Genomic DNA, 72,089 nt, shown 5'->3' with positions numbered 1-72,089 from the left:
ATATATGAAACAATAAGGGCGGCACGGTGGCGTAGTGGTTAGCGCTGTCGCCTCACAGCAAGAAGGTCCTGGGTTCGAGCCCCGGGGCTGGCGAGGGCCTTTCTGTGTGGAGTTTGCATGTTCTCCCCGTGTCCGCGTGGGTTTCCTCCGGGTGCTCCGGTTTCCCCCACAGTCCAAAGACATGCAGGTTAGGTTAACTGGTGACTCTAAATTGACCGTAGGTGTGAATGTGAGTGTGAATGGTTGTCTGTGTCTGTGTGTCAGCCCTGTGATGACCTGGCGACTTGTCCAGGGTGTACCCCGCCTTTCGCCCGTAGTCAGCTGGGATAGGCTCCAGCTTGCCTGCGACCCTGTAGAAGGATGAAGCGGCTAGAGATAATGAGATGAGATGAGATGAGATGAAACAATAACTATGAAGGCTTAATTCTGTGTAGCACTATATATAGTAGGTCATGTTTTCTCAGTGAGGAATCCTGAAGAAATGATCGGCATGTCTGGTGGTTTCGTGACACCATGTAGGCATTCCTTTCCAGTCCTCTGTACTGTGATTATGTCCTCAAGTAATAAACAGCAAAACACATTTTACATTATCTTATAGTCAATATTATCATAGCTGAAAACGCCTACATTTAAAGCTAGACTGCCTTTCAGATTTTTCAAGTTTAGGTCATAAAAAGAATTTTCCCTGACACCTACTTGTTTTTGTTTAGTGGACTGAAAGCTACTGAATTCGAATCACAGACCTCCAATCTTATTAATTTTTTAAAAATAGAACAATTAATGAATTTAGAGCCATGTGGCCCTAAATTCTCTGCTATTTTTTCTTGCTTCATCATGACCCAATTCAAGATACTAGGTCATGCATCACGTCGTGGGCTTTCCCTGTTCGTGCAAGGCATTGTGGGATACAAATTTGAAACAGGAGAGAAAAATGCCGGATGTGAGTGTGCGAATGAAACGTGAAAGACAGACTACAGTAACGGAAAACGAGAAGAAAAGGCGTTATGTTATATATGAAGGAAAGGAAACGCAGGACCAAACTAATAAATATCGGCGCTCAGCGAGCACTTCGGTGTGATCAGCTATTCGTTTAGCGACAGAATGATGGAACTGTCAGTGCACGCTCAAAGGTAAACCTGGAGATGGCAGTAATGCAACACTGTGGATGCCAGCTGCCGTAAAACCCAAAAGAAGAAGAAGAAGAAACAGGTAAACCTGCGCATGCGCACACGGACTTCCTCTGTCTGCTTGACTGCACGAAGCGAGTGATTTCATGCATATTATTTGCTCGGGAATCCCTTCAAATTAAATAACTTTCCAGCCACAGAATGGCCTGGGTTTTTTTTTTTTTGAGATATTACAGAAATAAACATACATCACAATGACCAAATTTCAGAGGGAACTACGGTAAATGTCACCGATTTTATGAAATCGAAAGGCCGTCTAGCTTTAACTTTGATTGTGTTCTTCAGCATGTTTTGATTTGTCCTCAGCAGTGTTTAGCAATACGTTTTCTTGACACAAGAGGAAATAGACTGTGGCGGAAGTTTTTGATTTTTTTTTTGTAATAGTTTTTCAGTGAGTCTAACAGGTATTTGGATTTCCTTTCTAGGTTACTGTTACACTGGGGGAAAAAAGCCTTTATCATAGTGGTAACATTTCTAACATTTGCACTAATTTGTTGTCTCATCTCATCTCATTATCTCTAGCCGCTTTATCCTTCTACAGGGTCGCAGGCAAGCTGGAGCCTATCCCAGCTGACTATGGGCGAAAGGCGGGGTACACCCTGGACAAGTCGCCAGGTCATCACAGGGCCGACACATAGACACAGACAACCATTCACACTCACACCTACGGTCAATTTAGAGTCACCAGTTAACCTAACCTACATGTCTTTGGACTGTGGGGGAAACCGGAGCACCCGGAGGAAACCCACGCGGACACGGGGAGAACATGCAAACTCCACACAGAAAGGCCCTCGCCGGGGCTCAAACCCAGGACCTTCTTGCTGTGAGGCGACAGCGCTAACCACTACACCACCGTGCCGCCCTACTAATTTGTTGTGTTGGTGAAATCCTCCTAAAATGAACATGGACTGTATGGAAGATACTTATACACCCTAATTCAACACTGTAGATGTTAATTCAGAAAAAATTAAAATTAAAAAAATACAACCCCTTCCCGTTAGCGCTGTCGCCTCACAGCAAGAAGGTCCGGGTTCGAGCCCCGGGGCCGGCGAGGGCCTTTCTGTGCGGAGTTTGCATGTTCTCCCCGTGTCCGCGTGGGTTTCCTCCGGGTGCTCCGGTTTCCCCCACAGTCCAAAGACATGCAGGTTAGGTTAACTGGTGACTCTAAATTGACCGTAGGTGTGAATGTGAGTGTGAATGGTTGTCTGGGTCTATGTGTCAGCCCTGTGATGACCTGGCGACTTGTCCAGGGTGTACCCCGCCTTTCGCCCGTAGTCAGCTGGGATAGGCTCCAGCTTGCCTGCGACCCTGTAGAAGGATAAAGCGGCTACAGATAATGAGATGAGATGAGACTGATTCTGATAAATATTTACCTGTCGACTGGCAGGTTGCTAATTTGATAATTTATCAAACGAATCTATTAATGTATTAAGTATAAGGAAGTAAATAAAAGAAGGTCAGACGTCATGACTTTCATCAAACCAATGTTATGAATAGAACAGTGTCCTTAAATGCATATATTTGATTATAATTTTGTTTTTCAAACACTGGCGGTGGCACAGCAAACACGTTCTGGGTTCGAACCTGTCGGGTGACCAGGGCCTTTCTTTGTGAACCTGTTCTCTGATGTTCTGGTTTCCTCCCGCAGTCCAAGACATGCAGTTTAGGTCAAATGGCTACATCAAATTGCCCAGAATGGCTGGCTTTCTCGATGTTAACCCTGTGATAGACTGGTGGCGTGTCCAGGCTGCACCCTGCCTCCCGACAAATGTCAGCTGGGATTGGCTCCAGCTCATCTGCCACCTGCAGTAGGGAAATTGAACGAATGAGTTCAAATTTTAAACTACATTTATATTTGCTTAAAAATGATAATAAGAATCTGATGATAAGAGCATTCTCTTTACTTTTTTTTAAATATATGAAACAATAAGGGCGGCACGGTGGCGTAGTGGTTAGCGCTGTCGCCTCACAGCAAGAAGGTCCTGGGTTCGAGCCCCGGGGCTGGCTGTGTGAGTGTGAATGGTTGTCTGTGTCTATGTGTCAGCCCTGTGATGACCTGGCGACTTGTCCAGGGTGTACCCCGCCTTTCGCCCGTAGTCAGCTGGGATAGGCTCCAGCTTGCCTGCGACCCTGTAGAAGGATGAAGCGGCTAGAGATAATGAGATGAGATGAAACAATAACTATGAAGGCTTAATTCTGTGTAGCACTATATATAGTAGGTCATGTTTTCTCAGTGAGGAATCCTGAAGAAATGATCGGCATGTCTGGTGGTTTCGTGACACCATGTAGGCATTCCTTTCCAGTCCTCTGTACTGTGATTATGTCCTCAAGTAATAAACAGCAAAACACATTTTACATTATCTTATAGTCAATATTATCATAGCTGAAAACGCCTACATTTAAAGCTAGACTGCCTTTCAGATTTTTCAAGTTTAGGTCATAAAAAGAATTTTCCCTGACACCTACTTGTTTTTGTTTAGTGGACTGAAAGCTACTGAATTCGAATCACAGACCTCCAATCTTATTAATTTTTTAAAAATAGAACAATTAATGAATTTAGAGCCATGTGGCCCTAAATTCTCTGCTATTTTTTCTTGCTTCATCATGACCCAATTCAAGATACTAGGTCATGCATCACGTGGTGGGCTTTCCCTGTTCGTGCAAGGCATTGTGGGATACAAATTTGAAACAGGAGAGAAAAATGCCGGATGTGAGTGTGCGAATGAAACGTGAAAGACAGACTACAGTAACGGAAAACGAGAAGAAAAGGCGTTATGTTATATATGAAGGAAAGGAAACGCAGGACCAAACTAATAAATATCGGCGCTCAGCAAGCACTTCGGTGTGATCAGCTATTCGTTTAGCGACAGAATGATGGAACTGTATGCATGCAGTTGACCAGAACATCCACATGTTGGCCTTCCTCAGAATGTCTTTGCATGCTGTAGCATTAAGATTTCCCTTCGCCAGAGCTTAGGGAGTCTCGTCATAGTTGGAGTAGAAGAGCTCAAAGTGGCCTGAACTTGGTGCTCTGAAGTCTGAACCCAACCCCAGTGAACACTTTTGGGATGATCTGGACTATCAGTGCCTGACCTCATTAACAGTTTTGTGGGTGAATGAGGACAAACCCTCAAATGAAGTGGAAAACCTTTTTAGAAGAGTAGAGGCTCTTAGAGAAGCAGTTTTATGGTTTTGGAATGGAGTATTCAACCAGGACATATGCGTAGCGGTCAGATGTGGTGTCTGCATGTTGCTAGATTATTTTATAATTAACTAATGTTGCACGGGGCGGCACAGTGGTGTAGTGGTTAGCATTGTCGCCTCACAGCAAGAAGGTCCTGGATTCGAGCCCAGTGGCCAACGAGGGCCTTTCTGTGCGGAGTTTGCATGTTCTCCCCGTGTCCGCGTGGGTTTCCTCCGGGTGCTCCGGTTTCCCCCACAGTCCAAAGACATGCAGGTTAGGTTAACTGGTGACTCTAAATTGACCGTAGGTGTGAATGGTTGTCTGTGTCTATGTGTCAGCCCTGCGATGACCTGGCGACTTGTCCAGGGTGTACCCCGCCTTTCGCCCGTAGTCAGCTGGGATAGGCTCCAGCTTCCCTGCGACCCTGTAGAACAGGATAAAGCGACTAGAGATGAATTATATATATATATATGACAAGACATTCACACTCTGCTGGGTTTTTTTGTTTGTTTGTTTGTTTTTGTTTTTTTAAATTGCAAAGTCCTTTTAATACAAGCAGCGTTTAGTGTAGTTATGGTTCTTGGGTAGCTTGGGGAGAAGCTGTTTTTCGGTCTATTTGTTCATGTCTTCATTGGTCTGGACCATGGGCACCAGTTCAAACAGAGAATGTCCAGGTGAATGTGGGATGGATCTTTTAATATACCATGGACTCTTTTGAGGCAGCGGGAACTCGAAAGCTCTTCCAGGGAGAGGAGAGGGCATCTGATGATCTTCTGGGTGGTGGTGAAGACCCTCTGGAGCGCTTTCCTCTGTGCTGCTGTGCAGCTGGCAGAGCCCACATGGAACAAAGAAGCAGTGCTTCCTGAGGAAGAAAAGTCTCTGCTTTTGCGACAAGAGCAAAACTTTCAGATCCTGCCAAACCAGATGAAACCTCGAGCTCCTGCTATGTGAATGTTTCTTTTGAAAACATACAGCCTATCGAAACCACACGATCAGAGCTCAGCTCTTCCCCCCTCGGAGCCATAAACGTCAGGTGTGAATGGATGGACCCACCCTCCAGCTGTTTATAAGTCAGAGTGCGATGGTTTGGAGCTCAAGGTGTGCGACAGAGAGCGAGTGAAGCATCCGACTCTGCGATGAGGACCCCAGGGATTTTGATCGTAGGCCTGGTGCTTGCGCCCTGCGGATGGATCCTGGACCTGACCAGCACGGTTGCGCCCAACTGGCGGCAGCTCTATAACGTGGCTGGAGAGTCCGTGAGCACGGTGATCAACCAGGGCATCTGGGACATCTGCAAGACCTTCACGACAAGCAGTGATGAGACCTGCAACCTGAGAGGCACCGACCAACCGTATTTTAACAACCAGGTCGTTACGGTTGCGCAAGGAATGATGGTCGCGTCGTTGATCTTGACCTTAGTCGGGCTGGCCGTGGTGACGCCGGCTGCGCGCTGCTGGACCGACAAGCGTCCCCGATGGCGCCTTGCAGGATTCGGGGGTCTGCTCATTTTCTGCTCAGGGGTGCTCACGATCATCCCGATCGCGTGGTATACGCATATCTTGACCAGCCTTAACACGACTACCGTCTTCATCAACCCGCAACAGCCGGACATCCGGGTGGGTTACTGCATCGTTCTGGGTTACATCGGCGGGATCATGGAAGTGATCGGCGGGTTGACCCTGTTCGTCGGGATCTGTCGGTGCTGCGGCGGACGGAACCGCGGAGAGAAACCGCAAACAGCGCGCCCGGTCCAGACCTCTGTTCGCGCGCCCAATCCGGCTCCGTATCCAAGAACCAACATCCCGAGCAGCGTTACGCGCAACAACTCGAGCATGCCGGCGTATTCCCGGGACTCCCTGGACGATGACTTTGATTACCCCAGAGCCAAATCTTCAAAGAAAGGCATGGATAACCCTTCCTTTGGCGCAAGACCTTACGACGCCGACCTGTGACTTGATCTTTCATCTGCTCCATTTGATCATATCCTCTATATACTTTGATCTGGGTTAACTTAAGTTTCAGTCATACCAAGTTTCTGATGATTATGTAACATCTGGAATGTGTTCCCCTTTTCTAAATGCCACAATGAACACTTCATCTCATCTCATCTCATCTCATCTCATCTCATCTCATTATCTCTAGCCGCTTTATCCTGTTCTACAGGGTCGCAGGCAAGCTGGAGCCTATCCCAGCTGACTACGGGTGAAAGGCGGGGTACACCCTGGACAAGTCGCCAGGTCATCACAGGGCTGACACATAGACACAGACAACCATTCACACTCACATTCACACCTACGGTCAATTTAGAGTCACCAGTTAACCTAACCTGCATGTCTTTGGACTGTGGGGGAAACTGGAGCACCCGGAGGAAACCCACGCGGACACGGGGAGAACATGCAAACTCCGCACAGGCTCGAACCCGGACCTTCTTGCTGTGAGGCGACAGCGCTAACCACTACACCACCGTGCCACCCACAATGAACACTTGATAACAGGAATTAATATTAAACTCAAAAACTAGCTTTAATCTCAAGTGTCTCCTCACAGCAAGAAGGTTCTGGGTTTGGTGCCAGCGAGGGCCTTTTTGTGTGATGTTTGCATGGGTTTCCTCCGCTTTCCCCCACAGTCCAAAGACATGCAGGTTAGGTGAATTGGTGGCTCTAAATTGACCTGTGTCAGCCCTGCGATACCCCACCTCTTGCCCATAGTCAGCTGGGATAGGCTCCAAGTTCATAATGATTATTTAACATCTGGAATGGAACCTTAGCTGTGTAATATTTCCCCTTTTCTAAATGTCACAATGAACACAATGCTCAAGCATAATGCCACTTGATAACAGGAATTAATATTAATCTCAAAAACTAGTTTTAATCTCGGGTGGCGTAGTGGTTAGTACTGTCGCCTCACAGCAAGAAGGTCCTGGGTTCGAGCCCAGCGGCCGGCGAAGGCCTTTCTGTATGGAGTTTGCATGTTGCCTGTGTGGGATTCCTCCGGTTTCCCCTACAGTCCAAAGACATGCAGGTTAGGTTAATTGATGGCTCTAAATTGACCGTAGGTGTGAATGGGTGTCTGTGTCTCTGTGTCAGCCCTGCGATAACCTGGAGACTTGTCCAGGGTGTACCCTCTCGCCCATAGTCAGCTGGGATAGGCTCCAGCTTGCCTGCGACCCTGTAGGACAGGATAAGCGGCTACAGATGATGGATGGATGGTTTTAATCTCATACCCAAAATGTTTTTACGCATCAAATACAATAAACAACCTTGAAGTTGCCCTCGGCTAGAGAAGGATTAAACTGTGCATAAAATACCTTATTGCTTATAAAGGCACCTCCAATAACAGATCACTAAAATATGGCATGTTTATCAGTACAGCCTCTAATCACTATTGCTGATGGGAAATGGGATTTTACTTTGTTTATGTGCCTGATTGAGCGAGAACTTGAGTCAGAGGTAAACAGATGAGGCTGAACACAGTATTGCCATGCTTGAAGTTTTAACTTTGTAAATACTGTAAATATTATGTTGAAGTTGGAACCTGAACACCTTGGACTATCAATAATACTAATATCAGTTATTAATATAAATGTTCGTTTGAAACGGGTTTGTTTCCAGTTTGCATTATGATTTCAGGGATCAGTAACACATAAGGAGAAAAAAAAAGAAAAAGGAAAATGAGTTCTAGGTCTTGAATGAAACAAGACTGGTCTGTCTGGTCTTGGTGTGACTCCACCTTTCATCCTGACACAAACGTGTTTATCGGGGACAAGAAGAAAATTGCTAGTTTGTTCCATGTTCTTCAGCACTGATTTGTTCAGATGTAAAATCCGAGTTTAAACACATACTTTACTGTTCAGTCTTCTTTCACAATTAATGACCAACAGATGTCTCAATAACGACTTTTATTATTGACAGGATACATCATTATTGCAGAGAAAAAAAAATGTTGATATTATAAACACAGTGAACATGTTTTAAAGACGTGTTTAAGCTCTAAGCAAGTTTCTTGTCTCATGTTATGCTGCAAGGAATTAACAGGATGTGCTGTTCGAGGAAAATCAATCAATGATGGTGTTGTTATACATTTTTTTTTAAATTCCAACATGTTTTACTCCTCTTATACCACAGCAATTTTCCAATGCTTAGATTTTTATTTATTAAATCACATTTAAGCAGTGAATAAAACTTAAGATAAAACTTGACTTTGGAATTCATGTACTCATCTTTGGTTGCTATAATGAATTCTATTCAATATTATGATCGACTGAATGAACCTTGGCACGAGGCACAGAAAACTTTTCTTTTTCATTGAAGTGGCACGGAAATTATAAACAATTTTTCAAAAGCTTTCATAAAACACTTACGTAAAATAAAATCCCATGAAGAACTTCCATGGCCAGAGTTTGACCATATGCAATCAGTGGAGAAGATAAATCAAATCATCACACGTGAACACAGTAAAGCATCTAATTCGAGGGTTTGTTTGTTTTTTTGTCACAAGGCACTAAAATGTGTTGACAGGTCTCAAATATACAAAAGCTGTCTAAATCACCCAGTACAGAACACTTCTTTCTTTTCATCAATCAAAATGCTGTATGATTTGAATTGACCAGTCAGATCTGAAGTTATGTAAAGATAAGCACAGCACACTGCTGAAACTATGTAGGATACTGTACAGTCATTGCCTCGGTGCTGCCAGACTGAGAGCGAGATAAGATCAGTATCATGGAGGTTTCATGTTTCCAACACATTTCAAATGCTTGTGCACTGACGAAAAAAAAAAAAAAAACAGGCCAGTCACACACACAAAACAGCCATTTAGCACCCGGAGCCTTTGAGTGTTAAAGGAGCCCCCAAGCACAAGACACCTGTTGGTTCCTTTCCTTTAAAAGTAGAAATGTAGAACTTGCACGAAGAATAAAGTTCCCGAATCTTTTAAGGCATGCTTCCGGGTAGACAGTGAAGACGAGGATTCGTTTTTGTTGAAGCGGAAATACTTTATATGTACAAAAACTCCCTTTTTCCTGAAGTGACAAAAACACAGAGAGACCAGAGAGTAAGCACGTGTACTAAAAACAATACACAAAAACTATATCATACACCTACTGTATTCAGTGCCATTAGTTTTACTCTGATAATTCAATCTTCTATAGGTTCTATTTAAAGACTTTGCGTTTAAAATAAGCAGTATGGGTGATGTTCACGAAAATGCCAGATTGAACGTCTCATCTCATTATCTCTAGCCGCTTTATCCTGTTCTACAGGGTCGCAGGCAAGCTGGAGCCTATCCCAGCTGACTACGGGCGAAAAGCGGGGTACACCCTGGACAAGTCGCCAGGTCATCACAGGGCTGACACATAGACACAGACAATTCACATTCACACCTACTGTACGGTCAATTTAGAGTCACCAGTTAACCTAACCTGCATGTCTTTGGACTGTGGGGGAAACCGGAGCACCCGGAGGAAACCCACACGGACACGGGGAGAACATGCAAACTCCGCACAGAAAGGCCCTCGCCGGCCACGGGGCTCGAACCCGTACCTTCTTGCTGTGAGGCGACAGTGCTAACCACTACACCACTGTGCCGCCCCAGATTGAACGTCCTACCCTTTTTTTTTTTTTTTGCAAAGAACCTACACTTGGTCCTGAATTTAAAAGATTATATTCCTATTGTGTAGGAGCATACTGTCCTTACTGGATGTACATACAAACCCTTTCTAGATACTTGTCTAGTCCTTGAACTGGTGAATGCTTTGGGAAAATTTGCTCAAATAATTACAGGCTACAAGAAATATCACTTTGTTTTGCATCCTGTCTTTAAAGGCAGCCTGATTCTGGATGCTGATTAAACAGAATATGACGGACTCCGCAAATATTAGTGGATATTAAGGGTGGGTGAATGGACAAACATATCATGATGACTGAAGACATTTCTACAATAAACAATATTATATTTAAAAAGGGGGCGGCACGGTGGTGTAGTGGTTAGCGCTGTCACCTCACAGCAAGAAGGTCCGGGTTCGAGCCCTGTGGCGGGCGAGGGCCTTTCTGTGCGGAGTTTGCATGTTCTCCCCGTGTCCGCGTGGGTTTCCTCCGGGTGCTCCGGTTTCCCCCACAGTCCAAAGACATGCAGGTTAGGTTAACTGGTGACTCTAAATTGGCTGTAGGTGTGAATGTGAGTGTGAATGGTTGTCTGTGTCTATGTGTCAGCCCTGTGATGACCTGGCGACTTGTCCAGGGTGTACCCCGCCTTTCGCCCGTAGTCAGCTGGGATAGGCTCCAGCTTGCCTGCGACCCTGTAGAACAGGATAAAGCGGCTACAGATAATGAGATGAGATATTTAAAAAGGTAAACCTTTTAAAATGACTGATGGTATTTTTACTTCATGTCTACAAAAATAAAAGCACAACAATGACGTCTGTAGGGAAAGGAACCTGAACACTCCCTCATCCTGTTCGCTCCGAGCTGTCCAGATGCATGTTTTATCAAAGAGGAGATATGCAAATAGTTTGTCATGCCAAGAAGAGAGAGAGAGAGAGAGAGAAACTTTTTACTGATGTTTTATCTTGTCCTGCAGTAAAGTGGTTACAAACCTATTTTCATGTGAGGAAGATTTCCACTACTTTTCAAGACCTTCGTTTTCATCATGGTTTCTCCCCTAGGAGCACAATTCAAAATGAAAATTAAAACCAATAGAATTCCCGTCATTGATCTTACACACCTTGGAAGTAATGCAAGTAAATCAATGCATTTGATAAAAAAAAAAAAAGCATGTTCAAAAGGATTAATCTGAGATACGCGGTCACAAGAGAAAGGCATCATACCAAATCAAAATCATACCAAATCAATTTCTTTCTCTTTTGCTGGAGAAGTGCAAGAGCAAATGCCAGGAGAACGAAGCCAATGATGAAGCCCAAGACTCCCAGAGTGAGTGGGACGGCTAACCCGTCATTGACGGTGTCTTCGCATGCGTCTCCTCTGTAGCCCAGGATACACTCACAAACCTGCTCTCCATTCTGAATCACACACTTGCCGAGGTTATTACAGCGCTGAGCCCGGCAGGTCAGAACTTCATCATTCAGGTTTTTAGCGATGTTAGTCATTGTATAGTTCTGCATAGAGAGGGGAAAAAAACAAGTAAATTTTATTAAACAAACAAACAAACAAACAGTCACATCAGTTTTTACATTTCACTTGAATATCAGAAGCTTTTTTTTTTTTAAGCCAGATTGACATGTTGATCATTACATTGCTAGTATGCTAGTTCTTTTTCAGTGACACACACACACAAGCAGGTGCAGTGGTGTTGTTAGGCCCTAATTATAGCCCTGGGCATTTTGAGCCCAGCCCTGGGTATTTTAGCCCTCAAAAAAAAAAAAATTAAGTAAGGGATTAATAGAAAACAACCGAAACAGATCAGAACTTGACTTGCAGTGTCCAAAGACGGAGGGGGGAACACAGGGGAACATAAATGACCGCTACACAGTGCACATTCAAAATGTTGGTAACCACCGACAGAAGAACATTCAGAACTGGTCAGAAGACGACTTAAAAAAAAATCCACTATTATTGGAATTTTCAACATGAAAACAGACTGTAAGTCATTGACCATGGGTGTATAATATAGACTGTACAGCCCCGATTCCAAAAAAGTTGGGACAAAGTACAAATTGTAAATAAAAACGGAATGCAATAATTTACAAATCTCAAAAACTGATATTGTATTCACAATAGAACATAGACAACATATCAAATGTCGAAAGTGAGACATTTTGAAATTTCATGCCAAACATTGGCTCATTTGACATTTCATGACAGCAACACATCTCAAAAAAGTTGGGACGGGGCAATAAGAGGCTGGAAAAGTTAAAGGTACAAAAAAGGAACAGCTGGAGGACCAAATTGCAACTCATTAGGTCAATTGGCAATAGGTCATTAACATGACTGGGTATAAAAAGAGCATCTTGGAGTGGCAGCGGCTCTCAGAAGTAAAGATGGGAAGAGGATCACCAATCCCCCTAATTCTGCGCCGACAAATAGTGGAGCAATATCAGAAAGGAGTTCGACAGTGTAAAATTGCAAAGAGTTTGAACATATCATCATCTACAGTGCATAATATCATCAAAAGATTCAGAGAATCTGGAAGAATCTCTGGGCGTAAGGGTCAAGGCCGGAAAACCATACTGGGTGCCCGTGATCTTCGGGCCCTTAGACGGCACTGCATCACATACAGGCATGCTTCTGTATTGGAAATCACAAAATGGGCTCAGGAATATTTCCAGAGAACATTATCTGTGAACACAATTCACCGTGCCATCCGCCGTGGCAGCTTACACATCTGGAAAGACACCATCAATGCTGAAAGGTATATCCAGGTTCTAGAGCAGCATATGCTCCCATCCAGACGACGTCTCTTTCAGGGAAGACCTTGCATTTTCCAAAATGACAATGCCAAACCACATACTGCATCAATTACAGCATCATGGCTGCGTAGAAGAAGGGTCTGGGTACTGAACTGGCCAGCCTGCAGTCCAGATCTTTCACCCATAGAAAACATTTGGCACATCATAAAACGGAAGATACGACAAAAAAGACCTAAGACAGTTGAGCAACTAGAATCCTACATTAGACAAGAATGGGTTAACATTCCTATCCCTAAACTTGAGCAACTTGTCTCCTCAGTCCCCAGACGTTTACAGACTGTTGTAAAGAGAAAAGGGGATGTCTCACTGTGGTAAACATGGCCTTGTCCCAACTTTTTTGAGATGTGTTGTTGTCATGAAATTTAAAATCACCTAATTTTTCTCTTTAAATGATAAATTTTCTCAGTTTAAACATTTGATATGTCATCTATGTTCTATTCTGAATAAAATATGGAATTTTGAAACTTCCACATCATTGCATTCTGTTTTTATTTACAATTTGTACTTTGTCCCAACTTTTTTGGAATCGGGGTTGTATTAACACTAACCTATCGAATTATCTTGATGCACAAAACCCGCTTCATGTAGTCTGGTTATCTCGAATTTACAGCATCGGATCTGTATGATTAGTGTGCCAGGCAAGCTTAAAAGTTCGAGTGGTTTCATGAATATTGACAGTGGGGGTCTATTCGCCCCAAGTTTATTTAACAGGTCAACAACAATTTGAGTTCATGTAGACACCAGTAGTTACCCTGACATAATTTCATCATATGTTTTAATGCTACAGTACATGTAGCCTACGCAGAACCAGCCAGCCGACCATACCATAGCCAGCCTTTGGCATATTAGTCACATATAGGGGTAAAATAGTGCGTTTTTTGTTTTGCCACGCAGTATTCTCTTGACGAAGCCTTTATTTGTCACATGCACACTCAAGCACAGTGAAATACATCCTCTGCGTTTAACCTATCTGAAGCAGTGAACACACAAATACCCAGAGCAGTGGGCAGCCATACTACAGCGCCTGGAGAGCAGTTAGTGCTCAAGGGCACTTCAGCCCAAGCCTGCCCCATGTTAACCTAACCTGCATGTCTTTGGACTGTAGGGGAAACCGGAGGAAACCCACGCAGACACGGGGAGAACATGCAAACTCCACACAGGAAGGCCCCCGTCGGCTGCTGGGCTCAAACCCAGAACCTTCTTGCTGTGACGCAACAGTGCTAACGACTACACCACCGTGCCGCCCCGTCATATTAATGTCAGCATAAATTTGTGCTGTCCATATACTACAAATAAGCCTGGATGCACTGGAGAAAATGGTATTTATGTGTATGTGTGTGTGTGAGAGAGAGAGAGAGAGAGAGAGAGAGGGAGAAAGAAGATTGGAAGACATATTTATATTATCCAGGATTTTGAATGTTCTAATATAATAACGTAGCTTTGAATTTGTCTTTGTGGTCCTAAAGGAGAGATGTGTGAACCTGAGAAATGCATACGTCAACCTATACGGAATGTCCGTATTTTATACGGATTTGATTCAATAAACGTAGTATACGGGCGTACAAATAAAGTTTTACGGATTCTTTAAAAAAACTTCAATATTTATTTAGAGCTATAATCAATTCCCACGATGATAAAAGAGCGCATAACATTTACAAACGTACTGTACACCACAGAAAGCACCGACAGCCAGTAAAGAGTCTTATGGAATCGCGCGTTATCTTGTGGTAGCGAGAATTCGTTCCACTTTTGATCATGCGCACACCGCATTGCGAGAATCCCGCCAACCGGGAAGTAACATTTTGTTTGAAAAGCGTATTTCCACCTGAGCGACTTTCAATAGCGACTGAAAAGATTCTGAATGGGCACTCCGGCAAGATCAACACAGACACTTGCTGTGACATGCAGCCTCGTGAGGTATTGGTGCAGACTGCTAAAAAAGCTGTCATGGAGTACAATTCAGAACATTAGAGTGACATTTTGTGTTTTTGTCAAACATTGGAGCTTTGTATTCATTCTGAAGGTTTATTGTTATTAATATTAAAAGTAACTGGGATACATCATTGTTAATTATCATTCAAATTTTAGGTAAATTATTTTAATTTGCATCTTATAAGGATTTTATAAGGAAAATACGGATTTTGGAGGTTGGTTATACAGGTTTGATTGACCAAAGGTTGACATGTATGGAAATGATATTGTTCTTAAACTGATGATTAATCTTACGAGTGATATTTAATAGTCAATTGACACATGCGTCAGTTTCCTGAGGCATTATGGGTGTTGGTAATAACTTAATAGAAAGGATCTGTAATAAAGGTGTCATAACCTTTGAATGTGTGTGGGTGATGATATAAACAATTTCTTGGAAAGTTGGATATAACCTCCCCAACCTATCGATGTCCATGTCCCTGAAAAAAAAAAAAAAAATATATATATATATATATACAAGCCCCAGAAAAACTTGATTGAGCCCCTGGTCATTTCATTATCTAGAAACACCCCTGAGTAAGTGATCAAGAAGAAGGAGAGGGAAAAAAAAAAGGCACCCCTGACAGACAATGTCTCGGTCAATATTTCTGGATGGCTCATACGAAGTTTCTAATCACTTTAGATAGAATTCCAAACCACATGCATACTCACACACAAACAAAACTGGGGTGTATCTGTACAGTGGTATGCAAAAGTTTGGGCACCCCTGGTCAAAATTGCTGTTACTGTGAACAGTCAAGCAAGTTGAAGATGAAATGATCTCCAAAAGGCATAAAGTTAAAGATGACTCATTCCCTTTATATTTTAAGCAAAAAAAAAAAATTATTTTCATCTTTTACATTTTCAAAATGACAAAAAAAGGAAAGGGGCCCGAAGCAAAAGTTTGGGCACCCTGTATGGTCAGTACTTAGTAACACCCCCTTTGGCAAGTATCACAGCTTGTAAACACTTTTTGTAGCCAGTTAATAATCTTTCAGTTCTTACCTGGGGGATTTTCACACATTCGTCCTTGCAATTCTAAGGTCCAATTCGAAGGTCCCTTCACTGGCTTCCAGTAAGCTACCGTACAGAATTGACTTTAAAGCATTGCTGCTGGTGTACAAATCTCTAAATGGTACAGGGCCCAATTACCTCTCTGATATGTTGCAGCGGCCTAACCCAATCAGATCTACCAGCTCGCAGCAGCAAAATTTACTGGTAAAACCTGTTGTTAAAACAAAGTGTGGTGAAGCAGCTTTTAGCTACTATGCAGTACAGCTATGGAACCAACTCCCAGAGGACATCAAAAATGCTCCTGCTGTTGGCAGCTTCAAATCTAGACTAAAGACCAAGCTGTTCTCAGATGCTTTCTGCTAACTGATAAATGTCATCATCTTTAAAGATTTTTTGGGGGGTTCTTTTTCCACCTTTATTAGATAGGACAGTGTAGAGACAGGAAATGAGCGGGAGAGAGATCGGGAAATGACCTCGGGTCAGAATCGAACCCGGGTCCCCGGATTTATGGTATGGCGCCTTATCCACGACGCCCCCAAATGTCATCATCTTTACATGTTTTAAACGTTACTTAACTTTTATTCCATTTTATTCTGCTGTTTTTTACTGAGCTTTTACTTCATTTTATTACTTTATTTCTACTATTGTTTAATTCTTATATTATTTTTATTTTTCTCTCTTCTTCCCCCTTTATTTTATGTACTTTTATTTTCTATTGTTTACTGTTTTGCCTTTATCTCTGTAAAGCACATTGAACTGCCACTGTGTATGAAATGCACTATATAAATAAACTTGCCTTGCCTTGCCTTGCCTTGCAAAAGGCTTCCAGTTCTACAAGTTTCTTGGGCTGTCTTGCACGCACTGCTTTTTTGAGATCTATCCACAGATTTTCAATGATGTTTAGGTCAGGGGACTGTGAGGGCCAGGGCAAAACCTTCAGCTTGGGCCTCTTGAGGTATTCCATTATAGATTTTGAGGTGTGTTTTGGATCATCGTCTTATTGTAGGACCCGTCCTCTTTTTAACTTCAACTTTTTTACAGATGGTGTGATGTTTGCTTCTGGAATTTGCTGGTATTTATTTGAATCCATGCTTCCCTCGACCAGTGAAATGTGCCCTGTGCCACTGGCTGCAACACAACCCCAAAGCATGATCGATCCACACCCATGCTTCAGAGTTGGAGAGGTGTTCTTTTCCTGGAATTTGGCACCCTTTTTTCTCCAAACATACCTTTGCACATCGTGGCCAAAAAGTTCTATTTTGATTTCATCAGTCCACAGGACTTGTTTCCAAAATGCATCAGGCTTATTTAGATGTTCATTTGCAAACTTCAGACGCTGAATTTTGTGGCTAGGACGCAGGAAAGGTTTTCTTCTGATGACTCTTCCATGAAGGTCATATTTGTTCAGGTGTCGCTGCATAGTAGAACAGTGCACCACCACTCCAGGGTCTGCTAAATCTTTCTGAAGGTCTTTTGCAGTCAAACAGGGGTTTTTATTTGCCTTTCTAGCAATCTAACGAGCAGTTCTTTCAGAAAGTTTTCTTCATCTTCCAGACCTCACCTTGATCTCCACTGTTTCTGTAAACTGCCATTTCTTAATAACATTACAATCTGAGGAAACAGCTACCTGAAAACACTTTGCTATGTTCTTGTAGCCTTCTCCTGCTTTGTGAGCATCAATTATTTTATTATTCAGAATGCGAGGGAGTTGCTTAGAGGAGCCCATGGCTGTTGATTTTAGGGACAAGTTTGAGGAGTCAGAGAATTTATACAGCTTTGAAATCTGCATCATCTGACCTTTCCTAATGAAGAATTTGAACAAGCTACAGCTCAATAAGTATAGGTAATCGTATGGGGCCGAGTAAAATTAAGGATCAATTTCACTCGTGATTTCAAAGTTTTGAAAACTTTGAAATCACGAGTGAAATTGATCCTTAATTTTATGAGGGCGCAAGACTATCTTGCATGTTTGAATCAGTTTCTAAAGCGTTCCTTGTATTCGCAAATCTCTCGCTTTTCCCTCGAGGACTTTTCGTGATTCTTGAAAAGTGACATCTTTCTGGATTGATCCCGGATATTTCTCTTGTCTCAGATGCCGATCCAATGCTGCCTGCATTACTTTGAGTCTGGTTCGTAGTTTTCCCCATTTTCTTTCCTCACTTCTGCATAAAACTGCGATAGCACCTTGTCTAATATGCCACTCGAGAGTCGTTTATTTGTCTTTCTGCAGCCCATTTCTTAAACACGGGAAGCCAAAAATTCGTACTTTTTTTTGGTATTTTCATTTTCGCTTGCAGCTTTCAGTTGGTTTGTCATTTCTTCATCAAATATAGCGAAACATGGCATTGCTGAGTCAGCAGAGTCAGCCATTTTGTTGATGAAATTTGCTCATTTTTGTAACCATAACCAAGTAACGAACTAGCCAATAGCATTTCAGTATTGTACTTCTTCCCATTCCTTTTTCGAACAATGTGCGGTGTATTGTAATGTCTTAGGTGGTGTTTATATTAGACCGTAACAGCGGATCATCAGATTAACGTTTTTAAAACGATTCGCGTGCACACAGCAACGCCAATACACGATTCGCGTGCACACAGCAACGCCAATACACGGATACGCTCTGCTCCGCAGGCATCCTGCGCTCCAAATCACTCCACCCTGAACAGCGAGTGCCCTCTGGAGGGTGCGCACTCCGGCCCTGCACAGCTCACAGAGCGCGCGAGTGAAGCGCACGAGCAGTGATTCGGGACAAATAGCAGGAAGTGAAAGTCCGCGCCGTTTTTCAGCAGTCGCGTCACATGACCAACGTGGCATGACCAACGCCAGCGAATCAGGAAGGTGGATGTCACAGTGACGTTGTCCAATGACGACATCAGCTAGAGCTCAGCACAGCGTATCCTCGTTCCTCAATGTTTACACAGCACCGGATCAGATACGTAATGGATTGAATACGTGGGCCCTGGCGGATTCAAGTTGTTCCGCCTGTGGAGTCATTTCCCGGCGTTTTAATGTGAACGGACAGTGCATCCGCGACGAAAACGAGACGGATACGGTCTAATGTAAACACCACCTTAGCTCTTTATGTATTTTATTTATTAATTTTTTTGTCACTTTCTTGCTTTCTTTCTTTTGTATGTACAAATAGTTACATACATTTTTTTTTATACATGTTCGAAATAAAAATAAATTCAAAAAAAATTCAATTCAGAAATACGGCTCATGTTAAGGAAAAAAGCCCTCCTTGATTGACCAATCAGAATTGAGTAATTTGGCCCTATGTATTATAAGCTAATTAAGGTCTGGAACCTTGGTAAAAGTTACCTGAGAACTCAAATGTATTGGGGTGCCCAAACTTTCGCATATGGTGTTCCTTTTCTTTTTTCATTCTCCAATTGTACAAAACAAAAATAATACACAAATCTTGCATAAAATGCTGAAAAGAAATGTCTCGTCTTTATGTCTTTTGGTGATCAGTTCATCTTCTGCTCACTTAACTATTCACAGTAACAGACATTTTCAGTAAGGGTGCCCAAACTTTTGCATGCCACTGTATCTCTCAGTGTTTGAACACGCAGGTATGATTCATGAGAAAAACTTAACAAAACTACAAGTTTAAATAACTTTTTAAGGTATGTGCTCTCAGCAGGTCAGTCAGGTTCAGCCAGCTAACAGACCAACTATTTGTGTTGCCAAGTTAAAAATACCACAGACATAATTAGGCCACATACTCACCGCTTGTCAAGGTATACACTGTCTTATTATCCACAAACTGTGGATGTAATATCCAGCTACGAGCTTAGTTTTAAAGTATCCCTCGAAGTGAAGAATAGTGTGAAATAAACAGGTTTAAAGCACAAGTGAAGTGTTGAATATCCGGGAATAACTGCCCTCAGGATGACTGAAATGTGACCCCGCCCTGTTTCAGTGTCGAGTTCAGACTTGCAATCACAGGTAACAAACACATGGAGGGTGGAGAAGCTCTGCGAGAGCTCTAGTGTAAGCTACATGACGCGGCTGCAATGCAATAGAATCATAAAATGTCGAATTATTAAGATATCGTATGCGATATTAGATATAAACATATGAATTACAGTGGTGCTTGAAAGTTTGTGAACACTTTAGAATTTTCTATATTTCTGCATGACCTAAAACATCATCAGATGTTCACCCAAGTCCTAAAACTAGATAAAGAGAACCCAGTTAAAAAAATGAGACAAAAATATGATACTTGGTCATTTATTTATTGAGGAAAATGATCCAATATTACATATCTGTGAGTGGCAAAAGTATGTGAACCTCTAGGATTAGCAGTTAATTGGAAGGTGAAATTAGAGTCAGGTGTTTTCAATCAATGGGATGACGATCAGGTGTGAGTGGGCACCCTGTTTTATTTAAAGAACAGGGATCTATCAAAGTCTGATCTTCACAACACACGTTTGTGGAAGTGCATCATGGCACGAACAAAGGAGATTTCTGAGGACCTCAGAAAAAGTGTTGTTGATGCTCATCAGGCTGGAAAAGGTTACAAAACCATCTCTAAAGAGTTTGGACTCCACCAATCCACAGTCAGACAGATTGTGTACAAATGGAGGAAATTCAAGACCATTGTGACCCTCCCCAGAAGTGGTTGACCAACAAAGATCACTCCAAGAGCAAGGCGTATAATAGTCGGCAAGGTCACAAAGGACCCCAGGGTAACTTCTAAGCAACTGAAGGCCTCTCACATTGGCTAATGTTAATGTTCATGAGTCCACCATCAGGAGAACACTGAACAACAATGGCGTGCATGGCAGGGTTGCAAGGAGAAAGACACTGCTCTCCAAAAAGAACACTGCTGCTTGTCTGCAGTTTGCTAAAGATCACGTGAACAAGCCAGAAGGCTATTGGAAAAAATGTTTTGTGGACGGATGAGACCAAACTAGAACTTTTTGGTTTAAATGAGAAGCGTTATGTTTGGAGAAAGGAAAACACTGCATTCCAGCATAAGAACCTTATCCCATCTGTGAAACATGGTGGTGATACTATCATGGTTTGGGCCTGTTTTGCTGCATCTGGGCCAGGACGGCTTGCCATCATTGATGGAACAATGAATTCTGAATTATACCAGCGAATTGTAAAGGAAAATGTCAGGACATCTGTCCATGAACTGAATCTCAAGAGAAGGTGGGTCATGCAGCAAGACAACGACCCTAAGCACACAAGTCGTTCTACCAAAGAATGGTTAAAGAAGAATAAAGTTAATGTTTTGGAATGGCCAAGTCAAAGTCCTGACCTTAATCCAATTGAAATGTTGTGGAAGGACCTGAAGCAAGCAGTTCATGTGAGGAAACCCACCAACATCCCAGAGTTGAAGTTGTTCTGTACGGAGGAATGGGCTAAAATTCCTCCAAGCTGGTGTGCAGGACTGATCAACAGTTACCGGAAACGTTTAGTTGCAGTTATTGCTGCACAAGGGGGTCACACCAGATACTGAAAGCAAAGGTTCACATACTTTTGCCACTCACAGATATCTAATATTGGATCCTTTTCCTCAATAAATAAATGACCAAGTATAATATTTTTGTCTCATTTGTTTAACTGGGTTCTCTTTATCCACTTTTAGGACTTGTGTGAAAATCTGATGATGATTTAGGTCATATTTATGCAGAAATATAGAAAATTCTAAAGGGTTCACAAACTTTCAATCACCGCTGTATGTATCGAATGCGCGTGTTAATTGTAATGACGTAGCTGATTGCAGCACGTGACTTGCTGCCGGTGCATCAAGTAATTAAACTTAGCAGGTTAGCAAACACCTGTTTGGCCATTTGTACAACCATTTGTTTAGGAATCAAATAATTACAAGTGATTTATCTTCTCCACTGATTGTATATGGTCAAAATCTGGCCATGGAAATTGTTCATGGGACTTTATTTTACATAAGTGTTTTATTAAAGCTTTTTAAAAATTGTTATAATTTCCATGTCACGTAAATTAAAAAAAATAAATTCTGTGCCTCATGCCAAAGTTTATTCAGTCTATCATAATATTAAATATAATTCATTATCAGAGATGGACAGTAACGAAGTACATTTACTTGAGTACTGTACTTAAGTACACTTTTTTGAGTATCTGTACTTTACTTGAGTATTATTTCTTTTGGAAACTTATGACTTTAACTTCACTACATTTGAAAGACAAATATCGTACTTTTCACTCCACTACATTTCTATCAAGATCCTCGTTGCTCGTTACTATGAAGCAGCTTTGAAAGTGGATTTTCTTTTTCTTTTCTAAAATGTGATTGTTTTTCCCCAGGTGACACTGAGACAGCCTGTCAGTAATCACTAGGGTCATGTCACATCCATAGACTGTATAAAATCAAGTTCAATGATTTCTCAGCAGCGTTATTTAACACGATCAGTTGATGGCAGAATGGAAGGAGACGGTTCTTCTGGAGAATGCACGCACTCATGGCCATACCTAGAACCCATGTTCCAGTTTTCTGAAAGGATTAAAGATTTGTTTCGTTTGAAATGTTTGCCAAAAACAAACCACATCACAGCCTACAAAAACTCGCCATCCAACCTGCGGAAGCATATTGAGGTCTGTAAACGTTTTATTCCAAGAGAAAGCTTGCAATGAAGTTGTCTGTGCTTTTAGAGCTAGTGATAACGCTACAATAGCTATGCAGTCTGGTTAGTCACATGACTTTTTATGGATTTGCCCACCAAAAAGAGTTTGCTAGCATGTCAGATGGAGTTTCACTGACTAGCTAGTTGAACATTAAACCACCATGATGGCACAGCACGCGTTCATTTTGTGAATTCACAATTCTGTCTTTGGTAATGGCATTAGGTTTTGTAAGCGTTGTGGCAATAATACAACGACGCGTTGACAGAAAATGTACGTTTAATACTTACAGTGGTGCTTGAAAGTTTGTGAACCCTTTAGAATTTTCTATATTTCTGCATAAATATGACCTAAAACATCATCAGATTTTCACACAAGTCCTAAAAGTAGATAAAGAGAACCCAGTTAAACAAATGAGACAAAATATTATACTTGGTCATTTATTTATTGAGGAAAATCATCCAGTATTACATATCTGTAAGTGGCAAAAATATGTGAACCTTTGCTTTCAGTATCTGGTGTGACCCCCTTGTGCAGCAATAACTGCAACTAAACATTTCCGGTAACTGTTGATCAGTCCTGCACACCGGCTTGGAGGAATTTTAGCCCATTCCTCCGTACAGAACAGCTTCAACTCTGGGATGTTGGTGGGTTTCCTCACATGAACTGCTCACTTCAGGTCCTTCCACAACATTTTGATTGGATTAAGGTCAGGACTTTGACTTGGCCATTCCAAAAGGTCATATTTATGCAGAAATATAGAAAATTCTAAAGGGTTCACAAACTTTCAAGCACCACTGTAAGTATTTTTCAAAGCAAGTAATTCAGTACTTTAACTTAAGTAAAAATTTGACTGTAGAACTTTCACTTGTATCAGAGTAACATTTGACCAGCGGGATCTGTACTTTGACTTCAGTAATGAAGTTGGGTACTTTGTCCACCTCTGTTCATTATAGCAACCAAAGATGAGTAAATGAATTCCAAAGTCAAGTTGAAATCTTAAGCTTTATTCACTGTTTGGATGCGATTTAATAAATACAAATCTAAGCATTAGCAAATTGCTGTGGTATAAGAAGAGTAAAACACTTTACATGCTATTATTTTAAAAATAATACCACCATCATTCATTCACTGATTGTCCTCTAACAGCACATCCTCTTAATTCCTTGCAGCATAACATGAGACAACATCTGTCAAACAAACTGTGAATAATATATCCAGCTTATTTAAAAACAAATCCATTCCTGGGAAACTTTTAACCCTCCTTTTATACAGTGCCTTGCAAAAGTATTCATACCCCTTGAACTTTTTCACATTTTTCCACCTTACAACCACAAACGTAAAAGTTTTTTATTGAGATTTTATGTGATAGACCAACACAGAGTAGCACATAATTGAGAAGTGAAACGAAAATGATAAATGGTCTTCAAAATTTTAAACAAATAAAAATCTGAAAAATGTGATGTGCATTAGTATTCAGCCCCCCTGTGTCAATACTTTGTAGAGCCACCTTTTGCTGCAATTACAGCTGCAAGTCTTTTGTGGTATGTCTCTACCAGCTTTGCACATCTAGGCACTGAAATTTTTGCCCATTCTTCTTTACAAAATAGCTCAAGCTCAGCCAGATTGGATGGAGAGCGTCTGTGAACAGCAATTTTCAAGTCTTGCCACAGATGCTCAATGGGATTTAGGTCTGGACTTTGACTGGGCCATTCTAACACATGAATATTCTTTGATCTAAACCATTCCATTGTAGCTCTGGCTGTATGTTTAGGGTCATTGTCTTGCTGGAAGGTGAATCTCCTTCCCAGTCTCAAGTCTTTTGCAGCCTCCAACAGGTTTTCTTCCAGGATTGCCCTGTATTTAGCTCCATCCATCTTCCCATCAACTCTGACCAGCTTCCCTGTCCCTGCTGAAGAAAAGCATCCCCACAGCATGATGTTGCCACCACCATGTTTCACAGTGGGGATGGTGTGTGCAGGGTGATGAGCAGTGTTAGTTTTCCACCACACATAGCGCTTTGCATTTAGGCCAAAAAGTTCAACTTTGGTCTCATCTGACCAAAGCACCTTCTTCCACATGTTTGCTGTGTCCCCTACATGGCTTCTTATGCCTGTCTTTCAACAATGGTTTTCTTCTTGCCACTCTTCCAAAAAGGCCAGATTTGTGGAGTGTACGACTTATAGTTGTCCTGTGCACAGATTCTCCCACCTGAGCTGTGGATTTCTGCAGCTCCTCCGGAGTGATCATGGGCCTCTTGGCTGCTTCTCTGACCAGTGCTCTCCTTGCTCGCTCTGTCAGTTTAGGTGGATGGCCATGTCTCGGTAGGTTTGCAGTTGTGCCATACTTTTTCCATTTTTGAATGATGGATTGAACAGTGCTTCTTGAGATGTTCAGAGCTTGGGATATTTTTTTATAACCTAACCCTGCTTTAAACTTCTCCAGAACTTTATCCCTGGCCTGTCTGGTGAGTTCTTTGGTCTTCATGATGCTGTTTGTTCTTCAGTGTTCTCTAACAAACCACTGAGGCCTTCACAGAACAAGTGTATTTATGCTGAGAGTAAATTACACACAGTAGGACTCTATTAACTAATTAGATGACTTCTGAAGGCAATTGATTGCACTGGATTGTATTTAGAGGTATCAGAGTACAGGGGGCTGAATACTAATGCACACCACATTTTTCAGATTTTTATTTGTTTAAAATTTTCAAGACCATTTATGATTTTCGTTTCACTTCACTACTCTGTGTTGGTCTATCACATAAAATCTCAATAAAAAACTTAAGTTCGTGGTTGTAAGGTGGAAAAACGTGAAAAAGTTCAAGGGGTATGAATACTTTTGCAAGGCACTGTATTTGTAACTCCGTTACCTCACTGGTGTGTGCAGGTCAGTGTTCACCCAGTATATCTAAATCACCTCAAAACAATCTGAAAACATGTTTTACTCGATTGTTTCATTTGATTCTATGTACTAACTATACAAATTAGAGCTTAAATTTTTCTTTTAGATTGATATTATATTCATCATCATGATCATCAGTCTCCCTTTGTGGAATTAAAGTCCTCCTTAAGGTGCTTCTGTCTTGGCAGGGAAGATCCTCCCAAGCAGTTGCATAAAGCTTGACTTGTCCATCACCTCTGAGGAAGCAGGTTTAATTTCTGTAACATTTTCAAATTCGACACATTGATTATTTAGACTACTTAAATGAAGATCAGTAGATGCGACCAGACAATTTTTCATTGACCAGAATCAAGCTGTGAGATTGATAGCATTCGTTTTTGAGATTTTAAAACGTGAAGTAAAAACAGTGAGGAACTTCACTTTTGGATGACAAGCTTTCATCAACTACCCAAAGAGTAAAGCGAATACCAACTTGTCTGCCGTTGCTTTAAGGTTTTTATGGTGAAACGGGTGATTTATGTGGATTCAGTGACCCAACAGTATATAAAGTTGTTCATAAGGCAGTTTGTGAAATGGAGAATTGGATGCTTGATACTCCAACACAAGGTACAGATTTTTGAATATGGAAACCTTCCTCTGAGTGATGGAGTGATTTTCCATTAATGTACAAGGTAAACTTCAGAACTATTTCAAGGATTTTTCTTCAACCCATTTCTGTATGCATGGTTTGAAAGAGAATAGCTAGATGTCCCCCCCCCCCCCCCCCCCAGTGAACCCAAGTATGCTCAGAACAGTATGTTCACGCCATACTTATGAAAATACCTGAGCAATGGCACTAGAACCAGACTTCCCACACTTGGGATTTGATAGAACATGTTTGGTGTTGCTTTCAATGCCCATTTTAAACAAACCTTGTTGCAAAGCTGCATTACCACCATTGCAACAGATCTGCTTCACAACAGCATTGCTATCCAAATCCACCAATAGAAGGAGGACCACTCAGTCGTTCCAATTAGTGAAACTCATCTCATCTCATTATCTCTTGCCGCTTTATCCTTGTACAGGGTCGCAGGCAAGCTGGAGCCTATCCCAGCTGACTACGGGCGAAAGGCGGGGTACACCCTGGACAAGTCGCCAGGTCATCACAGGGCTGACACATAGACACAGACAACCATTCACACTCACACCTACGGTCAATTTAGAGTCACCAGTTAACCTAACCTGCATGTCCTTGGACTGTGGGGGAAACCGGAGCACCAGGAGGAAACCCACACGGACACGGGGAGAACATGCAAACTCCACACAGAAAGGCCCTCGCCGGCCCCGGGGCTCGAACCCAGGACCTTCTTGCTGTGAGGCGACAGCGCTAACCACTACACCACCGTGTCGCCCTGTTTTTCAAACCGATCGTGACCATTTGTTTCCCCCCTCCATCTTGGTCCTGTTTTATTTGTAAAATCTTAATTCAAGGCACAACTTAAGTTATGTAAAACTCACTCAATAGCCAATCACTCAGGAATCTTTCTGTTGCTGAAAACTGTCTGGAGGACTTTCTTCCGCACCTGTCGAAAGCAAACTACTTTTTCCATGCTCTGGAGATGTTTTTTCTCCATCATTTTAGTTGAGGGTGGCAACAGATGCATGATTGGCTCGGGTTGCTGAAGTTGACAGGGAAAGTGTATACCACCCCTCCATGAGAGCACAAGACAATTTTGTTCTCTTGAGCACAGGTTGCTGTGGTATCAGGGTTTGAACTAGCAATTTACAAATGACTGGACAAATGCTAGTTTTTGTTGCGTCACTTGGGAGGGACCAGGACCTTTCTATGTGGAGTTTCCTCCCACAGTAAAGACATGCAGATTAGGTCAACTGGCTACTCTGAATTGCCCATACATGTAAATGGCTGTTCGTATTCGTGTTATCCCCATGATAGATTGTCAGCCAGTTGATCTTATTCTCTGCCCCTCAACCAAAGTCAGCTGGGATGGGCTCACAGAACCCTCAGTAGGATAAGTGGTATCGATGATGGATATTTTAAACAGGATGTGCAGCTCCAGTTCAAGACAATTTGAATGCTTTTCAGGATCCAGTCCAAGTTAACATCAGCAAAACAGTCTCACTAAAGGCCAATTTATGCTGACGACCCAGTCCTCGCAGACGGCGCCGCAGATAGCGTCTGCGTAGCCCCCCCACCTTCGCAGACGCTCTGTGCGCACCTCCCAAAAATTGTGACCACCGCAGAAGCCTCGCAGACAGCGACGCAGATAAGAGGGCTCTGATTGGTCCACTCTACATCCGCTGTACACGCACTTCCGCTTCCCTACTTTCCCGGTTTGGTTTGTTTTCACGACCGCCATTTTTAAAAACACGAGCGAAGATGGAGCAGCAGGAAGAGCAGTTGATTGAGGAAGTACGTACATCTATACGACTCCAGTTCTAGTCATAAGTAACCGGAAGATAAACACTCCACTAACCACACCCACCACCCCTTGCATTGTGGCGGTGAATAACATCGCGCACGCCTATTACTCTCTGCTCAACGATAAATTACAACTGTCTGCAAAAAGCTATTTGCGAAAGCCTTGTCTCAAGAGCATGCAGAGGCCTTAAGGCTACATCCATACGACAACGAGATTTTTTTTTTTTTTTAAATATCGCGTCCACATGGCAACGGATCAGTAAAATATCAGGTACATATGGCAACGCAACGCTTGCTGAAAACGATGCAATACACATGCCACACCTCTACGTGCGCTCTAAGACGGTCCCATCAGAGACACCAGAACAATAGAAGTAGTAGGACGCATGCGCATAAACCCCTTCTTCTGTAGCATCAGCCACATAAAGTTTTGATTATTAATCAGTAGCGTAAAACGAAAGATGCGGAAAGAGGAATGAATGGGGGTAGATGGAAGCCGGTACGCCAACATTCTGATATCCTCCAGAATTCTTTAATGGTCTGGAATAAATTGAATGCTACACGTTGATGGATTACTTTGTTCTTCTACGCCCTTTTTGAGGAATGTATTGTCGGACTTAAACCAACATCTGAAGAGGTGAGAGAGATCGCTCCTTTTTTTCCCCATTTTTGCTGGAGGGATTGTTTTTGGAAAGCAGTGAAAATATTTTGTAAGCGCGTTTCATGAACCAAGTTATAGGATTTGTTGAGAACTCGCAACGAGTTCATTACACTTCTACCCGGCATGAAGCACTGACAGTCATGTGGTTGTGACGTCATCATAAACAAATCCGTTCTACTCATCCAGACGACTTCGCAACGGCGCCGTTGCCAGATTTTTCCACTCTGGAACCCGTTCTCAAAAGATTTCGTTTTGGGGCACCCAAAACGCCGGTGCCGTGTGGACGCCAGGCCGAAACGATAAACAATTTTATCAGCTTCACCTGAATCCGTTGCCGTGTGGACAGGGCCTAAGCCCCTCTAGCACATTTCAATTTAATAGTTTAAATAGCTCTGGACTCCTTAATTACAGCCTACTCCTGTTTAAAGAACACTGTTTACACCATTTCCCCCTGTTCTAAAACAGTTTCAAGCTTGGATGGGCCATCAATGGATTCTTAATCTTTCAATTTTTGGCAACAACAAGACCAATCACTTCAGAAGAAGAAACCTTTGTCACATGCACACTTCAAGCACAGTGAAATTCATCCTCTACATTTAACCCATCTGAAGCAGTGAACACACACTAGAGTGCCCAGAGAGCAGTCAGGGGCCAGGTACCCCGCTCAAGGGCACCTCAGCCCAAGGCCACCCCACATTAACCTAACTGCACATCTTTGGACTGTGGGGGAAACCGGAGCACCCAGAGGAAACCCGCGCAGACATGGGGAGAACATGCAAACTCCACACAAAAAGGCCCTTGCCGGCCACTGGGGGGGGGGGGGAGTGGTCAGTAAACCTGTAGCCTCAGCCCATGTTTACATTAGACCGTATCATCAGATTAACGTTTTTAAAACGATTAGTGTGCACACAGCAACACCAATACACGGATACACTCGGCACCGCAGGCATCCTGCGCTTCAAATCACTCTGCCCTGAACAGCGAGTGCCCTCTGGAGGGTGCACACTCCGGCCTTGCGCAGCTCACAGAGCACGCGAGTGAAGTGAACAAGCTGTGTTTTCGGGACTGAGCCGCTGTGTGTGTGATCCCAGCGCATATCACTTACCACTTGCAAGTGGAAGGATGGCAAGCCTAAAGACAATCATAACTACACAATGGGCAGTATTTTCATACTTTTATACTCTTTAATGAAAGGTGATACAAGGTGGAAGTCCGCGCCGTTTTTCAGCAGTCGCGTCACATGACCAACGCCAGCGAATCAGGAAGGTGGATGTCACAGTGATGTTGTCCAATGAGACGCCAGCTAGAGCTCAGCACAGCGTATCCGCGTATTCTGAATGTTTACACAGCACCGGAGCCGACACGATCTGGATTGAATACGTGGACGCTGGCGGATTCCCGTTTCCCAGCGGTTTAATGTAAACGGACAGTGCATCCGCAAAGAAAACGAGACAGATACGGTCTAATGTAAATGTAGCCTCAGACTTCCTGATCTTTTCTGCTGTTGAAGCTATATTGAGACATCTGTTCATCGGGATTATAAAAAGGGGTGATTAATGTTGCCTCCCAGTCAGCTCAAACCAAGCCATTCTCTTGACCATCATTCAAGATATTCCAGACCACAAAACTACTCCCTGGATTTTTGCCTCTGTGTAAACCATTTCTAGTGTGAAAATCCTAGATCAGTAGTTTACTCAAACCTGCCTGTCTGGCACAAATACACATACTGTGCTCAAAGTCAAACATTATGCTGCATTTATTTAAAACACCCCACAAACTTGATCTGTATCTGCATGATGTCCACCATAGCTACATTTAACTGGATAATTGAAAGGGTAGGTATAATGGTGTTCCTAATAAAATAGTGAGTATATCCAAGGAGGTCAGATCCCTTAATCTGGGACCCTACCTCAATTTTGAACTCTTATACAGGCATCCTCACTTCTTTACAGCTATACTTGCACTTCAAGCAAGGTCCATCACTGGAGCCATTCCACTGAAGCGGTGCCATTTCTGTCCCTAGAAAATGTATAAATGCACTTTAAAATACATTATGCAGAATGTCCTGCACATTGATCTGATTTCAAATTTGATATACAATTGTAAGGATTAATAAAAACTACCTAAAACACTGAATAGCATGCGTTACCTGTCCCCACACTATATTTAACTATGAAATGATTAAAATCCTTCAGAAACTCTTGCACTGTTGTACGACTCCATATCCTATCCATGGTTTAAATATATTTTTCATAGGAAATCCACAATTAGTTAAAATACACATTTTAGTCATGTCCCTGGGTTTTTCACTCAGTCCTGTTACCCAAACATTACCCCATCTGACAAATTTGGAACATTCCATAAATCACATGCTCAACAGGAAGTTACATCAATTGTGTCTTCTGAAGGCCATGGGAAGACCAAAAGTTAGTTCTCATTTACTTCTGTACATTTGATTATTTTTTAACTTTGAAGGTCAATGTCAACATACTGTCCTGTTAAATTATTTTTTGATCTTTATTTTAAATACAGATTTTTGGTAAAAAAAAAAAAAACCACTAGAATGTGCCAAGTGTGGTCACACCATGTGGCTTAATTCCATGTATTAGCTAATCCTAGGCTAAAAACTCAGTCCTGTTACTTTCAGATGTCACTTGAGTTTTGGTAACAGGACTTTTTTTTGGGGGGGGGGGGGGGGGGAAGAGCCATCTTTGACTTCCAAACCTTGTAAGATAGCCTGAGGTTGACCAATACACATTCTGAATAGTTAAATGTATTATAATCCTTGTTGAAATGATAAATTAGTTTAATTTGGGGAGTGGTACAACAAGCAAATGGCACCCATTTGGTGGAATGTCCCATTGGAAGACAGACTGGAGTCAACATACTATTAGCTACATATTCCATGTTCAGTTTATAGATGAGATTTATTTTGTAGATTGCTTCTCTGCCAGACTAACAAAAAAGTCTTACTTTGCATGACCAAACAAAATGCATTGTGTGCAACTGCAATATGCTGAACAAGATGCTGTCTAACTGCCATTGTGTACACATGCTGGATTATGCAAGAGTGAAAGGTGAGTCAGCAGCCCAGTACTTCAGGCTATTGAAAATGAAAAGCAACACAAATTTAGTTTAACAGTTTATTTTTCAAAATTTCTTCATTCAACACATGTCACTTGTTCCTGTTTTGGGGAGACAAAAAAGAATAAATTAGTACACAGACTCCATACATAACAGTTGAGTTCATACCATGCTATAGTCACCCTGAAATGTCATTTTAGAACACTTCATTTAAAAAAAAAAAAGTTTAAGCTCAAGAAACAATTACCTTGCAAACACTTATGGCTGCATTCTAAAAATGTCAGCATCTATGAACTTGCTGCAATTTGGTCCTACCCTCCCCTAGTAGCTAGATACTGGCTCAAAAGTTACTCACTCGACCAAGTTTATTAAAGGATGCATTTGAGTTATGATTTACATAACCATACTGATTTAACAGCTCCTAATGTTAAAACTGACATTACTAGAATCAGATTGATTAGTGAGCAAGCATGGTACATGATCTAGAACTTTAAAAAAAAAAAAAAACAAAACCCCACACCCTTAAGATATGATGGGTTTAAAGTTTGGTAAGGCTACTGGGGTGGTTGGGAGAGAGCGCTCCCAGAATATAAGCCAATCCAGTCAGCATCAAACAGAAATCCATTTAATCAGGGTTTGATCAATTTAAACTTACTGCCTCCTCAATTGGGTCATAGAGGACATTTGCAAAGTTTTCAGGGAGCACCTCCTGTTCTTCCATGTCCATGTCCTTCATGAGGGTTTCCTTATCTGGCTGGCTTCTTCCCGATTTCCATTTTCTACAAAGGGCAAGAAGGAACAGTATTCAGATGAGCCATTCAACCACAAGTTTTTGTGTGTGTGTGTGTGTGTGGGGGGGGGGGGGGGGGGGTGCAAAAACCAACATCCCCACAAAAAAAACCCACACCAGTAACCAGACAAGCATTCTAGCTAATCATTGCTTTAAAAGTACAGAGGAGAGTGAGTGAATGTATAAGCTTAACACTGAACACATACCTCCATTTTAGAACCACTGCAGCTACAATGATTAGGCCAATGATAAAGAGGACCGTAAGGACAATAGGAACACTGCTGGTTGCCTTGTCTTGGCAGAACTGCCCACTGTAACCCTGTACACACTCGCACACTGGTTTCCCTTCTTGCATCATACAGCGCCCTTGGCCATTACAAAGCTCAGAATTGCAGGACTGGCCACCCACTTTGCGGACATTGCAGCCCTCTTCATCTGAGCCATCCTGGCAATCTGGGATTTGGTCACAAAACCTGGTGGTGGAGAGGCACTTGTACCGGTCTCTGCAAGGCTTCAAGCCGGCTGGACACCGTTGGCCAGATACACACTGGGTGTCCTCTACAGCGATGTAGCCTTGTGTACAACGGCATGACCGTCCTCCTGGGTATGCCAGACACAAGTGACTACAACCACCATTATTCTCTGCACACAAGTTGGTTCCTGATTAAGAGAAAAAGATGCCCAATTAGATCATGTACATGATAAAAAGAAATGCAGTTTCAAGAGAGCCATGTTCAGTTCAGTGAGTCGTTGTATGCAAAGTATGCACCTAGCTGTAGAACTAGTCCAGCAACTATGTGGGGAGGAGGCTTGGTAAAAAGGAGAGCTCTAAAAATGCAACTGTTTGAACTAGTTCTACAAGCCAACAGTATCACATGACCTCACTTTTGTTTAAGTTTCACCCAGAGGACTAATGGAGCAGATGGAAGGAAAGAAGAAACTGGTAGAGATAAGAGACTGCATAAGAAACAAAATGAAGATACCTTTCTGGCCATTTGCGCTGTATGCCTTCAGTGCTACAATGTTTGTTTGCACTTCAAACCACAACTGTTTAGGTTGGATGCCATCACTGTACCAGACATTGGTTGTGCCTGCAAAGAATTCATTAGCATACAGAGAAATTAACCATCAACCATGATTAAGAGACTACTACAGGGAGTAAGTGGTAGAAATACCACAAACCCATTCGTCACAAGCCCAAGTATAGTATTACAGGCCCAGTTCACAAACCCCATAATGCCATCTGCTGGTATGATTAAAAACCATCTTTCAATGACACCAAAAGGTACTTCATCTTACCATTGTACTGGGTGATCCAGAAGAGAATGTTTTCACTTCGGGTGAAAGACACAATTAAAGGAGATCCGGTTCCAGTTTTATATTCCCTATAATTTGACCCATCAACGTTCACAGAGCAAATCATTCCAGTGGCTGAAAGAGGGACAGAAGTAGTGCATCAGTTAAAGCTTGTAGACACCAGTGAATCATTTAGAAACTCAATAGTTACACGTGGATAGAAATCAGCATTGTTTTATAATCCAAATTTAATCATTTGCCACAACAAACTACATGCCTATGTAACTAATGGCATGCTTTGCTAACTTACTTGGCTTAATAGCAAATCAAACCATCAAAAACCTAGCAGTTGACCCTTATAAAATTAGTAAGGCCTTCACCCTTTGTAAAGGAATCTCAATGGAGTTATCTGGCATAATGGGGTACAACAATCTAACCTATATGGCAGAGATAATGAACAGTCTTCTCAATTTTAAGATGACCATCTAGCTTGTCTGCTAGTCAATCATGTGTCAAACTTTGGTCTTGGGCCATAACCATACTGGGCAATACATGAAATTTACACCATGAAGGTCTTATGAACTGGCTCATTTGTTGTAAGAGTGCATTACTGCAGCCCTCTACATCTTAACTTACCAACATCTGCCCAGTAAACTGCTGTGCCATGGCTTGAAAAAGTCAAAAAACTGGGAAGCTGCATGTTCTTCCAAAGCACAATTTGATGCCTGCCATCCATGGCGGCACAGCCCACCTGGGGCAAAGCATCCTTGGATGACCCGATGGCTGTGAAGCACATCCTGCCTGTGGGTGGGTGTAGTGCAATAGAGGTGGTGTCCTGGAGCCCAGTCTGCAGAACCATGCTGGTGAACTTCCCACCTGCTGATGTGACATAGATCTCCGGCTTCTTGCTGCTGCTCCAATACAAGTTGTGTGTGATCCAGTCTACAGCCAGTGCAGTCACTGCATCTCCTTGTAAACGCAATAGCTGCCCTTCAGGTGTCAGTGTGGAGTCACTCATTTTCATCTGTGCCACAAGAGACTGGCTGCCATCTGCTACATAGAGCATGTTGTCACTAAGAACCAAGTCCAGCGCAGAGGCTTCATTTATGCCAGGAAGAGACTGCGCTTGGTGTGCAGGCCATTGCTTTAGTCCGACTTGACCATACAGGTTTCTTGTGAAAATCTAAACAGAGCAGAGAGGGTACCTTCATGTGCAGAGTACTGTTAAGGTAACGTGTACAACCAAGAACATACATCAACTAAAAACAAGAATTGCTTCATACCTTGGTGAGTCTAGTTGGAGAAAGCAGCAGTAGGAATGTAGAGGAGCCTTCAGGTGAGCTACAGGTAAATCCATCCTCAGCCAACAGCAGTCCTACTGGGCAACGACATACTGCCTTGAGCCCTGGGGCTAGTACACACATGTGAGAACATCCAAGTTTCTCACAAGGGTTTGGCACCTTATACTGCAGGAGGGGATGCACAGCCTGGATAAAGGAACAAAGCCTCAATTTAAAAAAAGGCTATAAATGCAAGCATTTAATTTAAGGTTTTAAATACAGTAGTACCCATCTAAATATGCAGTGGAGAAATACTTACTTTAAGCCCAAATGGTTGGCCAGGCCTCTTGAGAATAACTTTGTGGTTCTTGCCAGTGACTTTGTGAGCCCCATGGATGACCCGTCTCTGGGTGTCTGACCAGTACACCACATCATTAAAGACCGCCACAGAGAAAGGGCTTGAAGTCTCCATCAACTGCAGCAGCTTCATACAGGAAATAAAGGGAGAAGGCATTAATTTCCAGCTGATGAGCCATGCTACAGCAACGGGTATCCATTGAAAAGGTTACAAATGTACAGGTCTTTCTGTGCAAGTTTTCCCAAAACTACTACAAGCTTGGTCAGGTCTTGAAACAATCAAGTGAAGAAGCCTTTACCCTGATGTCAGCACCATTCATTGTAGCTGAACCAATGCACTTGAGCTGCTCATCTGCCCAGTAGATTCTGTCACCCAGTACATCTACAGCCAAGGCTACAGGCCACTTTAAATCACGGCTGATCAGCACCTTCCTCCCCGAGCCATCCATGCCAGCTTGCTCGATCCGAGACTTCTTCCCAATGTTTGACCACAGCATTATCCTTGAAGAGATTTAACAAGTCCAAGGAATCAGTTCCTGTTCCGATTCTTAAAAATCAGCAGCCTTTCATCAAGATAACCCCCTCCCACTATGATTAGGCTCAGAATTGGACAATTTAGCTACAATATACCAACCAAGTAGACTGAACTACTTGGTGCAACCCTGAGCACTTAAGTTTTTGTACCAAACCACCAATATGCTGACCAAATACATCCAATCCCAATCTGATGAGGTAGTATTTAAAAGGGGTCTTGCTCACCCTTTCTGAGGCAGAAGCACCAGAGAACGAGGGTGCTCCAGGTCTTCATCCAGAATCGCAGTGAAGTTTTGTTGCTTCACTACATGGTCACCAATGCTTACAGCTAAAATCTGGCCAGCAACTCCATCCACCCAGTACAGGTTTTCTGCAACCCAGTCTATGGCAATCGAGTCAGACTTCACACCTGTTTAGTGGAAAGACATTTTGTGCAACTTGTATTATGGCCATTTTCTTTGAATCAGAAGTACAAGATTTGTGAAAGGCATCTCATCTCATTATCTCTAGCCGCTTTATCCTTCTACAGGGTCGCAGGCAAGCTGGAGCCTATCCCAGCTGACTACGGGCGAAAGGCAGGGTACACCCTGGACAAGTCGCCAGGTCATCACAGGGCTGACACAGACCCATTCACACTCACACCTATGGTCAATTTAGAGTCACCAGTTAACCTAACCTGCATGTCTTTGGACTGTGGGGGGAAACCGGAGCACCCGGAGGAAACCCACGTGGACACGGGGAGAACATGCAAACTCCACACAGAAAGGCCCTTGCCGGCCCTGGGGCTCGAACCCAGGACCTTCTTGCTGTGAGGTGACCGCGCTAACCACTACACCACCGTGCCTTGTGAAAGGCATTTTGTTGCAATATTTAATGCCCCTGCCCATTTGTGCATGCATTTCTGGCACACCATCCCTTGAAGAAAACGCATCAGATTCCAACCTTTAACAAGTGTCTTGATGGATCCCTTATCTCCATGCACTGCATATTTGATGCTTTCCTCCTGCAGACAGACCCAGAACACCCGCTGTTCCCTCCAGTCATAATCCAGAGTAAAGATAGGCTTCTGGCCTGAGGGAAGAAGCATCTGCATGTTGCTGCTCCGCAGGTGGATAAACAGGACCTCGTTCTGCACGGATGCCAGAAGAGCAGGTTCCTCTGCAAGGAAGACAGAACATGTAGTACTGAATGAAGTACCATCATTAGGCTTCATCTTAAACAAAGGCACCCTGAAAAAAATAACCATGAAGTTTGAGACCTGATTTCACACATCAACCTGCATGTACATGATTGACATTTGAATTTGTATTACAATAACACCAAAGGCAGACTATTAAAGACCAACTGGACATACTTGGTGCCTTACAGCTGCTGCCATCTGGCTCTAGTATAAAACCTGGATGACAGTGGCATATGTAGGAGCCATGCGTGTTGACACATCTGTGGCTACACACAGGAGGCTGACTTTCCACACATTCATCAATGTCTGCACAGGATAAACCGTCTGCCTGGATCCGGAAGCCTGTTGGACACCCACAGCTCTGAGGAGGGAGGAAATTAAGTGAACAAAATGGTGAAGTATTCCAAGAGTGCAGTCAGCAATTTGCTTTCCAACATCAACTTCCTTAGCTGTTCAGCAGTGCCTGCTTCATACTAGTTCTAACAACTTCAGGTTAGCATTACCACCAATAATACACAGAGCTTAAATGCTAGCATCCTTTGCAACACAGGGCTTCAGACTGCAGCCATTTTAGGCCACTTTTGCAATTATTTTCAGACAGCAGGACTTATGTTCTCTCCCTCTGTGTCTTACAGCACATGAAACTCCAGGAGTGTGTGAGAATGCACACAAGATGGTGCAATTCAACAGTACTTTCCACCAACTAATTTCACTTTGCTCTCATTCAGGTTGTATGGGGTCAAGTTGTCCAGTTGGTATAAACACCACTTCCAATTATACACCATGGTGGTGCAAAGCAACCATGGCAAGTCAATTCCGAACAGAACTACAGTGAGACTGCTCATTCCACCATCACACTGGTCATGAAGCAAGTTAGGTAGCAGACCATTTAGCTAGTTACATATGAACAAGCACTAGCACCAAAAATTCCATGCAGATTGTTGGCACCAACTCACTTCCACAAATACCAATAGCTAAAATTTAAGTTGTAGATATCAAGTTGATATTTTAAATAGAAATATCTACTGCAGACAAAGCAGTGCCATGCTCCTTTAAGATTAGCAATTCAGTCCTATGCAAAATGCACCATTGCTTGGCACTACATATCCAACATGTGGAGTCATCTTTGCCCACTGAGTATACAAGTTAATTCTGCAAACATGACCAAATTTATCAAGCCACTGCTGCCAATGTCACACCAGCCAGACCAACTCCACTGCAGCAAGCAAAACCAATTGTGAACCCAACTTCATGCACGAGAACCCCAGAAGAGCTAATCAGTTCAGAATGGGGTATGTTTGCTGATCGAGAGGTCAGAGTAACAATTCTGACCAAGATGGTGCAGGCTAAAGGCTACATATTAGCATGAAAACATTGTGATCCAAGTGGTGAGCTGGAATTGTGTGCTCGTGCTTCTAAAACGTAGAATAAGGAGCACCAGCACTATTAGAAAAATTAATCTGAAGCCCTGCAATACTGAATAGCTAGTTAACAGTTGATGTGCTTTGGAACATTTAAAACAAACTCATTTTTAAAAGCCAAAGTGAAACTGCAGCTAGAAAAGTTCCAGCACTGGCCATGATTATACCCAAAATAGGAAAAAAAAAAAAGTCTAGGCTTATTGCTGAAATAAAGAACATTAGTCGAAAGTAAACATGTAGGGTAGTTAGAATGACCAACCGCTCCATAAGGAGTGTTGAAACAGTGCTCGCATTGTTGTTGGTTGGAGCAGACATTCCTGAGACACCCTGGACCCTCATCAGACTGATCCTGACAGTTCGCAACACCATCACAGACCAGCCTGAAGTCCAGACACTCCTCGCTGCCACACTTGAACATGTGTGCAGGGCATTTCACCGGATCACCTGAAACCAAATTGCATACCTTTACTGCCATTCCTTCTAAACTACCTCAATGCAAATTAGGTTTATAGTTAATTTCTTATGACAACCACCATGTTAGAATTTGAAGACCCTGACCATCCAAATAGCTGAAAGTTAAGAAAACTAGCCAAAACTGAAAGGGAGTTTCTTGGCAAAGAAGCGTTCACATTCATGGCTGCTACATCAGATAAAGCTTCATCAAGGTGTACTCACATTCCGCTTCGTCACTCTGGTCTTTACAGTCCTCAATTCCATCACATCGCCAAGGTGTGGGAATGCACTGATCTTTAGACTTGCAGGACCACTGAAACTTTCCACAGTTCACAAGAGAGACCTTGCAGTTCTAAAGAGATTAAGAAAACATCTATACTGAAGCATGTTGAAGAAACCCAGAGGGTATGAACCCTCACTGCTCTGCTAATTTCTGACTTAACCAGCCACACCACCACCATTTGTACTACAGGTCTAATTGGGCATTATAAAAACACTTCAAGCTAAAAAAGTGACATTCACACCTGTTCATCTGACCCATCAACACAGTCTGGGTCTCCATCACAGAACCACTCTTTCAGAAGGCACACATGGCTGTTGGGGCAGCGCTGCTCCAGGGGGCAGTGCGGAGGTTTACGACAGTTCTTCTCATCAGAATGATCGTGACAATCTGCATAGCCGTCACAACGGACAATTATGGATACACACTGTCCACTGGCACACTGAAACTGTCCACGGAGACATGGCTCCTTTGCTGAAGGATCAGAAAAACCACACCAATTTTAGACACTCACCCCTCCCAATGTGATTACATCACTATAGCCTTTTCCCCCCTTAAGACTCACCACAGTTGGTCTCATCTGTACCATCTGAACAGTCTTGCTCGCCATCACAAAGGAAAGTTTCAGGGATGCAGCGGCTTCCGTTATCACAGCGGTGGCTGCAGGACTCGGACAGTTTAAAACAATTCATTTCATCAGAGCGATCCTGGCACTGTGGGGTTCCGTCACACACCTGCTTCTTGTCTATACACATCCTCCCATGAGCACACTGGAACTGGCCTACAAGGATTACAAACCCATGAGTTGCTCAGACTAATCTAAAGACATAAAACAAATACACTTTCACAGCTGGATTGTATTTTACAAAAGCAAGTTTACATTCTATACTGCATGATTAGTCAGTTGTGATGCAACACCAAGCCATCAAACTTGCAAATTCCTACTTTTTTTACACTGCTGTTCACAGTCCTTCTCATCTGACCCATCCTTGCAATCCTTCTCTCCATCGCATACATGACTGTAGATGATGCAATCACTTCCATCCCTGCATGGTTTGAAGCCCACAGGACATACCTTGGATGAAACTCCTCCAGTATTTTTGTCAGTCTTGTCTGTAAAAAGTGTATCCAGAAGTATTACAAACACTTCAAACAATACAAAGCCTCTGCTTAAAAACTAAAATTATACTGCAATAAATAACATACAGCATTTCTTCTCATCAAAACCATCTTTACAGTCCATTCTTCCATCACAGATTTGCTGGTTGGTCAGGCAGACTGTCCCATCGTCACAGTGCAGAGGGCAAGTTGGACAACGTAACTCATCCGAGCCATCAGAACAGTCGGGGTGACCATCACACACCAGGGCTTGTTCAATACACTTCCTCTTGTTCTTACACAGGAAGTGGGCTACATGGGGAAAGAAGATAGTTAAATGTGAAGTAGGAATCAGTTTCAGAGATGTACCGTTTCATACGTTACCTGGATCTGAGCAGGCATGTAAACAGCGGAGCTCATCAAACCCATCAGGACAATCCAACACACCGTCACACAGCTGAGACTGATCGATGCACAGTGATGTTCCTTCACAGCTGACAGAGGGGCTTTTACAGACTGGTTCAAGAGCAGTTTTAACTGTAGGTCCAACAAGGACAGCTGGGGAAGAACAGAGAAAATTAATTGATGCAAAATGAAACATCTAGATCTTAAAGAGAAAGGAGCTGATCAATACGTTTGCCTTGACAGTCCTCCTCATCGGACCCATCCTTGCAGTCCTTTTCTCCATCACACACATGACTGTCATGGATACAATCCTTTCCATCCCTGCATGGTTTGAAGCCCACAGGACAATTTAGGGATGATGTTCCTGAAGCCTTCTTCACACCCTCATCTAAAAAAAAAAATTTGACTTGCTTAAAAAAAGCCACACATCAGCTTGAGCATTAAAGTGATGAATCTCACTGTGCCTTCCAAATTTCAGCATCTTCAACTTGCACCCATCACGCTAGGTGCTGCAAAATGTTAATCACATGCCAGTCTTGATTTTATTTAAAAAAAAAAAGTCTGCTATGCCCTTCAACTTTTCAAAGCAGAGTTAACCAAGCCATTGGTAGTTCAGGACTTCAATGGCCACCACAAATCTCATATCTCTAGCCGCTTTATCCTGTTCTACAGGGTCGCAGGCAAGCTGGAGCCTATCCCAGCTGACTAAGGGCAAAAGGTGGGGTACACCCTGGACAAGTCGCCAGGTCATCACAGGGCTGACACAGAACCATTCACACCTACGGTCAATTTAGGTGGGGTTTACAATAGACCGTATCCGTATCGTTTTCGTCACGGACGCACTGTCCGTGCACATTAAAACGCCGGGAAACGACTCCACAGGCGGAACTTGAATCCGCCAGGACCCACGTATTCAACCCAGTTTGTATCTGATCCGGTGCTGTGTAAACATTGAGGAACGAGGAAATGCAGTGCTGAGCTCTAGCTGACAGTCATTGGACAACGTCACTGACATCCACCTTCCTGATTCGCTGGCATTGGTCATGTGACACGACTGCTGAAAAACGGCACGGACTACAAGAAACGACACAGCAGCTCAGTCCCGAATCACTGCTCATGCGCTTCACTCGCGCGCTCTGAGCTGCGCAAGGCTGGAGTGCGCACCCTCCAGAGGGCACTTGCTGTTCAGGGCGGAGTGATTTGGAGTGCAGGAGGAAGCACTGAGGTTTACACATTTCAACTTATTTACCTCCTTCAGGCGCTTAAACTCTGAGAACATGATCACAGCCAGGTGTGTTTATCTGCTGGAGAAGGTGTTCGCTTGCCATCCTTCCACTTGCAAGTGGAGAGTGACTTGCACATGCCCGATATGCACTGGGATCATGTGACATGCCGTCTAATTAGTCATGTGATTAACGTATCCGTGTATTGGCATTGCCGTGTGCACGTGAATCGTTTTAAAAACGTTAATCTGATGATCCGCTGATATGGTCTAATGTAAACACCACTTTAGAGTCACCAGTTAGCCTAACCTGCATGTCTTTGGACTGTGGGGGAAACCGGAGCACCCGGAGGAAACCCACACGGACACGGGGAGAACATACAAACTCCGCACAGAAAGGCCCTCGCCGGCCACAGGGCTCAAACCCGGACCTTCTTGCTGTGAGGTGACAGTGCCAACCACTACGCCGCCCCACCACAAATCCCCAGATCTAAATTACTTTATGGAAAGTAAAGACGGCCAAATATTTGACACCCGACCATAACATTCATGCACTTTTTGAACATCCCATTCCAGATCTGTCCCCCCCCCCCTTTATTCTTGTAGCAAAACTGGCAGAAATCCCAATACCCATGCTCCAAAAACCTAGTTGAAGGCCTTCCAAGACCCAGAAAAGTGAAGATTAACAGCACTGAGGTCAAGTGAAGAGGCTTGAGATGCAGTAGACTTAAATTAATCCAAAGGTATTCAGCGGCATTCCAGTCAGGGCTTTGTACAGGCTACTCAAATTGCAACTTTGGCCAAGAGTTGCTCACTTTACACTGGCAGGGGGGAGGAAAGCATAGTCATGGAACAGGTTCAAGCTCCTTAGTTCCCCTGAAAGAGGGGAAAAACCTTACAGCATGCAGAGATGATCCTATGCAGCTGTGCAAGTCTGACAGAAGGCCCACATATGGGTGTGATGTCAGGTTGCACAAACTCCTGTTGCATTATATAAAATGGAAGACTTCTTGAATTAGCCAATATCTCCAAACTTCAGGACAAGAGGATTGACGCTTCACAGGAAGCTACCATATTCCATGCTGGGAAATGCATAGTTTAACATTTCAGGACACCCTTGACTAGTACTTACTACAGCCTGCTTCATCAGTGCCATCTACACAGTCCCTTTCCCCATCACACAGGAAGTTCTCAGGGATGCACCGAGTCTTATTGTCACAGCGATGGGTGCAGCTCTTGGTGCGGGTAAAGCAGTCCATTTCATCAGAGCGATCCTGACACTGAGGAGTCCCGTCACACACCAGCTTCTTGTCTATGCACATTTTTCCATGAGCACAGTGAAACTGGTCTGGGGGAACCACACAAAAAGGCAAGATAAATATGCAGTTATGACAAAAAAAAAAAAAAAAAAAAAAGCCACCACTTGTATACTTTACCTGGTCTACACCGATATTGACAGTCTTCTTCATCAGAGCCATCTTTACAGTCAACCTCACCATCACATACATGACTGTAGAGCACACACTCCGTTTGGTCCTTACAAGGCTTCCAGCCCAAACGACACTTTAGTGGACCTCTGCTGTTTGGCTTCATAGACTGAGTGAGACATCCCTTCTCATCAGAGCCATCAGTGCAGTCAGAACGGCCATTACAGACCAAACCCCTCTCAACACACTTCCTCTTGTCCTTGCACAAGAAGTCACCTATAGTCAATAAAAACATACCAAGTTAACTCCCAGGGGCAGGAGAACCCACAGACAAAGACACCCTACCCCTCAACCATTCCAGTACCTGCTTTTGGACACCTTTTAATGCAAGCTTCTTCATCAAAGCCATCTGGACAGTCACGCTTTCCATCACACAGTTTAGCTTTAGGGATGCATAGTTCTCCCCCTCGACACAATAGCGAAGGGGGTGGACAGCTTTTCAGCTGTGTAGGGTAGCCTATAGGACAAGAAAGAATTTCCCATACAAGCTACACAAAAAGCATGTTGCCATCTTAAGATCCCCTAAACAGAAAACATACTGCATTTACTTTTCATTAAGAGTATTCCCCTTTAAGCCAACTTTGATTGCTACCTAGCTTACCAGACATTACCCCAGACTGAAACTTGAAGACAAGTGGCAATAAAGGCTTATTAAACATTCCAGAACACCGACAACCCTTAAAGTGATGCGTTATGCCATTCTGAAACCTTGTGGTAAGTCATGCATATTATATTTACTCCAGAATCTTCATATGCTACACATTTAGTGGAAGCAAATTAAATGCTGGTGTATATTTCAGCTGCTTAAGATCAACCAAGTTAATCAGAAAATACCAGAGGCAGGTACAGACAAAGTTGCATAGCCATTGATGGTTGAAGCCCAATTTATTCCAGGTGCCCACAATTTATTAAAAAAAAAAAAAAAAGTTACCACAGTCTGATTCATCAGTGCCATCTATACAGTCCTTCTCCCCATCACACAGGAAGTTTTCTGGGATGCAGCGGGTCTTATTGTCACAGCGATGGCTGCAGCTCTTGGTGCGTTTGAAGCAGTCGGTTTCATCAGAACGATCCTGACAGTGTGGTTTGCCATCACACACCAGGGTGGCATCAATGCACTTCCTTCCATGAGCACACTGAAACTGCTCTAGGAGTGGTTTAAGAGAAAGCCATTCAGCTCAAATCCAGAAACAAAAGTTCCCCCCCACCCCTTCACGTTTTCTTACCAGCTTTGCACTGAATGTCACAGCCCTCTTCGTCAGATCCATCTCTGCAGTCGGCCTCCCCATCACACACATGACTGTGCAGGATACAGTCACTGCCATCCTTACAAGGTGTCAAACCCAAACGGCATGTCACAGGAGCTGGTTTAGCTGTATAAGCAGCGACAGTTGGACAATCCACCTCGTCAGAAGCATCTGTGCAGTGCACACGGCCATCACAGACCAGTCTTTGGTCAACACACCTTCTCCGATCTTTACACAGGAAGTCATCTAAAGAGAAAAACCCCACACTTAAGTTTTAGGCACCTTCAGAAAACATTCCAACTCTGGGGGAAGAGAAGGAGAATTCTTACCACCATGGGGACAGTGCTGAAGACATGGTTTTTCATCAGACCCATCAGCACAGTCCTTTCTGCCATCACAGAGCTGACTCTGGGAGATGCACTTTGAACTTGCCAGGCATGGTATAAATGGGCTTTTACAATCAGACAGTGGTCCAGTGTTGCCTGCTGAAAAATGAAAGCCTCAACACATGCACAACTTCAGCAGATGAGCTAGTGGCATAGAAGCCTTCAAAATCAGGCCTTTGAGAAATGTTCTGCAAATGCCCTTGCCCCTACTTCTTGGTATCTGGTTCATATTTTAGATACGCAAAAGATTTGAGTCAACACCTACAAAATGTTACGAGAGTTCAAATAAAAGCTGGGCAGTTTAAGAGAGTTCCCTTGCCAGTCGACCACCTTTAACTTTATGGCACCCACACAGGACCTTGTTTCAGCAACCTTCTGCAAGGTTGCATTAATTTTTGCCAAGATCTTATTAAAACAAGCTCTTCCAATTCCAGTAACTTGCAGTCTTTGTTGCTTTCTTTGCTTGATGCAGGTTAAGAAACCCTTCTAAAATGCAGTAACAGCCATGATCATGGGATACATCTTCCAACATGGTTGTTTGAATGAGAAGGTACCTCCTCACTAGTCAGGGTTAAAAGAACTGTTGCCAGATGAATCACTACATAGTTATGCAAAGGTAGCCTGGGAAATCCCATGCTGCTTTGCACAATCGTTCCGATCTGAAAAGACAGCATGGAAACTATGGTCAAGGCTTGCCTGAGTTAGGGAGCCAATCAGAGTGGGGAGGGGTGGAAAGACAGTGACGTGTACTACTTGACAAACAAGCTTGTAGTTTATTTGGGACTGTTTATGGATCACATTTAACATGGTGGTGAGCGATACGAACCAAACTTTCGATCAAGCTTTATCTTGCACAAACGGCAGTAATCGTTCAGTGCCGTTGTTTTCCTATTTTTGTTTTGCCTTCTCTTTCCTTCTCTTCTTCACCTCTTTGTCGCTCTAACTACGTCACCAGGTACAACTGCCATGATTGGCCATGGGCTACGTATACACCAAATGATAGACATTCGCAACGTCCAATAAACAGCCGTTGACAATCGTAAACCACACCTCCCCTATGAGAAATTCAATAGGCGGATTCCAGACCATATTTCACTTGTGATATGGTCTGGTGTTAACCAGACTAATGCAAAGGCCCTTTAAATCCAAATTGTGACTTTTGGCCAGGCAGTGTAGATCCAATTACATTTACACAAAATGCACAAGTGTAATAAAGCTCAGGACTAAGGGTTACAAGGTGCCACTCTTCCATCCACATGGCTGCACCCCTACCAACAGGACTCCTAAATCAGTCCCAATACCAGCCTTCAGAGCAAGCCACTTTCTACAGAGCATGGCAAAGGCTGATTGAGATCAGAAAAGTAGACATACCGCAGTCAGTTTCATCTGATCCATCCCAGCAGTCCTGGATCCCATTGCAGATAAACACTTCCGGAATACAGAGTTTGTTCTGATCACAGCGCAGGGCACAACTTCTTGTAGGCTTCCAGCATGTTGATTCGTCAGAGTTATCAGGACACTGAGGAACCCCGTCACACACCTGCTTCCTGTCTATGCACTTTCTACCATGACGACACTGAAACTGACCTGGGAGATGAAGATAGAAATAAAATAAGCACACGTTCTAATAACCCTGAAAAAAAAAAAAAAAAAAAAACCCTTGAGCAGACAAGGCAAAGTCATTCACATGGCTATCCAGTCAAAACCTTTTCCAATTCCACCAAGATAAGCAGCAGGAAAAAAAAAAAAAAAAAAAAAAAAAAAAAAAACCCCTAGTTCGCCCATTGTCCTGTGTCATTCTGAGATGCGCAGATAGACAGTAAAGGGAATTCCCTTTACTGTCTATCTGCGCATCTCAGAATGACACAGGACAATGGGCGAACTAGATTTTTTTCTTCCCCCAGCCACGGTACGCCGGAAATCCAGCACGGCGCCGGAACGCTATCACCCCTGAGGGTGTGTACACTTGCCCTATACAAGATATCCAGATTCTATGAAATACAATTTGCACAGACCCTTCATCTCTACCAGCTCTTGCCCCAGTAAAGATGTATGTAACCAGCTCAAAAACAGTCATAAAAGCTTCCAAAAAGTTAGGATTCCCCCCAAAGTAGCTTGTCCTGTTGAGTGGACAAACTGAAGTGACCCATGGTTAGTTTGCTGTTGAATTTCCAAGTTATTTAAGCTTAGCATAAGAAATTTGACAAAGTGCCATCCACACAATTACAATGGCACAGTAATCGTTTCCAAAACGCCATTTCCAAAGTTATGGCCTTGAAGGAGGCGTTACTTAAATCTTTAAGAACCTTGGTGGTTATGAACAGGACTTGAGCAAGTCTATAGAGACAAGATTACACCAAATTACCCTGAATAAACAAACATTTGTTCCATCTGACCTGGATCACACTGAAGGTCACATCCCTCTTCATCAGAGCCATCTTGACAGTCGACCTCACCATCACATATATGGGTGTTCAGCACACAGTCACTGCCATCCTTACAGAGCTTGGAGCCCAAACGGCACTTTAAGCCAGCTGCATTTTTTGCTGTCGCGGCAGTACAGTCCCTCTCATCAGAGCCATCAGTGCAGTCAGGGTGTCCATTACACACCAAAGATGGCTCAATACACGTCCTCCTGTCCTCACAGAGGAAGTCACCTTGAAAAGGATATAGTCAAGTGTTACATATGGTCAACTTGAACCATTAAGCCAATTTGAGACACCTGGACATTACCCGTTTTCTGACAGCTTCCAACATCTCGACACGAGAGCTCATCAGAACCATCGGGACAGTCCAGCTTTCCATCACAGAGTTGACTTGGGGGCATGCACAGTGCAGTGTCTTCACAAAACACTGAGGGGTGCCTACAATCTGGATGTGGAGCTGAAAACGCTGACCCTACTTCAGAAGAGACCTTGCTGTTGACCGGCCCTCCATTAACAGGAGCTGTAAAGGATGTCATAATTAGCTACTGTATGATAAGCACATGCCCAATCTCCTAGTACTGGGCTGTACATGTACTCCTGGTGATGCACTTAACCTTACAGCCTATAAACTTCCGATACTCTACTCAGAGCTCCTGACTTCCTGCATGTTCTGCTACTATGGATGGTCCCCACATGGAGTTGCACTTCCTGAAGTAGCTTATGCCCTTTGCTTCAGTACATAGTCTCATCTGGATACTGTAAATCATAGTAACTATACTAGAACTCCTTCACAACTTGCTCATCTTTAACACCATTTGCCTTTACTCTTCTACTGCTGTGTACTATAAACCAGTAAAATTTACACTATAGCTCAAATTAAAGTCTGTACGGCACACGGAATTTCTCATAAAAACTCACGGCAATCCGCTTCATCAGTGCCATCCTGACAGTCTCTCTCCCCATCACACAGGAAGCTGTCTGGGATGCACCGAGTCTTATTGTCACAGTGATGGCTGCAGGCCTTGGTGCGGGTAAAGCAGCCCATTTCATCGGAGCGATCCTGACACTGAGGAGTCCCGTCACACACCAGCTTCTTGTCTATGCACATTCTTCCATGAGCACAATGAAACTGGCCTGTGTATTACAAAAATACCCATGCACAGAGTTCAGTTTATTGCAAACATGCCATGTTGGCCACACTTTAAAAAAAAAATAAAATAAAATAAAAAAAAATAAAAAATCTCACGATCTAGGTCAACCTGGAACCTAACGACTGGTTAGCTGAGACATTTTATAGTGCAAAAAAAGGAGGAGTTTAAGGCTCTGCATGACCATTGCACAGCAAGCAAGAAGTCCCTACCTTTTTTACAGTTCCACTCACAGTCCTCCTCATCAGACCCATCCTTACAGTCCGTTTCTCCATCACAAATGTGACTGTAGATAACACACTCACTTCCATCCCTGCATTTTTTGAAGCCCACAGGACATTCCAGGGATGGAGCTTGTGCAGATTTTTTCCCAGTTGCATCTATAAGACACATTCAGAAGAGTCAACCCTGAATACATACTCATTTTAAATGAAAATATGGCCAAACATACAGCAGTTCCTCTCATCCAAGCCATCTTTACAGTCCATTCGTCCATCACAGAACTGCTGGTTGGTCAGGCATACGGTTCCGTCGTCACAGTGCAGCGGACAAGTCGGACACCGCGACTCATCCGAACTATCAGAACAGTCGGGGCGACCATCACACACCAGGGCTCGTTCAATACACTTCCTCTTGTTCTTGCACAGGAAGTGGGCTACATACCAGTAGGGAAGGAGGATGCGGTTAGATATTGTATTTGGAGTGAAGGGGATGGATGTGTCAAATACATCCTGTTCGTACGTTACCTGGATCCGAGCAGGCATGTAGACAGCGGAGCTCATCAAACCCATCAGGACAATCCAACACACCATCACACAGCTGAGACTGATCGATGCACAGTGATGTTCCTTCACACCTTACAGAGGGGCTTTTACAGACTGGTTCTGGAGTAGTTTTAACCACTGGAGCCACAGTACAAGAGAAAAAAAAAAAATAAGTAGTTCTTTGGTAAAGGAACTACATCACAGCAAAATGTGGTAACTTTGTTGCAGTAGTCAAGATAAGTCTTACTGTATGGATCTTAACCCCATTAAAAAAAAAAATAGGCTGTTCAACACAATATAGAATCTTGAGGAAAGAGAAGTCAGTAGTGGAATGCCAAACTGAAGATTAATTCCAGGCAGCATGGTGGTGTAGTGGTTAGCGCTGTTGCCTCACAGCAAGAAGGTCCGGGTTCGAGCCCCGTGGCTGGCGAGGGCCTTTCTGTGTGGAGTTTGCATGTTCTCCCTGCGTCTGCGTGGGTTTCCTCCAGGTGCTCTGGTTTCCCCCACAGTCCAAAGACATGCAGGTTAGGTTAACTGGTGACTCTAAGGCCCTGTCCACACCGCAACAGATTCAGGTGACTCCGATACAACTGCTTATCGTTTAGGCCTGGCGTCCACACGGCACTGGCGTTTTGGGTGCCCAAAATGCAATCTTTTTGAGACGGGTTCCAGAGTGGAAAGATCTGGCAACGTTGCCGTTGTGAAGTCGTCTGGATGAGTAGAACGGATTTGTCTACGGTGACGTCACAACCACATGACTGTCAGTGCTTCACGCCAGGTAGAAGTGTAACGAACTCGATGCGAGTTGTCAACAAATCCTATAACTTGGTTCCTTACAAAATATTTTCACTGTGAATATTGTGTAATGGTGCAAAGTGAGAGACTGCCCTTAGGGCAGAGTCAATCCCGCCAGCAAAACTGGGGGGGAGCGATCTCACCTCTTCAGATGTTGGTTTTAGTCCTACAATACATTCCTCAAAAAGGGCGTAGAAGAGCAAATTAATCGATCAATGTGTAGCATTCAATTTATTCCGGACCATTAAAGACGCCGCCTTCCGCGTAGAATCATGTGTCATTCTCACCGCCATATTGGATAGGTCAAAGCAGAGAATAAAGATTCATGTGCTGTGTTTAACTGTACCAACAGGTTTGCCATCCAAACGAGATCACATAGGATTACCTTTCACAGGTGAGACTGGAAAAATACTTCATTGTATTTGGTCATTATAATGTAATTTTACAAACAGATTTCTGACTTTGTGGCTAATATGAAGGTCTCGCGCATAGTTTATGCGCATGCGTCCTTACTTCTATTGTTCTGGGGTCTCCGAAGGGACCATCTTACAGCGCCCCTAGAGGTGTGGCATGTGTATTGCATCATTTTCAGCAAGCATTGCGTTGCCATATGGACCCGATATTTTACTGATCGTTGCCCATTTGGACGCGATACATTTTTAAATAACATCTCGTTGCCATTGTGTGGATGTAGCCTAAATTGACCGTAGGTGTGAATGGTTGTCTGTGTCAACCCTGTGATGACCTGGCGACTTGTCCAGGGTGTACCCCGCCTCTCACCCGGAGTCAGCTGGGATAGGCTCCAGCTTGCCTGCGACCCTGTAGAACAGGATAAAGTGGCTACAGATAATGAGAGAAGATTAATTCCTTAAAATTCAAACCAAGATTTCTCTGAAGCACCCGTGGTGATTTTTAAACATCGTTACCTCTGGCAAGGAGGTTATGTTTTCGGTAGTGTTTGTTAGCAACATTATGGAAAATTTTATGAATGGATTGCTGATTTTTTCCAGAGGTGTGACTGGGCACAAGTAACAAACCATTAAATTTTGGCGGGGATCTGGATCACCTTCTGGATCCCAGAATTTAAAAGGATTCTTGGTGGAGGTCTGCACTCTTGAGTGCTTTTCTAGTTTGGTATATTTTACCTTGATTCCATACTTTAGCAATATTGCTGAGCTGAAAAGGCACTCAATTTCATAACGTGCAGAGGAACCGCAGATATTTACGTTTGTGCTGACAGTCCTCCTCATCTGATCCGTCCTTGCAGTCCTTTTCTCCATCACACACATGACTGTCATGGATACACTCCTTTCCATCCCTGCATGGCTTGAAGCCCTCAACACATTCCAGGGATGGAGCTTCCACAGATTTATCTACAAAACCAGTTCAGAAAGTCAGCCTTGACTACATACAGTTTACTTGTTTTAAACCCATGTATTGCAGTAGAACATACAGCAGCTTCTCTCATCTGAGCCATCAGAACAGTCAGGGCGACCATCACACACCAGGGCTCGTTCAACACACTTCCTCTTGTTCTTACACAGGAAGTGGGCTACATAAGGAAAAAGGATCGTTAGAAATGTGAAGTGGGAATCTGTTTCAGAGGTGTACTGCATTTTATATATGTTACCTGGATCTGAGCAGGCATGTAAACAACGGAGCTCATCAAACCCATCAGGACAATCCAACACACCGTTACACAGCTGAGACTGACTGATGCACAGTGATGTGCCTGGACATCTGACAGAGGGGCTTTTACAGACTGGTTCAGGAGGAGAGGTTTTAACTGTAGGCCTTACAGTGACTGCTGAAGGGAAAAAAAAACAAACAAAAACTGAGCAATTAAAATTGATGTGATAGAAATTAAAGGCCTCTTGTAGTGAAATGAGCCGATTACATTTGTGCTGACAGTCCTCCTCGTCTGATCCGTCTTTGCAGTCCTTTTCTCCATCACACACATGACTGTCATGGATACACTCCTTTCCATCCCTGCATGGCTTGAAGCCCTCAACACATACAGTAGCCCTGAAATCCTTTTCACCCTTGTCTGGAAAACAGTCAGAAATTTACAATCAGCAACCCGATTGATGGAAACTTACACCATCCTAGAGTTGAACCAGAGACGTGCAGCATGCTGTGCTTTCACACAACACTGAGGCTTTGACAGTCTGGATGTTGACATGAAACTATAGCCACCGCTTAAGATGCCTGACTTGACTACATCACTAACAGCAGCTGTAAAAAGATCATAATTGACACCCTTTTAATAAAACCACTGTCTACTCTTGGGACACTTCATGACCTATGAATCCATTAGGTCCTCTGATACACAGATTTTAGCACCTCCTCAGACTATGGATGGTCCAACATTGAGACTTGAACTTCCCAAGACACAGTATGCCCTTTGATTCAGAGGATCCCTCACCTGGATACTGTACTCCAGGATATTGTTGTCAGGCCCTCAATACAAGCAGCAATCCAGCTATTACTTACCATAACCACCATCCTGAGGTCATTCTACTGTAGAACTCCCTGCCAAGATGCTCATCCTTTCAGCACTAACGTAAAGGATGAGCAACCTGCACACTACGAGTGCTTAACTTTACACACCTTGGTTAGTCAGTACAACTGAAGATTAAAATCCTAACGGACTTCGTGATCTAGCCGAAGCTCACCGCAATCCGCTTCATCAGTGCCATCCTGACAGTCTGTCTCCCCATCACACAGGAAGCTGTCTGGGATGCACCGAGTCTTATTGTCACAGTGATGGCTGCAGCCCTTGGTGCGGGTAAAGCAGCCCATTTCATCGGAGCGATCCTGACACTGAGGAGTCCCGTCACACACCAGCTTCTTGTCTATGCACATTCTTCCATGAGCACAATGAAACTGGCCTGTGTATTACAAAAGGGGAAAGGACAGAGTTTCCTTGAGAACAGCATAGTGAACATGGGCTCAACTGAGTGCTACATTGACAACTTGGAACTTAAAATTGGGTTCTGTTTGCTAACTAATGGTCAAGTCCTGTTCATCGTTAGGCATAAGCCACCAGCATGCCAAAAGTCTACCTTTTTTACATTGCTGCTCACAGCCCTCTTCATCTGACCCGTCCCTGCAGTCCTTCTCTCCATCACAAACGTGACTGTAGACGATACACTCGCTTCCATCCCTGCATGGCTTGAATCCCACAGCACATACCAGGGACAATGCTTTTGCAGCTTTTTTGCCAGCCCCATCTACAAAACATTCAGGAAGAATAATCAGTCACATTCTCAGTTACTTTTAATTAAATAAAGTTCATTCCAGCAGAACATACAGCAGTTTCTCTCATCCAAGCCATCTTTACAGTCCATTCTTCCATCACAGAACTGCTGGTTGGTCAGGCACACGGTTCCATCGTCACAGTGCAGAGGACAAGTTGGACACCGCGACTCATCCGAACCATCAGAACAGTCGGGGTGACCATCACACACCAGGGCTCGTTCAATACACTTCCTCTTGTTCTTACACAGGAAGTGGGCTACATAAGAATATACAGTTAGAAATGTGAAGTGGGAATCCGTTTCAGAGACGTACTGCATTTTATATGTTACCTGGATCCGAGCAGGCATGTAAACAACGGAGCTCATCAAACCCATCAGAACAATCCAACACACTGTCACACAGCTGAGACTGAGCGATACACAGGGATGTGCCTGGACACCTGACCGAGGGGCTTTTACAGACTGGTTCTGGAGTAGTTTTAACCACTGGATCCACAGTAGGAGTGGGGGGGAAGGAAGACATGATTAAAATGGAGGCAACACAAAATGAAATACCTACATCTTGAAATAACTGATCTTTACATTTGTTCTGACAGTCCTCCTCATCTGACCCATCCTTACAATCCTTTTCTCCATCACACACATGACTGTCATGGATACACTCCTTTCCATCCCTGCATGGCTTGAAGCCCTCAACACATTCCAGGGATGGAGCTTCCACAGATTTATCTGCAAAACCCATACAGAAGTGTCAACCCTGAACACATACAATTATTGACTGTTTTAAAACCCTACAGAACATACAGCAGTTTCTCTCATCCAAGCCATCTTTACAGTCCATTCTTCCATCACAGAACTGCTGGTTGGTCAGACACACAGTTCCATCGTCACAGTGCAGAGGACAAGTCGGACAATGTGACTCATCTGAGCCATCAGAACAGTTGGGGCGACCATCACACACCAGGGCTCGCTCAATACACTTCCTCTTGTTCTTACACAGGAAGTGGGCTACATAAGAATATACAGTTAGAAATGTGAAGTGGGAATCCGTTTCAGAGGTGTACTGCATTTTATATGTTACCTGGATCTGAGCAGGCATGTAAACAGCGGAGCTCATCAAACCCATCAGGACAATCCAACACACTGTTACACAGCTGAGACTGACTGATACACAGGGATGTGCCTGGACACCTGACCGAGGGGCTTTTACAGACTGGTTCAGGAGGAGAGCTTTTAACTGTAGCCCTTACAGTGACTGCTGGAGGGGAAACACAAGCCCATCAATTTTAATTGCTCACGTGATGCAAACTAAACAGCTATTGTAGCAAAATGAGCCAGTTACATTTGTGCCGACAGTCCTCTTCGTCTGATCCGTCCTTGCAGTCCTTTTCTCCATCACACACATGACTGTCATGGATACACTCCTTTCCATCCTTGCATGGCTTGAAGCCCTCAACACATACAGTAGCCCTGAAATCCTTTTCACCCTTGTCTGGAAAACAGTCAGAAATTTACAATCAGCAACCCGACTGATGGAAACTTACACCGTCCCAGAGTTGAACCAGAGATGTGCGGGAATCAGACAGTCTCAGCGTTTAAGTCTAGGCTGAAAACATATGTTTAGTCAAGCCTTGTGTTAATGGTGTTTATGAGGTAAAGGAGTAGATCTGGAGGGTCCTCAGACAGAGTGTTTTGGTAAACTGGGATGTATGGATGCTGTCAGTCCCCACTCGCTTGCTCACTCAAGTTTGTTGACGGTGTAGTGGCTGGCTGCTTTATGTCCCGGGGCTCCCTCATGCCTGTGTTACCTTCTGGCTCTCTCCTTTTAGTTATGCTGTCATAGTTAGTTGCCAGAGTCCCTGCTTGTACTCGGTGCAATATGTATACTGTTCCTACTTATTCAGGTGACATTGGGCATACCTAACCACCTGTGTTTTCTTTCCCTCCCCCCCACCCACCCCAAATCTGTCCCTCTGAGTTACATGGAGTCAACAGGAAATCTTTTGGTGGAGACGGTGGGGACCTCGACTGGTTATCGTAGCCTGCAGGGAATCGGCCGTCAGACATTCTGTCGCATGTCCCAGACCCGGTGAAATGTAACTGAACTGTCTTGGCCAGCCCTAAGGGTCCCATCTGCATCTCATCATTGCTGAGGAGTGTGCTCCCATCACCCAATCAAGCATCCAGCCAGAGCAGGTCATGATATATTTTTTTTTTTACCATATTAACATGCCATTGTGTGTTATGCCTGATGTAAAGACTCTCGTCTCTGCGAGCCTACCACACAGATTTAATACTTGTCATTTTTAGGGCATACCTAACAACGTGTTTTCTTTCTCTCTCCCCCCCCACCCCATCTGTCCCTCTGAGTTACATGTTGATCCTGGGATTGAGATGCTGGCCTCTTCTGCCCCTCGGACCTGCTTGATCCATCCTGGTGCCCTGTGTCTGGTCGGAGTTTTATCGCCCCACTCCTGTGAAGGACGGCCCCATGAGGACAGTTGAGGGTTATACCTGTTAAAACTAATAGTCAGGCTGTCTGTTGTTGCCCAAATGAGGATGGGTTCCCTTTTGAGTCTGGTTCCTCTCGAGGTTTCTTCCTCATGTCGTCTGAGGGAGTTTTTCCTTGCCACCGTCGCCACAGGCTTGCTCATTGGGGATAGATTAGGGATAAAATTAGCTCATGTTTTAAGTCGTTCAAATTCTGTAAAGCTGCTTTGCGACAATGTTTATTGTTAAAAGCGCTATACAAATAAACTTGATTTGATGTGCAGCATGCTGTGCTTTGACAGTCTGGATGTTGACATGAAACTATAGCCACCGCTTAAGATGCCTGACTTGACTACATCACTAACAGCAGCTGTAAAAAGATCATAATTGACACCCTTTTAATAAACCACTGTCTACTCTTGGGACACTTCATGACCTATGAATCTGCTAGATTTATTCTGATAGTTTTTAGCACCCCCTGCTACTATGGATGGTCCAACATTGAGACTTGAACTTCCCAAGACACAGTATGCCCTTTGATTCAGGGGATCCCTCACCTGGATACTGTACTCCAGGATATTGTTGTCAGGCCCTCAATACAAGCAGCAATCCAGCTATTACTTACCATAACCACCATCATGGTCATTCTAGAACTCCCTGCCAAGATGCTCATCCTTTCAGCACTAATGTAAAGGATAAGCAACCTGCACACTACGAGTGCTTAACTTTACACACCTTGGTTAGTCAGTACAACTGAAAATTAAAATCCTAACAGACTTTGTGATCTAGCTGAAGCTCACCGCAATCCGCTTCATCAGTGCCATCCTGACAGTCTGTCTCCCCATCACACAGGAAGCTGTCTGGGATACACCGAGTCTTATTGTCACAGTGATGGCTGCAGCCCTTGGTGCGGGTAAAGCAGCCCATTTCATCGGAGCGATCCTGACACTGAGGAGTCCCGTCACACACCAGCTTCTTGTCTATGCACATTCTTCCATGAGCACAATGAAACTGGCCTGTATTAGAAAAGGGGAAAGGACAGTTTCCTTGAGAACAGCACAGTGAAGATAATAAGCAAGCAGTATTAACGATCACATGGGCTCAACATGCTATGTTGACAACTTGGAACTTAAAATTGGGTTCTGTTTGCTAACTAATCAAGTCCTGCTTATTTTTGCACATAAGCCACCAGAATGCCAAAAGTCTACCTTTTTCACATTGCTGCTCACAGTCCTCTTCATCTGACCCATCCCTGCAGTCCTTCTCTCCATCACAAACGTGACTGTAGACGATACACTCGCTTCCATCCCTGCATGGCTTGAATCCCACAGCACATACCAGGGACAACGCTTTTGCGGCTTTTTTGCCAGCCCCATCTACAAAACGTATTCAGGAAGAATAGTCAGTCACATTCTCGGTTACTTTTAATTAAATAAAGTTCATTCCAGCAGAACATACAGCAGTTTCTCTCATCCAAGCCATCTTTACAGTCCATTCGTCCATCACAGAACTGCTGGTTGGTCAGGCACACGGTTCCATCGTCACAGTGCAGAGGACAAGTTGGACACCGCGACTCATCTGAACCATCAGAACAGTCGGGGCGACCATCACACACCAGGGCCCGTTCAATACACTTCCTCTTGTTCTTACACAGGAAGTGGGCTACACAGGGAAGATTCCAGGAAGTTAAAAATTGTACATGAAGTCAAGAGGTCAAATATATCCCATTCGTACGTTACCTGGATCCGAGCAGGCATGCAAACAGCGAAGCTCATCAAACCCGTCAGGACAATCCAACACACCGTCACACAGCTGAGACTGATCGATACACAGTGATGTGCCTGGACACCTGACCAAGGGGCTTTTACAGACTGGTTCAGGAGTAGTTTTAACCACTGGATCCACAGTAGGAGTGGGGGGGGGGGGGGGGAGGAAGACATGATTAAAATGGAGGCAACACAAAATGAAATACCTACATCTTGAAATAACTGATCTTTACATTTGTTCTGACAGTCCTCCTCATCTGATCCATCCTTGCAGTCCTTTTCTCCATCACACACATGACTGTCGTGGATACACTCCTTTCCATCCCTGCATGGCTTGAAGCCCTCAACACATTCCAGGGCTGGAGCTTCCACAGATTTATCTGCAAAACCCATACAGAAGTGTCAACCCTGAACACATACAATTCTTTACTGTTTTAAAACCCTACAGAACATACAGCAGTTTCTCTCATCCAAGCCATCTTTACAGTCCATTCTTCCATCACAGAACTGCTGGTTGGTCAGGCACACGGTTCCATCGTCACAGTGCAGAGGACAAGTTGGACAACGTGACTCATCTGAGCCATCAGAACAGTCAGGGCGACCATCACACACCAGGGCTCGTTCAACACACTTCCTCTTGTTCTTACACAGGAAGTGGGCTACATAAGAATATACAGTTAGAAATGAGAAGTGGGAATCCGTTTCAGAGATGTACTGCATTTTATACGTTACCTGGATCTGAGCAGGCATGTAAACAACGGAGCTCATCAAACCCATCAGGACAATCCAACACACTGTCACACAGCTGAGACTGATCGATACACAGGGATGTGCCTGGACACCTGACCGAGGGGCTTTTACAGACTGGTTCAGGAGTAGTTTTAACCACTGGAGCCACAGCAAGAGCTGGGGGGGGGGGGACATGATTAAAATGTATGCAACACAATATGAAATACCTAGATCTTGAGATAACTGGATATTTACGTTTGTGCTGACAGTCCTCCTCATCTGATCCGTCCTTGCAGTCCTTTTCTCCATCACACACATGACTGTCGTGGATACACTCCTTTCCATCCCTGCATGGCTTGAAGCCCTCAACACATTCCAGGGATGGAGCTTCCACAGATTTATCTACAAAACCAGTTCAGAAAGTCAGCCTCGACTACATGCAGTTTACTTGTTTTAAACCCATGTATTGCAGTAGAACATACAGCAGTTTCTCTCATCTGAGCCGTCAGAACAGTCGGGGCGACCATCACACACCAGGGCTCGTTCAACACACTTCCTCTTGTTCTTACACAGGAAGTGGGCTACATAAGGAAAGAGGATCGTTAGAAATGTGAAGTGGGAATCTGTTTCAGAGGTGTACTGCATTTTATACGTTACCTGGATCTGAGCAGGCATGTAAACAACGGAGCTCATCAAACCCATCAGGACAATCCAACACACCGTTACACAGCTGAGACTGACTGATGCACAGTGATGTGCCTGGACATCTGACAGCGGGGCTTTTACAGACTGGTTCAGGAGGAGAGGTTTTAACTGTAGGCCTTACAGTGACTGCTGGAGGGGAAACACAAGCCCATCAATTTTAATTGCTCACAGGATACAAACTAAACAGCTATCGTAGCAAAATGAGCCAGTTACATTTGTGCCGACAGTCCTCCTCGTCTGATCCGTCCTTGCAGTCCTTTTCTCCATCACACACATGACTGTCATGGATACACTCCTTTCCATCCCTGCATGGCTTGAAGCCCTCAACACATACAGTAGCCCTGAAATCCTTTTCACCCTTGTCTGGAAAACAAAGTCAGAAATTTACAATCAGCAACCCGATTGACGGAAATTTACACCGTCCCAGAGTTGAACCAGAGACGTGCAGCATGCTGTGCTTTCACAGTCTGGATGTTGACATGAAACTATAGCCACCGCTTAAGATGCCTGACTTGACTACATCACTATCAGCAGCTGTAAAAAGATCATAATTGACACCCTTTTAATAAACCACTGTCTACTCTTGGGACACTTCATGACCTATGAATCTGCTAGATTCATTCTGATACAGTTTTTAGCACCCCCTGCTACTATGGATGGTCCAACATTGAGACTTGAACTTCCCAAGACACAGTATGCCCTTTGATTCAGGGGATCCCTCACCTGGATACTGTACTCCAGGATATTGTTGTCAGGCCCTCAATACAAGCAGCAATCCAGCTATTACTTACCATAACCACCATCATGAAGTCATTCTAGAACTCCCTGCCAAGATGCTCATCCTTTCAGCACTAATGTAAAGGATAAGCAACCTGCACACTACGAGTGCTTAACTTTACACACCTTGGTTAGTCAGTGTTACTGAAGATTAAAATCCTAACGGACTTCGTGATCTAGCTGAAGCTCACCGCAATCCGCTTCATCAGTGCCATCCTGACAGTCTGTCTCCCCATCACACAGGAAGCTGTCTGGGATACACCGAGTCTTATTGTCACAGTGATGGCTGCAGCCCTTGGTGTGGGTAAAGCAGCCCATTTCATCGGAGCGATCCTGACACTGAGGAGTCCCGTCACACACCAGCTTCTTGTCTATGCACATTCTTCCATGAGCACAATGAAACTGGCCTGTATTACAAAAGGGGAAAGGACGGAGTTTCCTTGAGAACAGCATAGTGAACATGGGCTCAACTGAGTGCTACATTGACAACTTTGAACTTAAAATTGGGTTCTGTTTGCTAACTAATGGTCAAGTCCTGCTTATTTTTGGGCATAAGCCACCAGCATGCCAAAAGTCTACCTTTTTTACATTGCTGCTCACAGCCCTCTTCATCTGACCCGTCCCTGCAGTCCTTCTCTCCATCACAAACGTGACTGTAGACGATACACTTGCTTCCATCCCTGCATGGCTTGAATCCCACAGCACATACCAGGGACAACGCTTTTGCGGCTTTTTTGCCAGCCCCATCTACAAAACATTCAGGAAGAATAATCAGTCACATTCTCGGTTACTTTTAATTAAATAAAGTTCATTACAGCAGAACATACAGCAGTTTCTCTCATCCAAGCCATCTTTACAGTCCATTCTTCCATCACAGAACTGCTGGTTGGTCAGGCACACGGTTCCATCGTCACAGTGCAGAGGACAAGTCGGACACCGCGACTCATCCGAACCATCAGAACAGTCGGGGTGACCATCACACACCAGGGCTCGCTCAACACACTTCCTCTTGTTCTTGCACAGGAAGTGGGCTACATAAGAATATACAGTTAGAAATGTGAAGTGGGAATCCGTTTCAGAGATGTGCTGCATTTTATACATGTTACCTGGATCCGAGCAGGCATGTAAACAACGAAGCTCATCAAACCCATCAGGACAATCCAACACACCGTCACACAGCTGAGACTGATCGATACACAGGGATGTGCCTGGACACCTGACTGAGGGGCTTTTACAGACTGGTTCAGGAGTAGTTTTAACCACTGGATCCACAGTAGGAGTGGGGGGGAAGGAAGACATGATTAAAATGGAGGCAACACAAAATGAAATACCTACATCTTGAAATAACTGATCTTTACATTTGTTCTGACAGTCCTCCTCATCTGATCCATCCTTGCAGTCCTTTTCTCCATCACACACATGACTGTCGTGGATACACTCCTTTCCATCCCTGCATGGCTTGAAGCCCTCAACACATTCCAGGGCTGGAGCTTCCACAGATTTATCTGCAAAACCCATACAGAAGTGTCAACCCTGAACACATACAATTCTTTACTGTTTTAAAACCCTACAGAACATACAGCAGTTTCTCTCATCCAAGCCATCTTTACAGTCCATTCTTCCATCACAGAACTGCTGGTTGGTCAGGCACACGGTTCCATCGTCACAGTGCAGAGGACAAGTCGGACACCGCGACTCATCCGAACCATCAGAACAGTCGGGGCGACCATCACACACCAGGGCTCGTTCAATACACTTCCTCTTGTTCTTACACAGGAAGTGGGCTACACAGGGAAGATTCCAGGAAGTTAAAGATTGTACATGAAGTCAAGAGAATGTCAAATATCCCATTCGTACATTACCTGGATCCGAGCAGGCATGCAAACAGCGAAGCTCATCAAACCCGTCAGGACAATCCAACACACCGTCACACAGCTGAGACTGATCGATACACAGTGATGTGCCTGGACACCTGACCAAGGGGCTTTTACAGACTGGTTCAGGAGTAGTTTTAACCACTGGAGCCACAGTAGGAACAGCAGGGAATAAAGACATGATTAAAATGGGTGCAACAGTATGAAATATTTAGATCTTGAATGATCTGTGGATATTTACATTTGTGCCGACAGTCCTCCTCGTCTGATCCGTCCTTGCAGTCCTTTTCTCCATCACACACATGACTGTCATGGATACACTCCTTTCCATCCTTGCATGGTTTGAAGTCCACAGGACATTCCAAGGATGGAGCTTGTGCAGATTTACCACCAGTCTCATCTACAAACCCATTCAAAAAAAAAAAAAAAGTCAATCCTGATCACAATTGCTTTAAAAACAAGCATTTATTACAACAGAACATACAGCAGTTTCTCTCATCCAAGCCATCTTTACAGTCCATTCTTCCATCACAGAACTGCTGGTTGGTCAGACACACGGTTCCATCGTCACAGTGCAGAGGACAAGTCGGACACCGTAACTCATCCGAACCATCAGAACAGTCGGGGCGACCGTCACACACCAGGGCTCGTTCAATACACTTCCTCTTGTTCTTACACAGGAAGTGGGCTACACGGGGAAAGAGGATGCAGTTAGTTAGAAATTGATATTTTAAGTAGTAGCCATATCTAATGAATATGGTATTTATACATTACCAGGATCTGAGCAGGCATGTAAACAGCGGAGCTCATCAAACCCATCAGGACAATCCAACACACCGTTACACAGCTGGGACTGACTGATACACAGTGATGTGCCTGGACACCTGACAGAGGGGCTTTTACAGACTGGTTCAGGAGTAGTTTTAACTCTTGAAGGCACTGCAGCAGAAGCTTAAATTTAAAAAAAAAAAAAAAAAAAAAAAAGTTTAATGAAAAAAAATGCTGTATACACAATTATCATGTAAAAAGCCAATATCCCTTACGAGTCTCAGGACAGGCCAATTCATCAGTTCCATCCTGACAGTCTCTCTCCCCGTCACACAGGAAGCTGTCTGGGATGCACCGAGTCTTATCGTCACAGTGATGGCTGCAGCCCTTGGTGCGGGTAAAGCAGCCCATTTCATCGGAGCGATCCTGACACTGAGGAGTCCCGTCACACACCAGCTTCTTGTCTATGCACATTCTTCCATGAGCGCACTGAAACTGGCCTAAAAGGAAAAACAGATTACTCCATACCTGTGCTGGAGACTGGATGTGAAATAAAGGTAATATTTATCGCTTTAGTGGGCGGCACGGTGGTGTAGTGGTTAGCGCTGTCGCCTCACAGCAAGAAGGTCCGGGTTCGAGCCCCATGGCCGGCGAGGGCCTTTCTGTGTGGAGTTTGCATGTTCTCCCCGTGGGTTTCCTCCGGGTGCTCCGGTTTCCCCCACAGTCCAAAGACATGCAGGTTAGGTTAACTGGTGACTCTAAATTGACCGTAGGTGTGAATGTGAGTGTGAATGGTTGTCTGTGTCTATGTGTCGGCCCTGTGATGACCTGGCGACTTGTCCAGGGTGTACCCCGCCTTTCGCCCGTAGTCAGCTGGGATAGGCTCCAGCTTGCCTGTGACCCTGCAGAAGGATAAAGCGGCTAGAGATAATGAGATGAGATTTATTGCTTTACCTTTTTTGCAAAAGTGCTCACATCCCTCTTCATCAGATCCGTCCCTACAGTCAAACTCTCCATCACACACATGACTGTACAGGACGCAGTCACTGCCATCCTTGCAGAGTTTCGAGCCCAAACGGCACTTTAAAGGGGTTGCATTTCTGGTAACTATTCTAACAGGACAGTCCATTTCATCAGAGCCATCGGTGCAGTCAGGGTGTCCATTACACACCACAGGTTGTGCAACACGCTCTTGTCCATCCTTACACCGGAAGTCACCTTGAAAAGGGAGAATAAATTAAATAAACCCAACGCCAAAATATTCACATCAGACAGCATGGTGTGGAACCCAGATTGTTCCAACAACTAGTCTCATCTGATCCATCAGGACAGCATTGTGCTCCATCACATACAGTAGCTGAGCCTGTGATATGCACAATGATGTCCCTTTACAAGACAGAGGGCTTTACAGTTCACTTGTGGAGAACAAGCGTATTCTTTAAATTTGTTTCTTAAGACAAGGATTTTTTTAAGATGTTACCTTGACAGTTTCGGCGATAAACTTCCACCTTCTTCAAAACAGTCACCAGATGTCGAGTGGTGACATGCCTTATCAGCTGATGTTACTCTAAGGAGGCGTGAACATCCCGCCCAATTTGACAGGTAGTTCACGCCTCCTGCCATCAGGTCGCTCCTCCAGGACGGCGCTCCAGGTGTGCGACAGCACGTACGCTCCCTCATCCCGGTTCATCTTTCTCTGCGCACGCTTTCGTATCCCCACTGCCTCTAAAATCCAACACTGGAATCTATTTTCTTCCTGACAGCAGGAGGCGTGAACTACCTGTCAAATTGGGCGGGACGTTCACGCCTCCTTAGAGTAACAGCTGATAAGGCACGTCACCACTCGACATCTGGTGACTGTTTTGAAGAAGGCGGAAGTTTATCGCCGAAACTGTCAAGGTAACATCTTAAAAAAAAAAATCCTTGTCTGAAGAAACGAATTTAAAGAATAGTTTCAATAGGTAGACATAATGAACCTTCACTACATAGAACACAAGAGTGTCTGAGAAAAGTGGAAAACAGGCACCAGGAATATTTCAAGCAGCACTACAGATTACAACTTCATATAGACCCCAAAAAGAAATAAGAGAGCTACTCCAGCTCACCACAGCCTTCTTCATCAGAGTTGTCACCACAGTCATTGAATCCATTGCACCGGAGTCTCAGTGGGATGCAAATGCTGTTCTTGCAGGTCCAGTCCCCAAAGAGGCAGCTCAAATGTTGGTTACAGTTCAGTTCGTCAGACCCATCTGGACACTGGGCTTGGCCATCACACACCGCTGACCACATCACACACAACGTGCCATCAAAACACTCCAAGCCATCTGGCAGGCAGGCTGAAGAAAAAAAAAAATAAATTAGCATAAACCAAGCCCCATTACTTTACAGCTAAACTAACTAGGGCTTTTATGACATGTACACAACTTGGGGAAGCTTTAGACCACTGAAACACATCAACTCAAAAAAAAAAAAAAAAATAGTCTAGGCTTATGGCTCTTCTGCAACTCCAATAGGTTAAGCATTCTCAGATTTTATAAAAACAGTTTGGTCTGCTCTGTTTCTGCAGCAAGAGCTTTCACATCCACTGAAACTTGTCATACAAAAACAGGTGAACGAAAAAGACAACTTTGCATTCAAGGTACACTGAAACCAAAAATTAATTTGTTTGATTTCTTCATTTTGCACAGCAAGCCTGTTCTGACAGTCGTCTCTTCACTGATTGACCAGATAAAAGTGGATAATAGATTGCTGCGGTCAGGAATTATAATTATTACCCAACTACATGTTAAGCACACCCAAAAAAAAAGCTAACTTGATTTAGCCAGCTAAAGTCAGCTGATATGGCCAACACCATCACTGCCACTTCAGTATTTACCGGCCTCTCCTTCCACTTATCAAAAACTGATGGATACATGTTTTAAGTGTTCAAGTTGTATTAATACTAGAAGTCATTTTCTTTAAAAAAAAACCCAAAAACTAAGAAAACATGAGCAGCAATATAGAAATAATATCCTTTTTCACCAGATTTGCCAGCTTGATCAGCCTGGTGTGTGTTTTAGGGGTCAGTTCGAGCAACCTGACCTCTTAAATTTATCATATTTAAAAACAAAAAAAAAACAAAACAAAAGCACTTACAGCAGTTCAGTTCATCAGAACCATCCAGGCAGTCACCTGCTCCATCACATTTCCATGAGCGGGGAATACAGGGACCATCGTCACACTGCCAGTGTGTATGGCCACATTTTCCAGCCACATCTGAAAAGTTAAAACAAGACAAGTTTCAGAACCAGAGTCTCATCTCATTATCTCTAGCCGCTTTATCCTTCTACAGGGTCGCAGGCAAGCTGGAGCCTATCCCAGCTGACTACGGGCGAAAGGCGGGGTACACCCTGGACAAGTCGCCAGGTCATCACAGGGCTGACACATAGACACAGACAACCATTCACACTCACATTCACACCTACGCTCAATTTAGAGTCACCAGTTAACCTAACCTGCATGTCTTTGGACTGTGGGGGAAACCGGAGCACCCGGAGGAAACCCACGCGGACACGGGGAGAACATGCAAACTCCACACAGAAAGGCCCTCGCCGGCCACGGGGCTCGAACCCAGGACCTTCTTGCTGTGAGGCGACAGTGCTAACCACTACACCACCGTGCCGCCAGAACCAGAGTCATGATCACAATATTAATTCACAGTTGCAGTAGTCATATTCAGATCCTTCAGTCAAATAAAAATACCACCAAGTAACAGTATTCAAAACATAACTCAGGTACAGGTTATGAACAAAAAGGTGCGTGAAGTATCCAGTCATCATGCTACAAAATGGCCCAGTGTTATCTCGGACATCTTTGGATGATGGTTACTGCCGGAGTAGTCAGTGTTATTTTTTTTTCCTGCTATAGCTATTGAGCCCATTCCAATTACTTTATATACACACCCTTGAGTAGATCATCCAAAGCAAAGTTTTAAGAGCATACAATTGTAACAGCGACCTGTTGGACGCAGGCATCTCAAAAAAAAAAAAAGCCACACTTCTTCCCCCCCCCAAGCTCAGAATATCAGCCATGTTTTCATCTAGGATTAAGTAGCTCATTTAGCATAATACGTAGGACAATTCTCTCAACCCATAAAGGAAAACTTAATCCTTCGTCACAAACATTTGAAAAATGACAACTGGCGAAGGAAGTTTTCACTCAACAAGGGTCTGAAAAGTTACCAGCTGCACTACAAAAATGACTTCAGCAAGTGAAAATCTCTTGAAGATAATTGAAACAATCTAGCATTTCCTATTAAAAGAATACAAGAACTAATTCTGAGATTATTAATTAGCTCTAGATCACAACCAACTTATTCTAAGAAGGCTTATTAAGGAAAAAGTCCAACCATGCAGCAAGATGACTTAATACTAGTGAACTTATTTTCTCACCAAATTCAGTTTTTTTGCAAATCAAGTGTAATATTAACCTCTAATAGTGGAGTAGAAGTAATAAACATGCATAAGATAAAAACTCAAAAGTACAAGTCCCTCAAATATGCACTTAAGTCCTGTAGGGGGTTGTGTTCCAGCCCACCACTGAGGATATGGGCGGGCCCTGGCCCACCCGGGCACCTGCCTGGCACCCAAGTACAAAGTCCACGCGCACCTTTTAAAGTCTAATTAGCATCGTGGTAAAAATTAGCATAACACTGTTTATGGTGGCTAATTTAAAAACCCACAACTGGTGGCTATCAATTAAACCCTTACATTTAAGCAAATCAGTGATGTACCATAGAAAGGCTGCCGAAATAAAAGCAACAGAGCCAGGTAAAGAACCTTCATTTACAAACACCCTGCCAGCCTTCTGTAAAGACGAACATCTGCTCAAAACGCTTCAAGTTTCCTAGCAGCTTTAAGACACGTTAAAAAAAAACCCACTACCGTTTCCTACACATGAAAAGGCCACTGAAACCCGTTACCTGTTAATAATAATGCAGTGAGCACAGTCACCACCGTGTGGAGGTGCAGCGAGGCCATCCCAGCGTCTGGGGCTCAAACTCATCCCCTCTCGGGCAGGGGACGCTTTTATTCATTCTTTACTGTGGACGCAACCAAGTCAAGACACGATGGGGGGGGGGGGGGGGGGGGGTCAATACAACAGACTGACGGAATAATGGTATGGCCCATGAATGAGTTCCTTGATTGCCATCATAGATAATTGGATTTATGCAAGAAAAAACAAAGAGATAGATAGATAGATAGATAGATAGATAGATAGATAGATAATTGTAGTCTATATTTTTATCTTGTGTAACTTGGTGTATTCCACCTAACTTTTAGCACTGAAGAACACAGCTTCACTTCACTGACATACAGACAGACAGACAGATAGATAGATAGATAGATAGATAGATAGATAGATAGATAGATAGATAGATAGATAGATAGATAATTGTAGTCTACATTTTTCTCTTGTGTAACTTGGTGTATTCCACTTAACTTTTAGCACTGAAGTACACAGCTTCACTTCACTGATAGATAGATAGATAGATAGATAGATAGATAGATAGATAGATAGATAGATAGATAGATAGATAGATAGATAGATAGATAGATAATTGCAGTCTATACTTTTCTCTTGTGTAACTTGGTGTATTCCACCTAACTTTTAGCACTGAAGTACACAGCTTCACTTCACTGATAGATAGATAGATAGATAGATAGATAGATAGATAGATAGATAGATAGATAGATAGATAGATAGATAGATAGATAGATAGAGTCTACACTTTTCTCTTGTGTAACTTGGTGTATTCCACCTAACTTTTAGCACTGAAGTACACAGCTTCACTTCACTGATAGATAGATAGATAGATAGATAGATAGATAGATAGATAGATAGATAGATAGATAGATAGATAGATAGATAGATAGAGTCTACACTTTTCTCTTGTGTCACTTGGTGTATTCCACCTAACTTTTAGCACTGAAGTACACAGCTTCACTTCACTGATAGATAGATAGATAGATAGATAGATAGATAGATAGATAGATAGATAGAGTGGCATGCAAAAGTTTGGGCACCCTTGCTGAAAATGTCTGTTACTGTGAACAGTTAAGTGAGCAGAAGATGAACTGATCACCAAAAGGCATAACGGTAAAGATGAGACATTTCTTTAATATCTTCCACAAGTTTACATTTTTATTTCCATCATTTACAGGCGTAAAATACCAAAAAATGAAAAGGACCTGAAGCAAAAGTTTGGGCACCCTGCATGGTTAGTACCAAGTAACACCCTCTTTGGCAAGTATCACAGCTTGTAAACACTTTTTGTAGCCAGCTAATAATCTTTCAGTTCTTACCTGGGGGATTTTCGCGCATTCGTCCTTGCAAAAGGCTTCCAGTTCTACAAGTTTCCTGGGCTGTCTTGCATGCACTGCTCTTTTGAGATCTATCCACAGATTTTCAATGATGTTTAGGTCAGGGGACTGAGGGCCAGGGCAAAACCTTCAGCTTGGGCCTCTTGAGGTATTCCATTGTAGATTTTGAAGTGTGTTTTGGATCACCGTCTTATTGTAGGACCCGTCCTCTTTTTAACTTCAACTTTTTTACAGATGGTGTGATGTTTGCTTCCAGAGTTTGCTGGTATTTATTCGAATCCATGCTTCCCTCGACCAGTGAAATGTGCCCTGTGCCACTGGCTGCAACACAACCCCAAAGCATGATCGATCCACACCCATGCTTCAGAGTTGGAGAGGTGTTCTTTTCCTGGAATTTGGCACCCTTTTTTCTCCAAACATACCTTTGACAGACAGACAGACAGACAGACAGACAGACAGACAGACAGACAGATAGATAGATAGATAGATAGATAGATAGATAGATAGATAGATAGATAGATAGATAGATAATTGTCATCTCCATTTTTCTCTTGTGTAACTTGGTGTATTCCACCTAACTTTTAGCACTGAAGTACACAGCTTCACTTCACTGATAGATAGATGTTGTATATATTCTGTGTGTGTGTGTGTGTGTGTGTGTGTGTGTGTGTGTGTGTGTGTGTGTGTGTGTGAAAAGTTTGTACACCCCTTCTCAGACAAAAAAAAAATATTTTGACTGTTTTCTACATTGTAAAACAATACTGAAGACATCAAAACTAGGAAATAACATATATATATATATATATATATATATATATATATATATATATATATATATATATATATATATATATATATATCAGATATTACAAGGTGGGGCAGCACGGTGGTGTAGTGGTTAGCACTGTCGCCTCACAGCAAGAAGGTCCGGGTTCGAGCCCCGTGGCTGGCGAGGGCCTTTCTGTGCGGAGTTTGCATGTTCTGTCCGTGTGGGTTTCCTCCGGGTGCTCCGGTTTCCCCCACAGTCCAAAGACATGCAGGTTAGGTTAACAGGTGACTCTAAATTGACTGTAGGTGTGAATGTGAGTGTGAATGGTTGTCTGTGTCTATGTGTCAGCCCTTTGATGACCTGGCGACTTGTCCAGGGTGTACCCCGCCTTTCGCCCGTAGTCAGCTGGGATAGGCTCCAGCTCGCCTGCGACCCTGGATAAAGCGGCTAGAGATAATGAGATGAGAGATGAGGAAGATAAACTTCATATCTTTATGCCACTGTGTAATGTTCCTTATCTTATATGGACACATCCACAAAAAAATATGCAAGTTAATCAAAAGAATTTTAATTTTGAACCGATTCGCTATTTTGACAATACACATCTAGTCAACAGGAAAACGCTGGGAGTGACATCATTGGAGTGAAATATCGGGAATTATTATACATACAGGACACTTTTTCCATGAAACAAAAACATGTGTTCTATTCCCTTCTAGTGGGTTTCATTCATTTGGTTTGATAGCATGCATTATTGTTAGCATAGCGCTTATCCTACATGTATTATGTCACGTTACCCAATGGAGAATGAGCGTTGAATATGGTTTACGATATTGCATGGTTGTCAAGGCAACATGACATCACACAGTAGAGTTGATGCGAATATTCAGTCAGAAAGTTTTCTGCTGCACATGCACAGAAGCATTTCTTTGTTCACCGGGAAAGAGAAAGACGTGTTGAACACCCGAAAGGCTACCAAAACTTCATTAGATATTCTTCATGCATATTTACAAGAGAAAAACATTCCAACAGACATCAAAAAACTGGAAAAGAGACACGTCGGAGACATGAAACTTCCACGCTAGTGAACAACTGTGATAATTTGTAAGCAAACATGGCTGCTAGGTTTGCTTCATTAAATATGAATAGAATAGAATAGAATGCCTTTATTGTCACTATACCCATGTACAATGAGATTAAAAGCAACTCCAATAACAGTGCAAACAGCGTGTAGAAAAGAAAAAAAAATTAAAAAAAAAAGGGTGAGGGTGTAAGGTGCACAGTCCTGAGGCGTATGTGTTGTGTTTCACATTATGGCGTGAGGTATTGCACATTATAAAGTATTGCACAGAGAGAGTCATATTATAAAGTATTGCACATTATAAATTATTGCACTAAGAGAGTCACATTATAAAATAAAGTATTGCACACTATGAAGTATTGCACAGGGGGTTAGACTATAAAGTCAGAGCATATTCGAGTTCAGGGCGGTTATGGCTTTTGGAAAAAAGCTGTTTTTGAATCTATTTGTTTTTGTCCTGATGCACCTGTAGCGCCTCCCTGAGGGCAACAGGTCAAACAGATCAAAGCCAGGGTGGGAGCTGTCCTTGATAATGTTCTTAGCTCTGCTAAGGCAGTGGGCGGTGTAAATGTCCATCAGGGAGGGGAGAGGGCAGCCAATGATCATCTGTGCTGCCTTTACTACTCTCTGGAGCCTCTCCCTGTCTACAGCAGTGCAGCTGCTGTACCGTACTGTAATACAGTACATCAGCAGGCTCTCGATGGATGAGCGGTAGAAGGTCAGCAGCAGGTTGGAGTTCAGGTTGTGCTTCCTGAGGACTCTCAGGAAGTGTAGCCGCTGCTGAGCCTTCTTAATGACTGCTGTAATGTTCACTGACCAGGAGATGTCGGCGGAGATGAGGACGCCGAGAAACCGGAAGGTGTGGACCCTCTCCACATACTCGTTGTTGATGTAAAGGGGGGCTAGGTCGGTGCTGTGCTTCCTGAAGTCAACGATGAGCTCTTTGGTTTTCTTGGTGTTCAGAGCAAGGTTATTCTCTGAACACCAGGCTGCCAACTTCAGGACCTCCTCTCTGTAGGCTGCCTCATCTCCCTTTGAGATGAGTCCGACCACTGTGGTGTCGTCAGCAAACTTGACAATAAGGTTGTTGTTGTGGGTCGAACTACAGTCTTGGTGTAGAGGCAGTACAGGAGGGGGCTCAGCATACAGCCCTGTGGAGAACCGGTGCTCAACGTGTGGGTGGAGGAGAAGTGGGGGCCAAGTCTCACAGTCTGGGGCCGTTTGGTAAGAAAGTCCTTTATCCAGGCACATGTGAGAGGGGGAGGCCGAGAGTGTCCAATTTACTGATAAGGATGTCCGGGATTATTGTATTAAAAGCTGAACTGTAATCCACAAAGAGTATGCGGACGTAGCTCTGCTGTTGCTCCAGGTGGTTCAGCGCAGAGTGGAGAGCTACGGCAATGGCGTCCTCTGTGGATCTGTTCGCGTGATATGCGAACTGGTAGGGGTCGAAGTCTGGGGGGAGGTGGTCCTTGATGTGC

General features: G+C 43.6%; 3 protein-coding genes across 6 annotated transcripts; 1 reads left to right on the top strand and 2 right to left on the bottom strand.

Annotated features, from left to right (window-relative positions):
* Window positions 1-5,406: 5,406 nt before the first annotated feature.
* Window positions 5,407-8,569, top strand: LOC132873050 (claudin-23-like). The gene has a single exon (XM_060908263.1). The coding sequence runs from the start codon at window positions 5,508-5,510 to the stop codon at window positions 6,321-6,323; it is 816 nt and encodes a 271-aa protein (XP_060764246.1). The 5' UTR covers window positions 5,407-5,507; the 3' UTR covers window positions 6,324-8,569.
* LOC132873052 (neurogenic locus notch homolog protein 3-like) lies at window positions 8,255-19,694 on the bottom strand. Of its 4 annotated transcripts, XM_060908265.1 has the most exons (5): window positions 19,511-19,694; window positions 15,123-15,204; window positions 11,211-11,482; window positions 10,964-11,028; window positions 8,255-9,391 (listed from the first exon to the last, which is right to left on the bottom strand). In XM_060908265.1, the coding sequence occupies exons 2-5, from the start codon at window positions 15,198-15,200 to the stop codon at window positions 9,366-9,368; spliced, it is 441 nt and encodes a 146-aa protein (XP_060764248.1). In that variant the 5' UTR covers window positions 15,201-15,204; window positions 19,511-19,694; the 3' UTR covers window positions 8,255-9,365. The 4 variants fall into 4 exon arrangements, with proteins under 4 accessions (XP_060764248.1, XP_060764250.1, XP_060764251.1 ...); XM_060908267.1 differs by lacking the exon at window positions 15,123-15,204; XM_060908268.1 differs by lacking the exons at window positions 15,123-15,204; window positions 19,511-19,694 and adding an exon at window positions 15,770-15,888.
* An 11,809-nt stretch (window positions 19,695-31,503) lies between these two features.
* Window positions 31,504-57,369, bottom strand: si:dkey-88l16.3 (low-density lipoprotein receptor-related protein 2). The gene is made up of 48 exons (XM_060908591.1): window positions 57,236-57,369; window positions 56,986-57,153; window positions 56,578-56,793; window positions 54,630-54,779; window positions 54,369-54,545; window positions 54,092-54,295; window positions 53,870-54,016; window positions 53,618-53,773; window positions 53,341-53,544; window positions 53,093-53,260; window positions 52,703-52,918; window positions 51,925-52,074; window positions 51,658-51,834; window positions 51,481-51,579; window positions 51,254-51,400; window positions 49,215-49,370; window positions 48,920-49,123; window positions 48,681-48,848; window positions 48,239-48,454; window positions 47,628-47,840; window positions 47,291-47,551; window positions 46,266-46,481; window positions 44,838-44,990; window positions 44,488-44,754; window positions 44,193-44,408; window positions 43,566-43,718; window positions 43,211-43,477; window positions 42,907-43,122; window positions 40,782-40,940; window positions 40,532-40,705; window positions 40,256-40,459; window positions 39,995-40,162; window positions 39,615-39,830; window positions 39,294-39,523; window positions 38,992-39,121; window positions 38,576-38,760; window positions 37,070-37,256; window positions 36,658-36,873; window positions 35,941-36,124; window positions 35,481-35,682; window positions 35,144-35,308; window positions 34,828-35,031; window positions 34,181-34,727; window positions 33,548-33,679; window positions 33,232-33,339; window positions 32,455-32,908; window positions 32,114-32,237; window positions 31,504-31,559 (listed from the first exon to the last, which is right to left on the bottom strand). The coding sequence occupies exons 1-48, from the start codon at window positions 57,270-57,272 to the stop codon at window positions 31,536-31,538; spliced, it is 9,135 nt and encodes a 3,044-aa protein (XP_060764574.1). The 5' UTR covers window positions 57,273-57,369; the 3' UTR covers window positions 31,504-31,535.
* Window positions 57,370-72,089: the final 14,720 nt, after the last annotated feature.

This window comes from Neoarius graeffei, chromosome 25 (assembly GCF_027579695.1).
Source record: "Neoarius graeffei isolate fNeoGra1 chromosome 25, fNeoGra1.pri, whole genome shotgun sequence".
Taxonomy (NCBI): domain Eukaryota; kingdom Metazoa; phylum Chordata; class Actinopteri; order Siluriformes; family Ariidae; genus Neoarius; species Neoarius graeffei.
This window is presented reverse-complemented; position numbering and strand designations above follow the sequence as displayed.

Coding starts and splice junctions, on each gene's coding strand:
- si:dkey-88l16.3 (XM_060908591.1), bottom strand. CDS start 57,272: ATGGACTGTAAAGATGGCTTGGATGAGAGAAACTGCT. Junction 54,546..54,629: donor AGAGGACTGTCGGCACAAAT/GTAACTGGCTCA, acceptor TTTCCCCTCCAG/CAGTCACTGTAAGGGCTACA. Junction 47,552..47,627: donor TGGAAGCTGTCAGAAAACGG/GTAATGTCCAGG, acceptor ATCCTTTTCAAG/GTGACTTCCTCTGTGAGGAC.
- LOC132873050 (XM_060908263.1), top strand. CDS start 5,508: ATGAGGACCCCAGGGATTTTGATCGTAGGCCTGGTGCTTGCGCCCTGC.
- LOC132873052 (XM_060908265.1), bottom strand. CDS start 15,200: ATGGACATCGATAGGTTGGGGAGGTTATATCCAACTTTCCAAGAAATT. Junction 11,483..15,122: donor TCACCCACACACATTCAAAG/GTTATGACACCT, acceptor CTCTCTATGCAG/AACTATACAATGACTAACAT. Junction 11,029..11,210: donor AAGAGAAAGAAATTGATTTG/GTATGATTTTGA, acceptor TTGTGCTCCTAG/GGGAGAAACCATGATGAAAA.